This window comes from Sinohyriopsis cumingii, chromosome 9 (assembly GCF_028554795.1).
Source record: "Sinohyriopsis cumingii isolate HCF-2022 chromosome 9, ASM2855479v2, whole genome shotgun sequence".
NCBI lineage: Eukaryota > Metazoa > Mollusca > Bivalvia > Unionida > Unionidae > Sinohyriopsis > Sinohyriopsis cumingii.
Window position 1 is genome coordinate 98,840,266 of NC_142969.1, and position 69,777 is coordinate 98,910,042.

Below are 69,777 nucleotides of genomic sequence, written 5' to 3' on the forward strand. Positions count from 1 at the left end.
TAGCAACTGTGGTATTGTTAGTGATGAACACGGCGAACGTTTTCATCAAGATATCGCAACAATGGAACAAAGATACCAGGGAAAATGGTCCACTACAATGCTGGCTGACTACTGCTGGACACTCCTCAGAGATGCTCCCGAACAGCTGTACAAGAGACAGGCGAAGAAATCTAAGATGTAGTCAATGACTTGATTTTTTATAGGTAGGCTATTACAGTTGACCTTTTACTATTGGAATGCATTTCGTTATGTAAACATTAATTTCTTGCAGATTACAAAAAAACTAGAGCCAATTTTGAAATTTGACTGTCATATTCGTGTTCAGCACATAAAAATTGATAAGAATTGACTAATTTTATTTCAGTAACATGACTTTTGTAAAAATTTGTTGTCCAGTGTTATCTGCTGTAGCTGTTAGGAGGGGATTGTGTTGTATTTGGTGTGTGTGTGTGTGTGTGTGTGTGTGTGTGTGTGTATGAGAGAGAGAGAGAGAGAGAGGTGCTATGTAAATGACCTTAGCTAGAAAAATGTGGCGGTGACGGTTTGTTTGGTATATATCGTTATTATGCTACATTTTCAATATCTTCTGCATACTCTTTGGTTCTATTTTCAGCTTGATTTGTACATGTTTGTTGCATATGCCTACGTGTGAGTGTGCGCATACACAAACTGAGATCTTGTCTCTACCGTAGTTGCTGCATTATTTCAGATTACGCGGTAAATTATATAGGCTGATTGCAAGCCTATCATCGAGTATAAATTATGTATCCTTAATTATGCTGCTGTTTAAAAAAAAATAAGATTTCAAAAGCTCGATGACGTATTTGAGGGAGTTTGTCCGTTAGTATTTATTCATAAATTGTTCTTCTGAACGGATTCCCAATCAATGCACAAGAAAAGCATTGTTTACATTTATCTGATTTGAAAAATTTGGTTCTTTCCTTAAATTGACTATTCAACAATATTACTTGTATTCAATGCTTGGTTTTATCTTTAAAATGTATTTATAAAGTTTGGGGGGGGGGGTAATATAATTTTATTTTGAGCCTGTATATATTTCTTTGTTTTACCTCGAGAATTTTTCATTTTTTACAATGAATATAACAGTTTTACTTTACAGTGAATATAATAGTTTCTTTTACAGTGAATATAATAGTTTCCTTTTACAATGAATGTAATAGTTTCCTTTTACAGTGAATATACTAGATTCTTTTACAATGAATATAATAGTTTCTTTTACAGTGAATATAATAGTTTCCTTTTACAATGAATATAATAGTTTCCTTTTACAGTGAATATACTAGATTCTTTTACAATGAATATAATAGTTTCTTTTACAGTGAATATAATAGTTTCCTTTTACAATGAATATAATAGTTTCCTTTTACAATGAATGTAATAGTTTTCTATTACAGTGAATACAACATTTTCCTTTTACAATGAATATAACAATTTCCTGATACAATCAATATAATAGTTTCCTTTTACAATGAATCTAATAGTTTCCTTTTACAGTGAATATAATAGTTTCCTTTTACAATGAATATAACAATTTCCTTTTATAATGAATATAATAGTTTCCTTTTACAGTGAATATAATAGTTTCCTTTTACAATGAATATAACAATTTCCTTTTACAATGAATATAATAGTTTCCTTTTACTTGTATAAATCAGAGCAAGTATGTTTTTGTCAAATGATTTGAGAACCGGATTGTTTTTTAAATCATCGTTACAGTGAAATGACGTTGCTGAAATAATGGTGGAATGAGTGGTAGGGGGTTACACAATGGAAAAAATACATTTGTAACAATCTGTCACGTGTTTTATTTATATTTTCCTTCCCTTCATTACGGAGGCCCTTATCATATAAAGGAAGAAAATGGTGCTTTCTATTCATCAGCTTCACAATATATTTATCAAAATCGATACCTTGATCCTTAACAAATCATCATATACAGAAACGACCAGTGCTTCGCGTGCTATGTGCTTTACAGCTAATTTGCTCTCTCTCTCTCTCTCTCTCTCTCTCTCTCTCTCATAAACATTTTTTAAAAATATATAATTTTGTGATGATTGATCAATATAAGGAAACCTTTTATCGAATTGGTAATAAAGTAAAGGATAATGTAGATTTTCCCTACCAATGCATACACGAAAGTACATTGATCACTCATGTTCTCAACATTTGGTTTTGATTATTAGGTACACATTATAGCAACCTACGGCTATTAAAGATCTGCGTGGCTTTTGGGTGTTTATTTATGGTAAAGAAATATACAAATTGTTATTATGTGGCAATCAAGTAAATATTTTGATACTCTTAGGGATTTTGAAGCATAAACATGAGGATACCTTCTTAAATGAAAACGAATTTAGGTGTGAGATTTATCAACCGTATTTAACGTATATATACACATCAATTAGACATTATTTCTATAAAATGTGATTGACTATTAAGCATACGTTGTGCAAATGACGAATTTTATATCTATCTCTTTTCTGCCTTCAGCTTCACTGGGGCGTGTTAACCATGCTGTCTATAATCCACGAATACAGGTTCCTCAACAAAGGGAAACACATTGGGTTTTAATAGTCGTTTTTCTTTATTAAAAGCCATTCTGGATAAGAATTAAATACATATATTGGGGAGAGAGATGGATCTGTTTTATCTATATGAGTTTAATAGAAATCTAATAAATCTGATCAGGATTTTATCAAACATAATCCTTTCCAAATGATAAAGTAGGCGTGACCCGCAGAAGAAGCCAGCTTATTTAATTTTTGTTAAATTAGTATTGTACACTCCCAAATCTACATACCAAATAACGAAAATTTGTTAACACCTGTACATGACAATGCGACTACATAGAAAAAGCTTTAACATAAATACATCCATACATTCATATAAACATCCCTCAGTACATATCGTACATACCTACCTACATACATACATATATACATACATTTACCATTCCCTTCTCCATCCATCCAAGAAATGTGATCCTCAGGTTTCTGAGTCTACATTATCTGCAAATGAATTAGTTTTTCCTTGACTTTCAAAGACGTTGCAAAGCACACACCAGTTGACAAAATAGCTTTTACCACATTAGAATGTCTCTTATTTCCTTTATTTTTAAAATAACCCCCATTTACGATCAGTTCAGATGGCCCTGCTTTATTTTGCCGGCCCATAATTTGGGACTGTTGGCATACCCATCAGTTGCATTGGGTTTGGAGGCCGTGATGGGTTTATTTGCTGCCCTTGGTCTGGGACTATTTACATACGTGGGGCTTGTCGGTATATTTGATGATAATGATGAGGTTTGCTGTGAAGAATGTGCTGTTGCTGATAATGATGAGTCTGGTTGTAAAATATCAGTTTGTGGCACACCGTGGCAACTAGAAGTGACTTTGGGTGGCTCTATATTTTCATGGCTTTCGTCAAAGGACACGTTTTTGTTTTCCATGGAAACCGAATCAATGTGATAGCACTTTATGGATGCAGATTCATCGTCAGCATAATCATATATGAATACATCGTTTGACGTTTTGCAGTCATCACAAATTCCTGTAATGTGATCTTCACATGCCTCGTACATGTTGACCTCCATCAAATGCTCATCAACTGGAAGGCGCGCATTTTCACCCTCTGCATCAGCATAATCATACACAAACACAACAGAATTGTCCTCACTTGATTTTTCACAAGATAATTTTTCCGTCTTTGGTATTCTTTGCTTTTGTTTGTTTCCTATGACATTTCTGGCCACTGACTTCGGCTCTTTTGGTTTATCGTATAATTCACCGTGTACGAACTCAATATAATCATCAGCTGACCTAATGACCTTCAGAACTTTGTCAGTTGTTTTCATTCCTTCTGCATCATTCGAGACACTTTCTGGCTTTAATTCCACAGGGCAATATTTGCTTTCAAATCCTAAAGCATTTATTGACGTTTCTATTTCAATGGCTTTATTTCTCTTTGAACGTTTATCCTCGATTGTATTTACATATTGCACACTGGATGTATTAGAAACGTAATTGTCCGATTTAGTGTTTGTTACCCTGGTATCTTTTCGATTTTGCTCAAAACCACTGTGACCCAATGAAGAGCTTCGATCGGCTCTTGAAGCACTCTCTTCTGGAATTTGTGAATGTTTCATATAGTCATCTTCTTCTCTGGAGTAACGTGAACATTGGCTCGAAGCCGTGGAGACCGTATTCGCTGTCTTTAAAATATCTATATCTATATCTGTGTTATGGTCTTCCATAGCCGATTCATCATACGTAGCTCTGTTCTGAATTTCTACCAGGGATTTCTTATCGAGACTGTGTTGATGTCTAAAACAAAACATAGGTTAGGCTAAGATCCTCGAGTATCTCAAATTTATATCAATAAACCTGTACCCGCCTTGTTCATGGTCTCTTAATTTGTACCTCTAGTCGTGAACCTTTCCTTTAATACTTGGGTACTTTTCATTTATATACTTTGTTTTAAATTTTGTCTGTGTATACGTATCATCAAAATTGATTACTCATTCTTTTCTATCACAAATGCTCTGGACCCATTAAAGTTTCGAATACACAATTTAAAAGTTACATTGCGTTATATCCCAATGATGACTATAATAAGCATGAAAATTATATTACAATTCATGTATGATTTTATCATGACAATTTTAAAGTGTTGAAGAAACATTCCACATTTCTGGGATTAGAAAATCAGATTTCTATACACAATTTCAAATTAAAGTGATTACTGAACAAAATAATCAAGAAAGGTAGATGAACCATGCAGCGTGTTATCCACAGCTTGAAACTTTGAATACGTTTTTAATATGTACACTAAAGTTCAATCCGTAAGCCTTTCCAAAGGAATTCTCATAATCTGTTGTTTTTGCTGGGGGGGGGGTGTAATTTGTTACAAGCAAAATATCATGCTCACCTGTGCCGAATGACAATGACTCCAACAATGGCAACAACTATTAGGAATAGAATTGGAGTAAGAACACCTATAATGACAACAATGTTTATGTTTGCTGTACCTGAAAAAGGAAAAAGTACTGTAAATCAAGTGTCATTACACTTTTGCAAGTAATTAATTTCACCATTTCAAAGAATAACATTTTCGCAAATAAGCGACATTATTATTGCAATATTTTGTGGTTTGTGTCACTTTCTCACAAGTTTGTTTTCCTCTGCAAACATGGCGCACATTTTATTCACGCACTAATATCACAGTTAATGCACCTTCCTATTTGGTAGATAATTTCAAGACGAAGTAATGAACCGTAAGTTCTTTTATATCTTTCTTGTAGTAGAAACATAAGACATGACTGTGTGTCTAGTATGAACGATGTAAGCTTATTGTGAGATAAGTACAGTACACTCCTAAGAACGAGGTTGTTCAATCTATTGAGTGAAATTTACACTTACCATCGAAGCATAAGAAATCCCTTAATTGCGAAATACATGAACAGGGACTGATTGGCTGTCTCGCTTGCAAATGCGAGAATAATGTTGGCTTGTATCAGAGACATCTATAATATTATGTTACATATATATATATATATATATATATATATATATATATATATATATATATATATATATATATATATATATATATATATATATATATATTATAACGAGGACTTTGTATAGCGCCTAATCTTTAGAAGCTCTAAGCGCTGTACAACATTAGACGACACCTATAAGATAAAAAACATATATAATGTTATAATTGCAAACAAAAACACCATGAAATTAGAAACATAAAAATCATGCTGAGAATATTTACGGTAGGAACATTATTAGGTCTTTAAGTTTGTTCTTGCAGTCGAAATAAGCGAGTTTTGAGAGAACTCTTGAATGAGATCACTGTCTTTGTGCCTAAGTTCAGTGGGCAATTCATTCCAGGTTGCTGGGCCCTGGTATGCAAAAGAACGCTGTCCATATGACTTTATTTCCATAGCTGGAATAATGAGTATATGATTGTCAGAAGATAAGCGTAAGTATCTAACTGGTGTGTACACATGGGTGAGGTCAGATAGGTATGTTGGACTAGAGTCCGTCAGTGAAACGTAGCACAGAACACATTTTGCGTTTGATTCTGGATAGAATGGATAGCCAGTGTAGGGTACAGAGCAGCGGGGAGGTGTGCTCTGATCGTGGTACTCTAAGTATGATCCGAGCAGCTGTGTTTTGAATTTTTGAAGTTTCTGGAGTAGATATTGAGATGAACCAGACAGAACTGTGTTACAATAGTCCAGTCTTGAAAGTACTAATGAACACACAAGTGTTTTAGTGGCATCAACTGAAAGATATTTGCAAATTGAGCTGATGTGTCTCAGCTCAAGATATGCAGCCTTGCACATGTTCATGACATGTTGGTACAATGTGAGAGTACTGTCCAGAGTAACACCTAGGTTTCATTCTGATTGTGTGAATTTAATGTAGGTGCTGCTGATATTTATTGTTTGAGGTAAAGGATGTGAATGAGAAAGTCTTTTTATTGTGATCATAATGGCCTCAGTTCTATCATCATTCATCTGTAGCTTGTTACATGTCATCCATGATTTCACATTATAAATGCACCTCTCTACACCTTGGATGGTAGCATCAACTTCAGTTGGGTGGCTAGATTTGTATGTTTGGTTGTCATCAGTGTACAATCGGTGAGACACTGGATGATGATCTATGACAATTGAGAGCGGCTGAGTGTATAGAATGAAGAGAACAGGCCCAAGTACAGATCCATATGGAACACCACAACATAGATCAACTGGGCTGGAGTGTATTCCATATGCCGACACAATTTATGTCCTGTTGACCAAGTAGGACTTTAACCACAATAAAGCTGTATCATGGATGCCAAATACATGCTGGAGACGGTGAAGTAATATATCATGGTCTATTGTGTCAAATGCTGCAGATAAATCAAGGAGGGTGGGTACTAATCTTTCCGCTATCCAAAGCAGAGAGAATATCATTAACTACGTTTAGAAGAGTAGTTTCAGTACTATCGCAAGGGCGATATGCAGATTGTACATTGCTAAAAAGACTGTTTGAATTCAGATGAGATACAAGCTGGAATAGAACAACCTTTTCTAAGATTTTTTATATGAATGGGAATTAGAAACTGGGCGGTAGTTCTTTAAATCGTTATGTTATAGTTTTGGTTTCTTTAGCAGAGGCTTTACAACGGCAGTTTTGAAAAATGACTGGAATTCCCCTGATGAGAGAGAGGTATTAATAACATCAGTTAGTGAAGACAATACTGGATCTAAGCACTCAAGCAGCAGTGATGTTGTAATTGGATCAAGTTCACATGACTTTGGTGCACTCTTCTTCAGGATAGTACGTACGAGATAGAGACATGTTCAAATGCTGCTAATGGATGCCGCTGAAAGTATGTATCCCAGCTGTATGGTGACGACGAGTCAATTGAAATTGTGGTGTAAAGTTTATCTCTAATGGTTTGTACTTTGTCACGGAAGAAATTTGCAAACATGTCTAGAAGGTCAACTGGAGAGAAGGTAGTCAGAAGTGGTGTAGATTTGTTCCTTGACATTAGCTTGTTAGTAATCTCGAAGAGCTTCTTGCAGCTGGAACTTTCTATGATCTAAGTAGTGTAGTGGGCTGATTTTGCTGCATGGGCTATATTTGCAACATTCTTCTTAGCGGCTTCATAGATTTGGTTATGAATAGTGAGTCTGGTGCAAAGTCAAAGCCTCTCAGCTTTACAGCGGTCTCTTTCAGCAGTGCGAAGCTGGTCCCTAATACTGCTATACCATGGAGAACACTTTTGAATTGATACTCTGCACTTGCTAGATGGGGCATGTTTGTCTAGCAATGAACGCAGGCAGTTATCGACTTGTTCTGCTATAGGAGGTAAGCAAGTTGTTAGGTTTGCTTGGATGTCATGCATTAGTTTGGTTCTATTTATCATACAGAGGTTTCTCTTAGTAGCACATAAAGGTGGAGGGTTAGGGACTGATATGTCAAGATGGCATATAATGCAGAGGTGATCTGATGCAAGTTCATGGGATACCAGGGAGGACCGTAGAATGTTATCATCAGGTCTATGAAGAATCCAGTCTAAAATGTGACTATGTTTATGGGTGGGTTGATTAACTGACTGTTTGAGGTTGAAAACATTGATGGAATCTATGAGTTTTGATGTGTTTGGGTTTCCGGGACAGTCAAAGTGAAAGTTAAAATCTCCAAGAATAATCAGGTTGCCACCTATCGAATGTCCATACTCCAGGAGATTCTGAATGTGCTCCATAAAGATAGATTCAGTCAGCTTGTTTTTTCTACTAGAATGAGTGCTGTATAGGTAGAAAAAAGGACTGACCTTTGCTCCAGTGTGAGTGTGGTTTGGATTAGTTCAAACGATGCGTGGTTGAAACTGAATGTTGTGGTGTGGTTTAGACGTTTGATCATGGATTTCTTTGTGATGACAGCAATTCCACCTCCGCGAGAGTTACGGGGGAACGACTTGATGGAGTAACCAGTGGGAATTAGATCCACACGCTTGGGCTCATCGCCTGATGTTTTTAGCCATGTTTCTGTCAGGAAAAAGACGTCAATATTCTGGTCGTTGATAAAAATTAACTATTTATATGCGCGTTTCCGGTGGTCCAACTGATTGGGCTTTGAATAATGCAATACGCAGAGGTATCTCTTGGATAGTTGACACAAAGGTTGACCAATTAATAGGGATTTGAATTAGGTTATCTAAATTAACGGTAGAATTTTTAAATTGTTGAGCCCGAAAGGGCAGAAGGGAGATAACTGGAATTCTTCTTCCTGTTCTACGCCGGCCAGCTTTGAAACAACATTTCTTTTTCTCGCTTCTGTTTACATTTAGGTAATGATTAATGTAGTCCCAGTTCTTTTAGTCATGAGCACATTGTATTGTGGACAGCCAAGGAGTGGTCATTTAAAGCAATTAATGAGGGTCTATCATAGTATAAACGGGTTGACTAGCGAGTATCACGTGATGGCGGTTTGTTAAAAAACAAGTGAAGTTGTAGCAAAGGAGCAAGACATCTGAGAAAAAGTCTAATTGTTCTCGTTTCCAAAACAAGGAGATGAAGAAAAATACTTCCAATACATGATGAACACAATAACTTAGACGAAGACAGAAAACAAGCAGAAATATCATGAAAACGGCACAAAAATCGAAACAGCTGCTTCAAGCCGGTTAAGCGATAGCGGCCATCTTGATATATATATATATATATAACAATGAAAAATAAGAATTCTTTTTATCAGGCTACAAAGTCCATACCTCTAAATTAAAATGTAATTATAAAGTAAAAACATTGTAAACAGAAAATTACATATATATCATAGATACAAGTATACAGATACATTTAAAACAAATAATTGTGCCATGCAGTATTAAGGAGGAAATTAAATGGCACATTTAAAGAGTAATTTGTTCCATCTACTAATAATGTGAGAATTTAAATGAATGTCATAGTTCCAAAGAGATTTCAATATACAGTTCTTACTATTAGATATTCTTGTCATCATTGAGAAAACATACTTTCTCATAACTTCATCAAAACTGAATACATTATGATTTACAAACATGCTGGAGGCACTGTTCCACCGAGGAAGACCTATTAGAAAACGAAGACTATTGTTATGACCAATAACTAGTTTTCTTTTCATAGATTCACTCAAGTTTGTCCACAGAGGAGCACAATTCTAAGTGCAGCAATACGATTTGAATACTCTAATTTTGATATTCAATGAACAATTCTTAAATTTACGTAGAAGCATGTTGTTTGAGTACACAAAAATTGGTAATGTCTCATCCTATCTTCATTATCAGACCGATTGGACTTCAAAATATGACCCAAATATGTATAACTATTGACCTACGTAAGAGCATTGCCGTTAAGATGTACAGGGGAAGGAGATGGTAATTTGAAAAAAGTTGGCTGAAAGACCATGCATACTGATTTTTGTGTATTATAGATGATATCATTCTCAAATGCGTATTGTTCACATATCTTTAATAATTTCCTTAAACCTGTGATAGAGGACCTATCAATGACATTCATCAGCAAAGCTAAAATTGCTAAGAAACAACGCATTTGGTGGCAGACGTGTGTGTGTGTGTGTGTGTGTGTGTGTGTGTGTGTTGATTTGTCTCAAAAAGTTTTTTTTGTATACCAAAAGAAATTAAAACAATTGCAGATTTATGCTGAGCCTTAAAGTCGTCCGTTTTGAAATAATATGATTTACAGCGATGTAGTCAGGTATATCATGCATGGTACGACCATTTCCGATTTAAAACAGGTGTTTATTTGCATGGGTTTACAGCTGCAAGTGTAAACAAGAGATGGAATGCACCACAAATATCCGCCCCATTTTACCGTCACCCCCTGTGCATTTGCAGTCTCATGCTTCGTTGTCGTCTGCACATGACATGAAACAATAAACGAAATTATGAGTATCCTTTCTCAATTAGTGAGTTTGGGTTTAGGTTACAAAACAGAATCTACATTATAAAAGTGTGACCTTATACCCCGTCCCCTCTTCCAGGGGGAGGGGGAGGGGCAGTGCATCCAAAATCCTAAACCATCCTTGTTGTCTACTCACCTGCACTATCATCCGGGAACTTCTGATCTCGACATGTAACGCTGACTGTATACGGCGAGTATGCTGTGTAAACATTGAAAACTTGTATTCGAGGCATATGATGAATTACTTCATACCAGTTTCAAATGCAGTGAAATATAATCTTATCAGTGGCTTGCAGAGATATAAAATACAAAGCACTTGTGAATATTATCATAGTATAAAAACATCTACTAGGCAAATTCTATCTGTAATGTCTTTATTATCTATAAAAAGTTTTATCAAATATTAGATGAATACAACAAGATCTAATGAAACATATAAACGGTTGATTCAGATGATGCGTTCTATAAAAGAATAAACTCCGTAGCTTGTCAATGTAAGGAATATTACCAGAAACCAGAAAGTAATTAGAGCATCTGCCGCGGATGCGGGAGGTCGCGGATTTAAACCCAGGCCCGAGTCATATCAAAGACTTATACAAATGATACTAACAGCTTCCTCGCTTGGCGCTGAGCATTAAGAGGTTAATTTTAGTACTGGTGGGCCTGGTGTCAGGATAATGTGGCCTAGTGGGACATGATGCTCCATTGCTAGACATCATCATAAACTGCCACACTTCAGACATTGTAGCGATATGACTAGAAACAAATTATTGCAGCTACGTTAAAAATCTTAAATCACATACACGCCCGCATTTGCTTTGCAATGGTGGTTTAAAATATTACTTTTGTTACTCAATATTTTTGATTGAAGTGATGTGATATTGTGATTTTGATTTTTAACGTAGCTTTAACAATTTTTCAGTCATATCGCTACGATGTCTGCAATGTGGCAGTTTATAGTGATGTCTAGCACTGGGGCATCATACCGCAGACATGTAGCATGATGTCCCACCCAGTCACATTATCCTGACACCGGGCCGACCAGTCCTAACACTAACCTCTTAATGCTGAACGCCAAGCGAGGCAGCTGTTAGTACCATTTTTTTAAGTCTTTGGTATGACTCGGCCGGGGATCGAACCCACGACCTCCCGCATCCGAGGCGGACGCTCTAACCACTAGGAAACTGGAGCGGTTCTTGATTGAAAATGTAATAACAAATAAAATAAACTTTGATCAAATAAGTCAGTGAAATGTACAGCTTGTACCTCAATGAGGCGGCATTGTTTTATGGAATTTAAGTAACGAATCTGTTGAAAGATGAAGCTCAATGTGAAATTTTAAATCCGTTTTAAACCGTTATTCAGTCAACTATATATTTTTGGAACTGCTTAATTATGCATGCGAGTTAGTGGTGGTGGGGAATGGCGAGGAGGGTGTATATTTATTCAGGCTCGAAGTTTTTGAATTTAGAATGAATTCCATCTAGTTGTCTTTGAGGGTCTGGTCGCACAGTGAGGGAAAGTTTAGATCTCGTTGTATAAACCTTTCGTTTATGCTCCTTGTATGTAATGCAAGTTATTAATGCAATCTGTATTTTCTTATATTGTCTTCTTGACAAAACAATTTCATTGCATTGTGGGGAAAATAAAACAGTGACCTCCATGGCCTGACTTTTTTCATTGGTCAAGCAGTGAATGACTTTAAATATATTTAAACGTTTCTTTACAAAATGCCGAGTGGTCTAAAGCGTTCTTCGTTACGGATCACTGCCATCTCACCTCTGTCTGCGTGGGTTCGAGTCTAGGATTCGGTCAACGTGGGTATGTGAGAAAGCCTGCCAGTAGCTTCTCGTGGGTCGGTGGCACACGGTTTTATGAGTTTGTGTCTAAGTAAATGCGCTGTACAGACGGTACACCTTGCTTGATACAGCAAGTTTTATAAACCTAGCTTTACTGTGTGCACTGGTCCCTATCCTTCCTTAAACAATGGCATCATAGTGTGAATCTCTCTCTCTCTCCCCCCCCCCTTCTCTCTCTCTCTCTCTCTCTCTCTCTCTCTCTCTCCTTACCTTCAAGTTTAATCCAGATCATTTCACGACAATCCCCGTTGCTCAGTTTGAACATACCAATACTAATGTTTGTTTGGCCCTCGTTGTTTAGCTTGTTTTCTTCTGAACAAATTGCGCTGTAATTCTGATCGGGAATGGATATTCTGGCCGAGGAATAAGACTGATTGTCTCCAGGCTTTTGAAGCCGAATATCCACAAGTTCCAGTTTGACAGTACGGTTCCTAGTATCCACTATAGTGCATGTATAGTTGGGTGAATGTTTTTGTAATATGGTGTCGTTGGCGGTAGAATTAAACATGACGTTTACTTCCAGTTCTGTTAGCTTTAAATCACGACCGAGGTTTAACAGAGATAAACCTGAAAAATATTTCTAAATATTACATTTTATTTATTTATTTATTTATTTATTTATTTATTTATTTATTTATTTATTTATTTCCGTTAATAATACCTTTGGTAGATAAAGATGAAGAAATACATTTTGCATTTTATGGCCAGCATAGAAGGTGCTACGTGTGTAATCAGATGTTAAGTAAGGTACATATCAATCGTTTGAATCAAGTGAAGTCACCTATTTATTACTCTTCTAGGTGTTGTGCTGTGTATCTTTTGTTCCCTGCTTCTGTCATTTTACTTGTGAGCAAAGCCATCTATACGGATCACCAGTCAAGAAATCTTATATTACACTAGCGACATACAAGAGAGTTGAATCAGCAATCTTTTCTCTAATATAGTTTTCCTGATCTATTTTTAACTAAAAGTTCAGACCGTTCTGGGGCTTTTACTCTTGTATTTCTTTGAGATGTGTTATGTTCTACAATGACGTCGAGAAAACGCCTGGGGAAGAATAAAATTATACAAACAGAGGAAAACAACGTAGGATCATGAAAAGAACAATTTCCTAAACCCATTATAATTTTTATATCACTGAATATGTTCTCTAACGATATACTGCATCTACTGATTCAATGTAATGTCTTTAGATAAAAATGAAAACAATATTAGCTATTTTTAAAAGTAATAACTAGTTTATACTTTTTAAATCGAACAGGTCAGGTCATGTATCAAAAGCATTGAGAGGAATACTACAATTTGTTTTCGTATTTCCCTTGATCGAATAGCGCGTGTATACACTTTGCTGAGGTTCTTCGAGCTAAAATTTCATACATACCGTTCACACAGCGATAGTCAACAATAATATAGTTGGAGTATTGGCAGGAATGATTATGTGGTTGTGTTAGGAATGCCCGTACAGCTTGCATCGGTCCACATGACGTGCACCCTGGACAGATATGTAGCACTGATTTTGCGTCGTCTTTGTTACAATCCTCAAAACAATCATTAGAGTTATTGGCACAACAGCCGATTTCTTCCTCGTTGCGTGCGGGATACGAATTATTTGTACTATTGCAGAGCCCTTGTTGCATTACATACTGACGTTTATCCACTTGTATACGACATCCCTTAGAACAGTTCATGCTGTCGAATCCGCATGGAGCGGTCGTTCCCAAGCAAACAGAATCACAAATTGTACATACCTTAAACATATTCATACACCACAGTGCACCTGTAACAGAAAAATGTCATGTATGGAAATGCATTGTTTAGCCTTTGAAATGTTTGGTTTCCTACGATTCTGACCGTAACCGATGGCTACTTGCACTTACAATACCCCCAAATCCACCCCATCCCCCAAAACAAACGTGTTCATTGTTTGCAATCATTATGTCCACGAAAGATGGTATGTATATCTATATTATGTGTTTTAATTTGTATGATTATCGATTGTAATTTGTTAACTAACTTTGCTTAACTATTCACGGCCATACCGATTTCTAGAAAACTAACTTTGCTTAACTACTCAGGGACATACCGATTTATAGAAAACTAGCTTTCCTTAACTACTCAGGGCTATACCTATTTCTAGAAAAGATAGATACTAATCCTAATTTTCTAAACAAAATTGTGTTTTATGCATGTGTTATGTATGCAGGTATTTGCATTTGTCTATGCTCATGACAACTAAAACGTAAAACAACCTTTACTCCGTCTCTCCTGTATGATAGTTTATGTTTTTATGTAGGGGTATAGTACTGTGTCTGTAAACACTTCCTACCCTTGTATGTCACAGTATATGTGTATGCTTGTGTGACATTATGTGTTTATAAACACTTCTACCCTTTTCGTTGGATAATAGGGTGTATGGGTTTGGATAGTAATCAAAACGTGGGTGCCGGATTGCATATGCTATGTTTGGATAGTGTATGGTATGTGTTGGATTTTAGATCAAAATTGTAACATTACATTTTCCCATGTCCTTATAAACTGTCAACCACATTTCCCATGACTGTTTTAATGCAACATTTTCCCTTGTCCCTATAAACTCCTTTGTTCATATTAACATATGTCTCTATAATACCATTCCCATGTTAAACCTACAAACCCATTTAACATAGGATTTCCCCTGGTCTCCCGACTGTTCCCGCATGTTAACCTAGCTTACACAATTATTGGCACATGCAGTAAATTATAACACCGGCTAATAGTCAAACTATTCAGAGAACAGAGATACTATTTTAAGATTAAAATCAAAGTAATAATATTGAAAATTTCTACAAATGATGCATTATGATTCGTTTCATGGACTTCATTGGAATGATAAAATATTAATACCGTTTTGCTCTTGGTCACGCAGTGGGCAAATTTACGATTGAGTCATGTTAATTTCACTCATCAGTTTACAGAGAGAGAGAGAGAGAGAGAGAGAGAGAGAGAGTGTGTGTGTGTGTGAGTGACGGACAAGAAGGACGATAAAGCTAATGACAGAAAGAAGAACGGAGGGTAACAACTAGGCGTGACGTTGCAGAAAAGAGTGTAGAGAAAACCTGCGGGCATGTTATAATATACAACATTCTGGCCAAATTAAAATGTTTTATAGTACAGTCCGCTTTCAAAAATTGATATATAAATCACAAAAGACTTGATATATCATGCTTTGTCATATTTATTTATAATTTTTCCATGACAGAATTGATCTGCCGAAATTCCCGATCATTTGGAAATAGTGTTATTTGTTATATAATCTGTAATATAACTACTGTATACTCGTTGTAACGCCAACATTTGTTCACTGACACAAATAGTGTTACGAGGAGGATGGCATTATAAAGAACTCTGAACATATACGAACAACAATAAATGATAAAAACATAAACTTTGTCTCAGACTATTTTAGTTCCATTAGTAGATGTCAAGACCATTGCAAACGCCCATGTCGATCCACTGATACATTTACAAAAGTCCCTTAATGGAATTGACGATCTATTAGGCGAAATAAATTTCCAGGAATGCTAACCATGACCATTTCTGAATTGTACTGCTGAGTCTTGAAACCATCTCTGATATTCTTCAGCACTAACAAGATTTTCAAATTAGCTGCTGTTGTGGACACACTGGATTTCAGATTGGCGTAATGTTTCATTTAGAACAAATTAAATATTAACAGTCGTTTAGTACCCCATATCATAATGATGATCCATTCAGGTGGAGTAGTGACAGCAAGATTTTCGCCACATCCACTATGTATCAAACGAAGTAACCTGGTGAACACTCCTTGTGGACATAGCTATCCATTAGGGAGTACAGATAACAATATTTTCAAGGTAGTCACCATGTAGCCATATTGAGCGTTTTGTCATTTTCTTTTAGGACCCACAAGATACCAGTAAAACTCTTCTAATGAAAATCCCATGTCAAAATGACTTTCCCTTAGAAGGAGTAGCTAAAACAAGATTTTTAAGATGGTCCATATTGGACACCAAATCAGCACAATTTTAATTTAAGATCAACAAAAGATTGTAAAGAATCGTTTCGTGAAAAGCCCATGATGATGTGACCGTTAATTCAGAAGAAATAGCGATAACTCGATTTACAAACTGGCTAAAATGGCAAACATATTTTAGACTCCAGATAAGCACCCTTCTCATTGAGGACCACCTAGACATCGTACGACGTCGTTTGGTAAAATCCCATGCCAAGATAACTTTCCATTCAGGAGTAGTAGGAATAAAAAAAAAATTAAAAATTGCTGCTGTGGTGACCATATTGGGCGTCAGATCGGCACCATTTTCATTTAGGGCCAGTTAAGTATCATAAGAAAGCATTTCCTGAAACACTCATGTTGATACGAGCATCCTTTCAGGAAGTGTAGCGATAATAAGGTTTTCCAGATGGCCACTGATTGGTGGCTGTTGCTTTAAGATCATCTGAACATCTTCAGGAAAGGTTGAGATAAAATGAGTTTTAAGTTGTCCATACTGGGCCACAGATCATCAGCATTGTCCTTTAGTACTTACTAGACATAAGAAGTCTTCTGGTGAAAACTATATCAAAGAATAGTAGCGATAAAGATTTTCAAGGTGACTGCCGTGGTGGCTACATTGGATGTCAGATCGGCATAAGTTTCCTGCTGAACCAACTAGACATCATATAAAGCTGTTTTTTTTTATAAAATGAAAAATCCATTTTGATGCGACCACCCATTCAGGAGGAGTAAAGATAACAATATTTTCAAGATGGCTTTTATAGCGGTCATCTTTGATGGCCAATGTAGGATCAGCTAGACCATGTTATATAGAACGTCCATAAAATCGATCAGGACCACTTTAGTCATCTTGCATTTTAGCGGAAACAAATGGTCTGTAGTTGCGTAGATGGCCGATGATGCCGATGTGCGCCCTGAATGTTCTGTGGACATGGGATGGTAGCAACGCTGAGCGTGGGGTTGCTGCCTCGGGATTTCCTGGCCTGCCTCCGTTGTTCTGTTGCTGCTGTCCTGTTGGTCTCGCAAGCTAAAGCATCTTTAGTGATGGAGAGCCACACGACCATGCCCTGGGCAGTCTGCTCCCACGTGTCATAGCTAATGCCAAAGTTCTTGAATGACATCTTTCGGGTGTCCCTATACCGCTTTTAGACCAAATTACGAATCCGTGGACATAGTTTCATGGTAATCATCCTAGTATTTTAGTATCAGTACTTGTGCTAAAGAACTGACGGACGACTGACAACAGACCATCGCATACGATCTTCTAGTCTTTTACCAGGAGTGCTAAATTAGTTGCATTTCAGCGAACTAGAACTTTTAGTGCAAGTGATCTTTCAAGAACCGAAAAAATGAGACCTGGTTTATTTTTGTCACTCTATGTAAATTCATTCAGAATAAACTCAAAAGAGATGTACTTTCACCTAACATTTTTAATGCTGGTTTCTACTGAATGCAAGCAACGTTTGTCACGATTAGCAAATCTCCAGAATAAAATCAGAGGAAACAAATTAACGACCGTCTTAGGGACTAAAAGCGAATGTAATGACGGCTAGTGGATACACATCAAAATTCCATTGGGAACCGACTGACTGATGTAGGGTGCTACGCACAGAAATACAAATGAACGGACATGACCAATCACAATCACACTATTATCTGCAAAAGCGAAGATGTAAAATCATATGTGATAGGTACAGCTTAGAACAACATAGCGTTTAAGTTCGCCGTGTCCACTTTTAGGCAATTTTTAATGTGGATTTTTATAATCTAATTTTATAAAGGGGCATATTATCTTCCACATATTTGAAGATAGGATGTAAGTCATCGTAAATATCCGCTGCTTTGCATAAATAACCTTATAAAAACTGATCCCACTCCCTTTATCGCAAATATTTGGATTCTATAACTTTCGTAGTGATCTACGCATATTTGTCTAAACCACATACGATACACAAAAAGCACTCTCATACAAATGGTGCCGACGCACTTCAGATTGCAATGAATTGTTACTTTAATAACCCCAGTAAACAAGTATCTATAATCTCACTTTCTTTCAAGTAACACAAACAAGGATGCGAAACTTTGGTGTCGCAAAACATCGTTCAGAAGCAGAATAATTAAATGGTGGTAAGATGCAAGGACACACTAACATACGGACAGACATAAATTATAAAACCTCATCAAAGTTTAGATATCAAATGAAACTATTTCGCGAAATATCCAGCAATAGACTTAAAATAAATTATCTCAGTTATTGTTAAGCTACTTGTTAAACAGATTATACCACCAGGAGTTAAAACATATTATGTCTATAGGCACTCAACCCGAAACGCAATAAAGTCAAAACAGACAGAAAAGCAGAATTATACTTAATAAAGTCAAAACATAATCACATAACATTCAACCCCATAATCATGTGGACTGCAAGGGAATTACTAAGAATATCATCCAACATACAATCTATTTTTTTTTTCTTCTCTCAAATGGATAGATCGTGTATTGTCTAAATGACGTTTACATATAAACACCATTTGCGCCTGGCTTGATATTCGATATCAAAGGTTAAGGTTTGCCTTAATCTAACACAAGGGGAAACCTTGAAACCAAGACGCTTCTGTTAGAATGTGTAGAATTATTTGTAAGAAGCGCTGATATTTGACATTAATACTTTTCCCAATAATAATTATATTCAGTTTTAATTCCTAAATCAGAGCACAATTCTCTCACCGGGTAACTTCTACCAAATCCTCTCTCTCTCTCACTGTATGTCATTATATATCTATATATCTATATCTATATATCTATATATATATCTATATCTATATATCTATATATATATCTATATCTATATATCTATATCTATATATCTATATATATATCTATATCTATATATCTCTGTGTGTGTGTGTGTGTGTGCAGAAGAGCAACTTTTAATGTTTTTCGTTTCAGTTTTACTTTTTGGTTTCTTCATATTCATGTAAATTTTGTCTTGTCTGTCAGCGAATTAAAGACGACGAATGCTATGCTCACGATTTTTGAGAAAAAAATCATATTCCTATCGATTTCATCCAGGTATATCTCGATAAAAGGTCGTTTAAGTTTGCTGGGCCGACTAGTAAGCGACTACCCCATGACGACACCAAATGGTGTCGACGAATTCCAAATTTTCGATAGCAAATTGATTCTGACCCTATACCCCAACATCAATGTCCAAATATAAAAACTGGGGCGACAGGGGTCAGAGGAAACTGGGAATATTTACATACAGTGTGTGTAGATTACTATTTTTGATATATCAACATGTTAACATATCACTTTGAGTGAATCTAATTGGTCCAGATAAGCTCATTAAATTCTTGCGCAGTATTCTAATTACAGGTTAGTTGCGACCGTGGGAAATTTCTTGACACCGCCTTCTGGAAATTTTTATATTTTAGTATGACTGACAGCATCATGGTGGCCATCTTCTCAATCGAGTACCCGAGGAACATTAGTGAGAGAGAAAAAAACATGTCTGTCGGAATATGGCCAATTTACCACACAGTGGCTCGGTGCAAATTAAATTATGAATATCTGTCAATGCGTAGAGGATGGGAGGGGGTCAACATGTTACTCTCAATTCAGCCCCTAACAAGCGTTCTTTAAATGTCAACCTATATCAGTAAATAAACTCGTGTTTCGTTTGTGAAGGATGTCGACAAATGACAGTCTCTCAAATGAAAGAAAATTGTCCAATCACAGTATTCTTCCAAATCAAATCTTGTAAATATCCGGTTTCAAAAATTCCCAATCAGGTATAACTACAATCAGGTGATTGCAAATATGCATTGGCAACTCTCCTCAATTCTCCGTAACACTTCTGTATCTAATATAGTTTCTACATACAGTAATACTCCCTACAGAGAAATATCTAGCAAAATGAATGCTATTTCACATGCCCAGTCAAATACTGCATCTGTTGTGAATGTCCATGCTGGAAACGTTTCAGTGGAAACGTTCTAAACAGCAACATAAATTCACGTATATGGCTCTTCAACTACTCCTTATAGCTGACCTAACCACGTGTGCTGAGGAACAACACATGAATTTCAACGGAGGTCCAATTTTGAAAAACTACCTTGTTTGTGACAAACATTCTATTGATTAGAAATACATTTCCTCTTTATTGTCATTTATTAAAATTACACTTTCGAATGTTATTTGATATCAGACTTTTCGTTACTACTGGGACTATTGTTCACGCTCAACAATCGAGTAGTACATAGACTAAACCAGACTGAAATGCTGAAAAAGACGTTTTATTTCCTCTTTCTTTTTACACTGAATACAATTTATGTGATAAAGTATTTCAGAATGGTAATAAGTTATTACTGAATTTATCAAACGAGCTAATGAATATCCAGCTTTTGTGAGAAAAAGCTGGAAATTATTCAACGAGTTTTATAAATTTAATATTAAATCATAACCCATTACCTATTTGAGATCTTCTATATGTCTGGCAATATTACAATTGAATGCTAAATTTATTTATCACTATTGGTTGACCCTATATAGCAAGCAAATCGGTTAGATTTGGTTTGAGGCTTAGAGACACATCAACACATGAAGATCATATTTTTGCCATGACATGTCGGGTAAATTGCCTTGCCCAAGGATGATATATGCACAAACATCGCAATAGTACTTAATATTTAAATATTTATGTTTTGACTGTTAACCACCAGAATCGGCTATGAAAATACTGCATTCTACTACCATCTTCAGCAATCGAGCGTTCAAGTGCTACATTTGACCAGTACACACACAGATATATATATATATATATATATATATATATATATATATATATATATATATATATATATATATATATATATCCACTACGATCTAACGCAATTTAATGCAAGCTTTTACAATCAAACGTTGATAGGGCACAATCGACGTCTATATATTTAATGTTTAACAAATAACTGTATTATTATAATTATTATTATTATTATTATTATTATAAACGACGTTTCCTTACTCGCATAAATAGCTTTATTTAAATGTATAGAGGACACGATTAAAATTTGTTTATAAGCTTAATAAATTGTAAGTAATATGATTATTATTATTAGATTATATTAAATGACCGATTTGACCGTCACTGCATAGGATAATATAATAATATTATATGACTTAACTTGGCGTATCATTTTACACAGCATAGTTGCTACATATGAATTTTAATGCAATATTTGTTTTATACATATATTAAGTTCTTTAGATGTGGTAAAACGTCAAAAGGTAAATTGCAGGTGTGAAATTCAGGAGCCAAAATAAAAAAGTCACATGGGTTAGTAATGACCAGTGTAATCAAAACGTTTGAACTCCAGGTCCCTAATTAGAACGTGTCACAGGTTGAAATATCCTGTAATGTTGTTGTATAAAATTTGAAGGTGCTTTCCTGGAGTTATTACGTGATTCGGGCAGCCATATTTGGCCGTGTTTCTATACCTTACTAACAACATTACGTGAATCGAAACATCTAATAATCATGGAAACAATAAATGGAGTATGCTAAAAGAATTTAAATTCAAAGTAAAAGCATGCAGAGTAAGGCTCATTGATTTTCATTTAATTAAAAAGATTATTAAAGGGATAAAAATTTGTCACTTTTTGATTACCTCTTTCGTAATAAGGTCACATTTTATTTTCAGTCTTCGTATTGAATATAACCAGTAAAATATAACATCTTTAATGTTGAAATCCAATTAAACTAACCAATATTTATATGCATAAAGAAACTACAAGAGTTTGTTTAATGTTATATATTTAGTTTTTATTTTTAAAACATTATCTTATAATCAATAAATTAACTTGTTCCCCTGCTGGAATCTTCAAATATTATTGAACCATCTTTCTGCGGGTTTTAGAACGATATTGTGGTAAGTAGGTTACTTTGTATTAAAACTATATTTCACCAATAACAATGGAGAATTTCAATCACGCCTATAAATATATTGCGCATGTACTCCTCCAAATTCTTGGTCAAATAAACGCTGAGCAAACCTCTTACACATTAGCCCGCCCAATTATGATATCCTTGATCAGCCAGCTAATTATTTAAAGGATTCCAATTCAACAAGGTAAAAACCGTGAACCAGGACAACAGTGACATGATTGTTTCTGGGATGCAACATTTATAGTCTCACGTTACTCTTTATCCTGCCCTCGATATCGATGCCATAATCGATGAATTTGTGGCACATGATGAACGCCACGATCAGATAGAAATACGTTGCCGGTCGAATAAAAATTTCGTTGAGCAACTTCAGTCCGCGATGACAGCATCGTTGGCTATCCTCAACGATGACACCGACGATGATATATCGATATTTATTCCACTTGCAACTGCACTCGAACGAGTCATATCTGATCTGTCACGAATGATGAATCTGAATCACGAAACATTGCAGATTCACGAGCATGATATCTGCGAAAGATTGTTGAATCTGTTAAATCAAATAAATCTGTATCTCTCCAAAAGAGACATTTTATATCGACTAGCGGATACCATTATGTTTTTCGTCCTTTTTTAGCAAAGTCTTTCAGTTGTCGTTCACTCGTGTTTATTTCCTTTATGTAAACTGACCGTCAGCTCTTCTTTACGTATATCCAACAAACGCCCGTCTTGGGCCGTCAGCGTAAATCTCGTAGTGGTAAACTACGATCATGACATCGCAGATAAACGAGATTTGTCGCAACTGACACACTGAGTTCACCAAGAAAAAAATCCGGTCAGCGTAACCGTCCCAGTGCTACTAAACACATCCGTGTCCGACAAAGTCTGTTCACTTTTGCTTAATTTGTATAAATTTCTATGTATAATAATATAATGTTACACTACGCACATTTTGTTGTGTCCTTTATTTCGCATTATGACAACGATATGTGTGCCGACATTTAAAAATAGACGTTAAATAACGAGTTATTAAGCCAAATAGTTATATTATTGACATAAGCACACTAATATGAGCTTTTATTATGTAAGTATAATATAAATATTTAATAGAACAACAGCAGACAGAGTATGACTCAGTCATATAACACAGATAGCAACACTGTTAGCTATGAGAAAGGCAGATTCAGTGTAACAAAGCCAGATTTAATATGCAAAGGCTCGAGTGAAGGCGGAAAAAGAAGTGGCGTAGGTTTGAAGAACGTTGCTTACAAACTTTTGAATGTTATACGAATGTTAAGCGAAAAACATCCATATATAACTGAAATTATTCATTCTGGAGCTACTTCCTCATCCTCTGTGACATGTGTTGTTACAATCACAGTATACAAATCTAACAAGATACTACGCAATGGAACTGGAGACGCTCAAATACTTCTTGTGCGAATCGTGCTTCATTGTGATGGTCGCCAACAAAATTATTTCAGATGTGTTTTTCACATTTGAGAGGGGTGCTAAGCTTGGCTGGGAATTCACGACGAAAAGGCAATGCTCAATGCCATAAACATGGCATTTCCAGGCTGCTAAAGAAAACTGTGTTCAAAACACCTACAAGACTATACACAAGAAAAACACCTGTACTTCGACAAATGAACGACAAGATCCCAACCAGTACCATTGATAGAATGGAAATAGTTGACATTATTTTCGGAGCAAGCGGTGTTGCAACGGCAAACGAGTCTGCGACTTTTTGAGGTGCGAAATATCAAACGTAAAATCAAACTTGAAGAACTAGGTCATAGTGATTTCCTACAGTAGTACGTTAGGCGTGCATAGAATAAATTGGAAAATACATTATTTCCAGAGACGAAGAATAATTTTGGACAAACAAGAACCCCAAAGGCATGAACAAGACATGAAATGTGAAACTGAACTGGAAGGCCAGAAAAATAGACTAACTGGTTGAAAAGATATTCGAAACCGTTAAAGAGCAGATAGTTAAACTCAGAAAGGCATTATATGAGACGGTTAACTTTATTTTGAACACGCGATTTTCGAATTTTAAAATTACAAAACGATCATGGTTCTCAAATACTGAAGGAGAAAAACGGGATCTCTTCAACAAATTCTTAAGTGCAAGCATTACAAGTGTTTCAGGACTAACATCTTTGGATGGAAAATACACTGTCCAAAACAACCCAAAGCAAGCCAAGAAACCAAATCAAAGGACACTATACAGGTCCAACAGACACGAAGCAAGCGAATCTATGCACCCCGTGTGAACGGTGAACGTGATATAAAATGAGTTGTTGACTATTAGTTACAGTAGAGAATATGTGACTTACTTGTATAATTTTGCAAATAGAATTTCTTTCAAAATTTCAAGAAATGTATATCGAAAAACATGCATCTACATACCTTGACGTCAGTATGCATTGTTTACACTATATTTATAATAAAAATACACTTTCTTTGTTTCAGTGAAATAAATGTTGTCAATCACGAATGATACGTAACACATATCGCTATGTAATTGGTATATGAAATTTTTTCCAAAGTAGAAAACTTAGTAATACTTCGAAAAAAATTATAAAAATTAATTTACTATTTCTTTTTGGCAATATCAGTCATAACTGCGCCATCATCGGGTCCCAATCCTTTCGTTTGCCCGTATCGACACATCGTTGTAAGAACTTACTCATTCGAGACCGTTTGAGGTCTTGTACAAACCTGAGAAGTTTTTCGTCCATAACGGCAATTTTTAAAATGCATTTGATTATATTAAATGTATACAATTAATGCAATACATATGCGGAGTAAGCTGTATGGATCTGCATCTTTGTGATCTTTGTATCTGCCTTTCGTATAGTACTGATATCATTATTATATATGCATAACTGTTATTATACATATATTAAACGTATGAAATATATTATTTTCATATTATGTGTGTCTCAATAATAGTATTATTATATAAAATAATTGTATATTGCCTTGTCACATTGAATATGCCTTTGTCATACACTGTTTTATGTCTGTCATACTCTATCTGTTTTGTCATACACTGTATTATATGTCATACTCTATCTGCCTTTGTCATACACTGTGTTATGTGTCTGCCATATTATATCTGCCTTTGCTCGATTAAATATCTATATTATACTTATGCAGTATAATACTGCCATAATATTACTGTATATCTGAATAATATAATTATTTTTAAATATCTAGTTAATGCGGTAAATTGCCAAAATGCCACTTTTCTTGAAATAGAGTACTTGTTCGATGAACAAATGTAACCCTACTATAATACGTATCGACTCTATGCCTACCACTCTATATAAAAATAATAAGAATAAAAGTTAGATTTTTGTCTTAGAAACATCCAGACTGTATCAATGTTGAATCAGTTTAGAAACGTTAGAGAGAAGACGCAATTATTCAGTCAATCGTGACGTCTGGGTAATTTGGGTCGAATGAAACAGCATGCAAGGTAAACAGGAATCGTCACATAAAGGTCATTTTACCCTTTCAATAAATATTTCTCTTCCTGTATCACAATCTGATTGAAAGATCAAATCAAGAACAAGTTGGAAGATCTTTTATTCACATTGTCATGTTTCATTGCACTACCATGATTTATTGTAACTAGGTATCAAATTCAAGATAGAAGATCGGCGTCACGCAACTAATTGCATTTTAGTTCTGAAGTAAAGATAGAAAGAAACGCAAGAAATATATTTTGAGAAAAACTTCATGTCTCCACTTTCTAATGTAAATTAGAAAAGAAACATAAAAGAGAAAAGAAAATGTGTTTAAATACACGACTTTTTATAAAAAGGGTTTTATCCAGTTCAACGATTCAAGTTTATATTTCAAATTTATCTCCTGGTGTATCGTAAAGAAGATCTTAAGAAATCGTAAACTTATCACGCCAAATCTCTATCACAAACCCTTTTAGTTTACAAATCTCCACTACATCAACGTATACTTACAATCAAGTAGACCTTTCAATGTGATAACGATTAAAATTCAGTGTGTACTGTCTTTTGTGTCTTATATATATATATATATATATATATATATATATATATATATATATATATATATATATATATATATATATATATATAGATTAGAAAGACATTTCCACTTTATTGCTATTTATTAAAATTACACTTTCGAATGTTATTTGATATCAGACTTTTCGTTATTGAATAGTACATAGACTAAACCAGACTGCAATGCTGAAAAAGACGTTCTTTTTCCTCTTTCGTTTTACACTGAATACAATTTATGTGATAAAGAATTTCAGACTGGTAATAATTTAATATTGAATTTATGAAATAAGCTAATGAATTTCCAGCTTTTGTGAGAAAAAGCTGAATTTATTCAATGAGTTTTATAAATTTAATATTAAATCATTACCCATTACCTATTTGAGATCTTCTATATGTCTGGCAATATTAAATTGAATGTTAAATTTATGTATCACTATTGGTTGACCCTATATAGCAAGAAAATCGGTTAGATTTGGTTTTAGGCTTAGAGACAAATCAACACATGAAGATCATATTTTTGCCAAGACATGTCGGGTAAATTGCCTTGACCAAGGATGATAGATGCACAAACATCACAATAGTACTTGATGGTCATAAGTCTTCTATGCATCGAATAGTCATTGCTTATGTTTCTAGTTTAAAGGAAAGTGATTTCACTTCTTATCGTACAAGTTTTATGTTCATCGCACGCATATGTACGTTACCAAATGTTGAACAATTTGTCTTTTTAATTTTGAATGCTACTTTACTCATTCGCGGAACATCGTGCGTACTGTTAATTTTGTTATTATGTTACATCGTGGATATAAATTTAATAGTATTTCAAGCTGTAACAAATATTAATAACGTCCTAAATAGTTGAAATACTAGATATCATAATGAAAGTAAAACAGGGAGCATAGTCTCAATGCGGAGGTCTGATGACAAACATGGGACTTTTGTACTTTTGTATATATGTTTATATGCAATATGTCTAGTATATTTATTCATGTCACTTTAATGTCCCTATGACTACTATGTTATTGAAAATAACTGAATGTAATCTCTTTTTAACAGGAGCCAAAGAAAGTCAATCAATCAGTGAATCATACATATGGAATCAGGGTTGACTGACAAAATGCTGCCAAACAAATCAACGTGATCAGTCTGAACTGACACATGTGCGATTCGATCGTGAAAGCACCATAACCTTACCCCAACCACAAAAACCAACTTGATTTCTACTTAACCCACAAAGCAAATGTATGTTAAAAGTTGCCACTTACCAAGTAGAAACACTTTCCACATCATGATCACAGATGATTTTACACTGAACATTCCGCTACTATCTTGTAAAAGTCAATGCCTTTGAATGAGATAGATCAATAGCTAGAATCGAGAACATTTAAACGCTCTCTGTCTCATACAGCAATATCCTTGTTGACTCAGATCCTTACCTGGAACTGTACTAAAGTTTTGTTTAACCAACAAATGAAAATTTGAATTTGCTTACAATTTACAAGTTCAGCTTTGCATAAGGAAGTGGAAATTCAATTTTACCTTACATTCCTTGATTGTGACTAATCAGTGACATCGTGTTCTCTTTTGAAAGGACTATTGTGTATGTTTGAATATGGAGCTATTTTTATACTTAGCATGTTCACAATAAATGAGAAATCAGGGTTTAATGTACCCATCATAACCATAATGTAGGACACATTATTTCGTATCGCGTTACATGGATGTGTATGTAAACGTGGTCATAATGATAGCTATTGGATATTCATACACAACTGCATATTTCAATAATTAGTCTCTATATCTATCGTATATAATGTGCCTACATAATTCATTTTTTGTATATACTATTATTATACTTCTTTTCTTTTCTTACCTTGTAACAGTTTTCAGATTGTCATTGTACATGAATACTAATATAATGTAAAATGGTAAGAAAAGATGATGATGATGATCATGATGATGATGATGATGATTCACAGGCTATTGAATGCATAAGTAATTATAAAATTAAAGCGTTGCTGAAGACGGCTGTGAGATAAGCAACTTTTAAAATCGAAGGAATATGCTAACATTAACAATTTATATTTCTGTTAATTTACAGAGAGAGAGAGTATGCGACTAACGCCCCTTATGAAAACAGAATGTAGGAATAAAACACTTGCTAGGTCCCGGGGAGGGATCGTGTGGTCGTGTAATCTCAGGCGCTACCCTTCACAGATCACTGACTTTTCACCTCTGTCCGCGTGAATTCAGCTCTCGGGCTGAGGCAAGATTGGTATGTGAGAAAGCTTTCCAGTAGCTTTCCTTGGGTTGGTGGGTTTTCCTAGTATTAATCCGGGTGTTTCCTCCACCTGATACAGTGAGAGCCATGCATAGTATCTTATGCATACACATATACGCATAATGTTGTCAGAGAGACAGTATGCCTCACCTCACCCATCCACCCCCACACCCTCATAGTCGGATTGTACTTCGTCCGTCTTTCTTTACTTTGGTGTACAGCTTGCACAATATAGTTTTCCTTAGTCTTCTTTGAGAGCGGAACAGACATTTCATTCATTTCTGTACATTATACAGCACTTGAGCATATACTAAGAACGCAGAATCATGTCAGGCTTTACGTCATGCCCCGACGGATGGATAAGAACACATGGCATTGAGAATTAAATCCAAAAATAATCCAAGAATTAAAGATACAAGTCCTAGTAATAAAAAGTCCTGAGAAAGCTCAGTTCAAGTTCCGAAGAGATCCAGAATTGAAGGCGATGACCTATATGTTATGGTCTGTGAAGTGCTGATGAGTCAACAGTCTGTTTTTGAATCGCAAATAGTATTCCAGGTTTGAATTCAGTATAAATTTCAATGAATGTCTTTATCCAAAAAATGTGTCAGAGCACTTTTGTATTTCCAGAGAAAATAATCACTTGAACTCAATTTGAAGAAAATAAAATTCAGCTCAAACTGATCACAACATAATACAACTTAATGTGCTAGATGTTAAAGCACGACCGGTAAAGTCCTCGCAGTCACAAGATAATATAGTTCTCTACTTGACCTCAGGTCACAGTTAGCATTTTCTAAAAACAACCATTACCTATTGGAAAATAACCTTCTAGAATGAACTAATGAGCCTTATATTTTTACAACACAATAAGCCTACAAAATTCACGTAAGAATCTATATAAAAAAAACTGACCCATATCAACATATTTACTCCTTCTTTGTTTACCTGAATAATGTTCCCGATAATAAGCACTTACACATTGAGAATACTGAAGCTATTATTAGTTACAAAAATTAAATTAAAAATATAAAACGTCAATCAGATCAAGCAGAAATGAACTCAATTTTGGACAAGGTCAACTACAGCAAACAATTTTACATTTTACATTACAATAACAAATAAAGAAAACTAAAACTAAAAGTCAAACAATCAAATTAAACATACATATCAGAGCTATAACTGTGTCCTCTATTGCGAAATTTAGAATATAAATGTTTCTTAAAATGGCTTTTTCGGTGAATTTTATTGCAATGAAGGATCCGATTGCATCAAATGGTACGTGCAGAAGGCCTAGGGTCACAATTGTTTTTCCTATATTATCCCAACATTTGTTTCTCAGTATCGAACGTTTCTGTCTAAATCAAAATATATATTCTGTGTCTAAATCATAATAAATCATATGTTAATCTAAAATACCTTCAAATATGAAATCACTGTGAAGTTCTTGTCTTACGTTATCAGGCGTTTCTTTGACAGGCTAGTCTGCAAACAAGGCAACGTGCAGTGAATGACAAATTTAACTTCCGGATCAGCATCAATGCCTCATTATTCACTGTACACTTTCGCCGAAGTACATACAGACATTCTCACCACAATGCTCATATTCTAAAGAATAGGCAATAACCTTTAAATTAATATCAAGACAGTCTAAATCTAACTATTGTATCACAAGCAAAACGAGAGGAAATGTTATAAAGATATACTGGGGCTACATTCGAGGATGACCGCTCTGGTGGTTTAACTGGTAAGCGCATCCGCCTCAGATGCGGGAAGTCGCGGGTTCGAACGCCAGCCAAGTCAACCAATGACTTTTAAAAATGGCACTAGCAGCTGCCTCGCTTTGCGTTCAGCATTAAGATGTTAGCGTTAGGACTATTCGGTCTAGTGTCAAGATAATGTGACTGGGTAGAACATCATGCTACATATTTACAGCACGATGCCCCAGTGCTAGACATCACTGTAAACTGCCACACTGCAGACATCTTAGAGATATGACTGAATTTTTTTAAAGCTACGTTGAAAATCCAGATCACACACACACACACACATTCGCGAGTAGTGAATGGGGATACCCTACGGACAATGGAAATCGCAGTCAATAAGGTCGTGGGAAAGTTTACGGACATGCTTTTTCAGACCCCCTAAGAACGTTTACGGACAGTGGGAATTAACATGGGGAATATTGGGACTAGATACGGACAAAAGGTTGTTGTTGTATGAGGACAATAGGAATGGGACAGGTCAGGTGACGTCATGGTACTGAAGATTGGTAACAATGTGAGGTGACGTCAATCGGAAGCAAAGAGCGGGGAAAAAACCTAGAACGTTTGGCGGGACAGAGACATATATAACATATACAACATACAGATATAGATTGATGAAAATCAATCTATCATACACAAACAAGTATGCAACCGACTAAAACAAATTTAGGCAAGAAAGCAAATCTTATCGAGGCGTATGAGTGCCCCTAAAAAGGGACTTTGGATTCTTCTCTTTTCTCCAGTTCTTCCACCATCTCCTTACTTTCTCAATAATTTCTTTTTTCTTCTTTTCCGTCTCATCCAAATTTCATTCAGTCTTTCAAACTCCTCTTAGTTCTTTCTTTCTGTTGTCTTTGTCGTTTCCTTCTTTAGCTCAGTTATCTTTAATCTTCTTCACCTCTTCTTTCAGCACTTTTCTCATCATATCTAACCTTTTAGTTGGTTCAGTCCCCACTTCACAAATGACCACTCAAATTAAATTTGACTTCCAGAAAGCACCTGACTTTGATGACATTATCAAGTTCCTCCTCCAAGCTTCTCACTCACATATTTTGGTTTAATAAAACATCTTAACCTTTCTATTTCCTCCTCTATCAGGCATTTTACCAGATTCTTGGCTACTTTCATGCTGGTCACTTGACTTGTCACAAAGTCTTTGGTAACTGGATATGTCCATTCATATTCAAGCCTTTCCATTACACAGGCTGCATCCATCATCCAGTACCAACTGTCCTTCAATTTGTTGAACAAATTTATTGCCATCTTCGTTTATTCAATGGTGAATGGCACGAACGAGTCTGTCATTTTAATTAAAGCCGTTTGCACCCATATGGGCATTTACGACTAGTTAGTGACTCGTTTGGAGCTATTTGATTTTTCCGAGGGGGGGAGGAGAGGAGGAATAGTGCCACTTCCCATAACGCATTAATGCACTTAGGAAGTTCTATTTGATTAGTCAGATTTCTAGACATTGATGTCTCACGGGACTCATGGTGAGTGGGAATGGCTCACACGCACTCACTTATATGGTACATGTCTAGCGGTGGCAAAGGTATGTCGGACCGAGTGGAAGGGATGCGCCTTATATCCGATATCGTTTTATTTTTCGTTCCCCCGCCCCTAATTCCTCACCCATTTACCCCAAGACGGATGTCCGGTGATGCAGCAATAATATATTGTATGAATGGGTATTGGGCTATGTCCTACTTCTGAATCTGTCACTAAACTGCATTGCCTGTATAACCACCCATGGTGCCGTAGTGGATGATGGGTACAGGTGCAGCATCAGCCCGCGTTTCGCGGTACACGCCCCTACTTGGGCGGTAAACCGTCTATTACTTCCGCACCCACTGCCCCACCTGTTTCAATGCATGAAACTAGCGGATCGGTGATTTGGTTGAATAAGTGGTTAATTGTAAGTATATATAGGAATTATGAGATGTCAACCGGTCTGAGGGTTATATCTTGTCGATTTTGTCAATCTCCTTGAGGAAGATGAACATGGCATCATTTGTTTGATTGGGGTTAGGATTAACTTGATAACGTAGTTCGGGATAGGTATATGATGAGCCGATTTTCCTTAACGTGGTGGTTAATTTTTTTCCTTTGTGTAACAGAATATAAACCGAGTGGGTTTTGGATTAAATGAATAACGCAAACACATTGTGATGGACGATGGAAATTTATAAAATGAATTAATAAAAATGTATATATATTCCAAATACATTGATTCTCTCACGCTCTTAACATACGATTGATCCAATCACTCTACGAAATCATACACAAATTGAAAAACGAAAATACAATTCATGTAATCTTAAGAACGGCAAGTGAGATTCAAATAACCTCAAGGACTGCAAATACGTTTCTAGTAATATTATGCAATGTAAGAGATTCACATAATCTCACGTATGGAATACGATTAAGATTCAAATAATCTCAAGGAATTCAAATATGTTTCAAATAATAATATGCGCTGTAAGTGAGATTCACATAATCTCCTATATTATGCAATGTAAGTGAGATTTCACATAATCTTATATAATACATATAAGATTCAAAATAATCTCATGCAATTGAAAATGTACTCAATTGAAACATCAATTGGAACAAACATATGACTCTTGACGCTTGTAAAGTCGTATGATTCATAAACTGATGAACCGCACAGTTTCACCGAATCAATGGGTTGGCCTACACTTTTATCTGCCGCTCACACCCTTCACGGATCCACCACATGTACAGACATACGTATATGCATACGTACAGACAGCATACAGCACCCTTGTATTCGCATCTTCTACATTCGTGACTCCACCACGTGTGCATACACGTATATACATACGTATAGAAAGCACGCAGCACTAAACAGCTACAGTCAGCCCTACATAGCTACAGTCAGCCCTAAACAGCTACCGTCAGCCCTAAACACCTTCAGTCAGCTCTAAATAGCCCTGAACAGCTACAATAAAACCAAATTGGTCATTATAATGGGTTCTGAAAAATCGTTAGATATATGCTAATAAATCAAACTCTAATAGCAACTTGTAATTCAAAGTTCACAACGTTTCCAGTCTGCGTAGTAGTAAATGCATCATTACACGATATGACATTAAAACCTGAATAAGCTTCATATATCAAATAAAATATGAATTTAACACTTACCCCTTTGGCTGGAGAACACAATGGAGAACGTTCACTCCTTGACAAGATCCAAAACGACCAGTGTCGGTTAGAAATGTAATCTACCTTAACTCCATGAGCGAGTGAGTAATAGTCAGGGTAAAATACCCATGTATACCGTGCTATTCATGTATCTTGCCGTGAGTAATTTTCGACGAAATACATGCTAGTACAGTCGCCTACCTGGAAAAACAATTATTCACACTAGGTAACGTTGTACGCATGTACAACGAAAAATGGTCAAATCGTTCTAAGGCAAAACCAAGTTATTTCTTGCCTTATTCTGTGACATCGGGCACATGTTGAAAACATGCAGGAGATCTTCAGCATCAACTCAGTTGTGGCATTCTGCTCCATTTCCACAATTAGCCAGGACATGTTTCCCCTTACTACTTGCAAGTAGGGGTTTTCCTGTATTAATTCGGTTAATAATCCGTTGATGGTGTTTGATATTGGTGTTTGGTGCTTTGGTTTTGCGACTCATTGTTCTATTTTGTATCGAGTACAGCGTACGTCTTTTGGGGCATGTATCGCTTTGTGTTTGCCATGTAGAGGCGATTTTATGTGTGGATATTATGCTGTATAATTATGGGATGCCTAATCGTTGTGGGCCGGTTTATGTTCGTTTAGCGCGTTCGTTGCTGCTAGGTCGGCCTTGTCGTTGCCTGGGATGTTTATTTTGGACGGGATCATAATAAATTATACAATTTGGTCTTGGTTTTCCATGTTGTTAAGTAGCAAGTTTGCTTCTTTTAGGAGGTTTTCACGCTCCTTTGAGTTGCCTGTGTCCAAGGTTTTTATCACACTCAATGAGTCGCTTATTATTAATGTTTTCTGGATTTCTTTTGGTATGCTGTCTTCACGACTTCACATATGGCCCATAATTCTGCTGTGTTTATTGAACAATTATCCTGGAGTCTGTTTCCTATTTCCATATTCAATTCCGGGATACTGAGTTCTGCAGCAGTTCTGTCTGGGTTGTTTGATGTCCCTTGTGGGATGGCTGGGGTTGTGTATGGAAATTCTGGATGCATATCTTAATGTTAATTCTTCTCTTCTTAATGTTAAAGATGTTTCGCCTGTTAGGATCTGTAGTTCTTCGTTAGAGGTATTTTGGATTGTGCCTGTACATATGCGCAAAGCTTTTGCTTGGATTCTGTTTGAGAATTGATGGATTGGAAGATGCATAGATCTGACATCCATAATCCAGTTTGGATCTAATTAAGGCCGTGTAGAGTGTTACCAACGTGTCTCGGTCTGCCCCCCCCCCCCATTATAAACCTTTGGTTTTTTTCAGGAGATTAAAGTTTCCATTACATTTTCGTACTAATTTGGTGATGTGATGATTCTGTGAGAGGTGTTGTTCGTAATACATACCTAAACACTTTGCGACTTTTTCAAATTTGATTAGTTCGCCTTGGATGTATAGGGTTAGAGGTTCTATAATGTACCTTTTATGGGGGGGGGGGGAGAATAGCATTCCAGTTGTTTTTCCTTTTAATAGTTTGAGCCCCCATTTGTCAGCCCATTTGCCGATGTTAGTCAAATCGCCTTGTAGTTCAGTAAGTAGCTGTTGGTTGCGTGGGTTGCTCGTTTTCCATATGCCACTGTCGTCAGCAAATTGTGATAAATCGATTTTGCTGAGGTCAACAGAGTGTTCGAGGTCGTTTTAAATAGGGTCTGGCTTAGATCACTTCCTCGTGAGGTGCCTTTCTCTAGCACATATACTTCTGAATAATCTGAGTCTATTCTGGTTCTGATGTGTCAGTCTTTTAAGAAGTTTTGGATCCAATTATGCATGTTGCCGTTGATTCCATAGTGGTTCAATTTGGCGAGGAGAACATCAGTCCAAACTAGAATCAGGCTTTCTCAAGGTCTAAGAAAATAGCTATGAGGTTCAATCGCATTTTCGTTTAGTATTGATAGCTAGTTTGATGCGAGACTCGAACCTTATTAGTTGGTCTGGAGTAGATCTATTTTTGAGGAAGTCACTTTGGTTTTGTGAAAGAAGATTGTTGCTTTCAAGGTGATGTTTGAGTCTGTTGTTTATCATTGTCTCCATCACCTTGCACACGGTATCGGTGAGGGAGATTGGTCTGTAGGATGATATTTTTGTGGGATCCTTGCCAGCGTTTGGAATCGGGATAACTATAGCCTGTTTCCATTTGTGGGGAATTTTTCCCGTCTGCCATGATTGATTAATCATATCTAATATGATTTCTTCCATATTGGTTGGTATGTTCTTATATATTTCATATCCTAGATTGTCTTCTTGAGAGGTGGATTTCTTATTTCTAAGGGCTGATCTGCATTCGTCATACTGAACATGTCATTTAGGGGAGAAATCCTAGGGTCTAGGTCAGTGAAGGGGAATGTTCATTTATAATCTTTTGTTGTTGTGTGCTTGAAATTAGGCTAGATGGTTATCATTTTCACTCATTCCAGAGACATATTTTGCTAGATGTTCTGCTTTATCGTTAGTAGATGCACCCTTGATATTTGGAATACTGTTACTATTGTTGTCTTGCATTGCTTTTATTTTGCTCCAAGCCTGTTTTGAATTGCATTGCTTGATTTCAAGGGTAGAGCAATATTTTTGCCAAGATGTTTCCTTTGCTTTTTTGATGATATTTTTTGCTTGTTTTCCTTTTGTTTTGTAGTCTGTATCGTCAGTTGATTGTCCTGTGTGGCAAAATTTATTGAGGGCTTTCTTTTGTTCCTTGATTATATTTTTGCAGTCGTCATTCAACCATGAGATGGGTTGTTTTGTATTTGGTGTGATGTCAGTTTCAGTAGTGGGGATGCTTTGAGTGGCGGCTGCATTTATCCTTTCGAGGATTTTTTGGTTGTATTTGTCGATGTCGTCTTCCCGTAGATTGGCTATAGTTATACCGGTGAGCAAGGGATTGAATGTATACCAGTTGACTTTGTATAGTCTCCAATTGGATAGTTTTGAGGAAGTGTCAACTGGATTAGTAAGGTTTGTGGTAATAATTATGGGGAAATGGTCGCTGTCCAACTTGGAGTCTCTCTCTACTTCCCAATTAGTCACATATGCTAACTTAGGTGGTGTGCAAATTGTTAGGTCAATTGCTGACAGTGACCCCTCCTCTGGTGAAATTCTTGTTTTAGTACCGTCATTTAATATGACCAGACTGTTGTTGAGGACCCATTCTTCGATCATTTTGCCTCTATTATTTTGGTGATTTCCTCCTCATCTTTTGCTATGTGCGTTGAAGTCACCATATATCATATATTAACTCGTTGTGCTGATTGAATTGACATAGTTAAGAGGTGAGACGGCACATAGATATTTAAAGGTTCGAATGAAAGTTGCCCACTGTGAATGAGTATCGATTGATACTCAAGGGCTGTGGGATTGTCTCAGTCATTTGTAATTAAGGAGTGCTGTTGGAATAATGTATTTGGGAGTGGGTCGTTGAAAAAGATGGCTAAACCACCACCCTTTTCTCATTATCGCTTATAGTGAATTTGCTGCTTGAATAAGCTGGGATTTTGTGGTATATTGTTAGATTTTGGTGAATGAGGGTTTCTTGGATAACTATCAAATCAGGTTTGAGTTTAGATTGTTGGAGTTTAATCATTAGTTTTGGTCTATTGATATTTAGTTCCCGGCTATTCCATTGCCAGATTATTAGTTTCTTTCTCCTGGTTTTATCCATTCTTGATGCTGTAATTAATTTATTTTAGTAGATTCTAATGGTCAAATTAGTGTGTGGTTTCTAGGTGTTTTTCCAATAAGTCAGATAGTAATTTAAAGAATGGAATACAAGGTATATAATAGTTTCGAGAGATACCAGTGATTCCCACCATGAGGTCTTTAAGATAGCGCATAATGGTGGCATGTGAGAAGACCTAGTGTGGGGACGCACTTATGTTACCTGCATTGCTTACGCCCTTGTTACTTGCATTGCTCGGTAATGGTGGATCATAATTTTCTATTTTGGTTTGATATCGAACCTCCCGAATGAAGGTCAGTCTATCAAATATAGTTGGTTGGATGGTGTTACCATTAACATTTCTTATTTGTGTTATATCTGTTTCTTATTATTGTTTGTCTTTTGTCAGCTGGTTTGTTGGATTGGTGATGACTTGGCTTTACGAGAGCTTATGCTTAGGCTTAGAGATAGCAGGTATTTGTGGCGCTGGTTCCTTTTCCTGCATGGTGCGTTTCAATTGGGTTTTGGCTTTTGTTTTCGCATAAGGCAATTTTTGTTCCGTCATGACTTGAATAATTTCTTCTTCTCTCCTGTTGCATGGACAGTCATTGGAAATGGGATGATGGGGTCCGTTGCAATTGGCACACTTCTGGCCTATGAATGTGCATTTGATGCTGTGACTGCCGCCGCAGGTGTCACACCTTTGTTTGTTTTTGCAACTGCTGGCGTGATGTCCCCATGCCTTGCAATGACTACAGAAGCAAGGCTTGTTGTTGTATTCGAGGAGTGGATAAGAGTAATCATCAAAGGAAAGGAGAAGTGGTGTGACTGAGTAAAAATCCAGTGGAATTATGTTGGTCAGTTGCCCGTGACTTCACCTGAACCAGGAAGCTCTGGATATGCCGGATCCTTGGTTTATTAATTAAATGGCTATGTTATTGTTGTTTAGAAGATTGTATTTCAGATGTAATGTTATGACCGTTTTGTAGGTTGAAGTTGGTTTTGGTCCATACGTCTGGGTCGACTTGATTTTGGTTGCTTGGGCTGCATCAGGCGTATGCTCCTTTTCCTTATTCTTGGTCGAGTCCTGCTGGGTTGTGCTCAGGGTGGTTTTTGAGAGCGCCTTGTGCCGTGTAATTTTGACTTGAATTGGGCCAATTTACTGTATTTCCATGTATTTGGCTGCCTGTCTTATGGTGTTGCACCTAACTAATGATTACAAACGCTCCTGAGTACGTTTTAATTAGGATTGATGCGAGGATGATGTTACTGATGTTGATGTGTTTGGAACTTCTGGTGGTGATGAATATCGCAAGGTCTTTGCTAAGGTACTAGTTTTTTACCTGTTGCTCTCCTATTTTTGTTCGATTGTCCTTTCTTTTTGGCTGTTTGGTCCCTTCTTGCGTATTTCTTGATGTTTGTTGTTTGGTAGTCCTGCTTTCCTTGGTTGTTTCCATCGGTTGATTGGTTGTTGTCTTGGAATTTGTTGTTGTTGAGTTTTTTTCCTTTGGGCATTCCGTTCATCGGAGTCTTGCCCTTTCTTTGGTCCAATATCTCCTCTGGTAGTCTTGCCCTCCTCTTAGCTGGTGATAGCATATGCATAAGTTAGCAAATCTGGTCTTCATATGTTCCTAGTAAATTATATATGTTTTGGATCTGATATAGTTGTTTACTTGGAGGGGCCTGGTTTTTGACTGGAGTGGATGACTTCTTTTGCCTTGTGGTTATTTGGCTCTTTGGTTTTGAGGTGTTTGCCTGCCCATTTTGGTTCTTGCCTTGTGGCAATGGTGGGGTTTGAACCATATTTTCCGGTTGGGCATTCTTACTCATGTTGCTGGTGGTAGTAGGTGGTTTTGTGGCATCTATCACATTGTTTGCTTGTTGGCATTGGTGATTTTGGGAATGGCAGTATGTTGGTGAGGATGGTAACGGGGACAAGCACCTTGGAGAGTAATTAATTGGTGATGGAATGGTAGGTGATGTCGATGGAGGGTTGGATAGTAAATAAGGGGTGAGACTGGGGGTTCTATTGGGTGAGAAGGTCGCTCCTGGTGTTATTTGAGTTTCTGGAATGTTTGGTAAATATGATAGCCCCGATGCGTCCGGAAGCGAAGCGCTCTCTCCTTTTTTGTTAAGCGAACCAGTTATGGTTGCCATGTTGTTGTATTCAAAACCAGTTTTGATAAGAATTTTCCTACTAGGCGATAAGTTTAACACCTCCAAGCCGCTCTGGGCTGGTACAGTTTTTGGTGATGTCGTGTTCGCCAGTGTCGCCCGATAAGTCATTATAGGGCTGTATTGAATAGGGCATTCGGAATGGTTTGGTAAATGCTTCTGATTCCATACTTTTGTTATTGCCTGTTGTAGTATATGTATTGGAAATATATGTTATATGTGAGATCACGTCCAACGGACGCTGAATGACTAAACATGAGGTGGGGCTAGATGTAAAATGCCCAAAAATAGTGTGTAATCTGAAGGGACCGTCCGGCCTGACATTCTGAATGGACGCGATAGAAAATATCCCTACACTGTTTAGAGCCGGAGCGCTATGATAGTTTGATTTGTGGAATAGAGAGAAGTCAAAGAGCATGTATCATGATAAAATTTGAAAACAAACAACAGACACATTTTTTCAAAACACAACATTTTTATTCAAACAACTAACAACCAAAAATTAGCAATAAAACAAAATAATAATGTTCTAACATACAATTACTTTTCACAAGGTTGACAACGTTGTGAAGAGAAGCAAGACTTCCACTGATGGAAGTCATTAGGCCATTGATTTACAAAACTAGCTAAAGATAAAAGATGACCATAATGGTCACAAAACCATCGATCTACTTTGTCATCGTTATTAGAAGAGTGAAAATCAAAATAAGTCACTAAATGTTTTAAAGAATATCCAAGACTGCGTTGATGAAGAAAATACACACAATATTGTCCACACACCTTGGAATCTGTGCCTTGTAATTTCACATTTTTTAATCATGTCTTCTGGGCGTTTCTTCTCATAAAGTCGATGATGTCGTCTTCCAAAGCTGGTAATCCATACGAATCTAAATGCTCCAGACACCCCTCTTTAGGGAAGTAGACGGCTACCCAGTGGATTCCTAGGAGATGACTGTCGTCCGTGTTGATGACATAAGCTTGATGGTCTCGAGGCTTGCGATGAGGCAGTTTATCTTTACCCCACACGACAGGATTCCAAGAAGCCGTTAACAGTTCAAAAGGTAATATATTTCCCAGGTATCAATTTTTGTGTTGTTGTTTTGTTTTTGTTTTTTCTTGTTTTTATTTTCCTCGGCCAATTTCTACGCTTCGTCTCCGCACACTGAGCCAAGAGAGCTTCGTCGTGATGGATCACTAGAGCAATCAGTGGAGGACAGGAATGTTCACGCAAGTTTTTATACCACTGATGCAAGATGGCTTCTTTTGAGATGAAACTCCAAGCTTCGTCCAGATACTCGTCCAATTTTCCATCTAGTCGCAGCATCATACATTTATCGTGTTCAGTTTGACTGGGATGATCGTTTTGACATCCATAACAATCTTTCCTGATCAATTCCGTATTTTTTTCTGCCAAGTGTTTGGGAAAACAGGAGACTAAATGTTGTTCTTGTTCTGGACATCTGGACTTCATCATTGTGTCATTTTCGTCTTTGTCTTGGGGATTTACTTCCACTGTATCCTAACATTCCATTTCCATAGATTCTCTACCAGTCAAAGAGGGATTACAGTGATCCATAGCTTCTAGTAGTCTATAATGACCACTCTCAAACTGTTGATTTCTATGGTATTATCTAATTCGCAATATAAGATGACGTTCACTGTGTTCTCTGGGGGTAGATGATTTGCAAATTAAATTTCCACACGAATCTGACCGAATTTTATAGGGTGGAAATCTCCCTCGTTGCTGCTTTGGTCTGATGTGAAATCAAAATCCCACAATGCGTAACCTCCTGCATAATCATCGTACGTAATAATGTGATTGTTGTTGTTTCCTAACTGTCCGTTGGCTTAGTACAGGGAAAGGTACACTCTCAAGTAAATCTTGACACCAAACTTAGGTTCGAAAGGTCTGGTACACAAGATCTTCCCATCACGACTGACTTCGATCTTGGACAACTTGTAATGCTGAAAGTTGAAAGAGTTTTCTTTATGGAGTTCGTTGAAGGTTGTATTTTAAACAATCGCAACGATTAAACGATTGGGTAACTGTCTTATGAACAAATGATCTTCGATCATGGATCGCTGTCCAGCTGGAATAGTGAAAGTTTTCACTTCCACTCGTCGTACTTGATACTTGTTGGTCATTCTCCTCAAAATGTAACTGATGTCGTTTCTCACATTAGGTAACATTCCCATGCATCCCACGTAGAGTCGGGGTTCTTCAATGTCAGTTTTGTTAGCGTTAGCGTCGTCAGTTTCACCTGTCGAATGGAATGCGTAACTACTGTGATTCAGTCTCAGGCGAATATCCACACCATTCAGCAAAACTTTTCTTGCAACGACATGTCCAAATGCAAGCGATCCATCAGTTCTAAACTACCGCTTCTATCAACGTTCTGTCGTCGTTCTGCAAATCCCGAATTTTGATCGTCCCTTGCAATCGTAGTGATGTTGAACTTAGTCGTTCCGTCAGGTTTCTATGCCACGCAAGAATCGAGATAAGTGTTCTTGGCCTCTTTTCCGTACGTCAAGAGATTTTCCAGGTACGTTAGATAAGGGTACGTATCCATGCTGCTGCTGACCAGTTTGTTATTCAAATACAAATCTACCTCACTGAACAAGGAATGCATGAAATTGTTCACGGGAGCTACTCTGTCATCGGCTCCTAGAGCGGTGATGTCCTTTTCCGTCACTTTGACTTTCAGGTTCAAGTAACTGCTATTCAGATCGATGTAATCTTTGGGCTGTCCTTTGATTTCAAATTCGATGGGAGCTGAGGCTGTCATATAGAAGATGGTGTGATAAACGACCCATTAGGATTCTTGCATCTTCATCATAGCGGGACGCATGGCAAACAGATCAAGTTCCGACTTGGAACATACGCAAGACTCTCGGTGCATCATTTTATTTCTTATTTCTTTCTTATTTGTCTCTGTCATTTAATAATCAAAAACGTCAAAGTCTCGGACGGTTCTTCCTTTCTCAGTCGTTCTAGATTTTTGAATATGAAGACATCTGAAGGGGTATTTTCTTCGTCGTCTCTTTCTGCCTTGTCCTGGCTGTGGTGACAGAGAAGCAGGACTGCCTGACTCGGCATCGTCTAAGGCATTTATAGCTGTCTCTCGTCGACCCAAAATGTCTTTACCCGCTTGCAGCAAGACATTTTTGCCTGCTCTCAAGAAAGCTTCTTTAGGGTTTTGTTTGTCGATGATGACATTTTGGAGAAATTCTTTGCGTGAGTCAAAGCGACATCTTTAAAGGCGTGCAATCCTCGTGTCACCATCTGTTTCAAAACAGGAGCCACTTAACGAAAACACCGATTTCTCCTAAACCATCTCCTCGCTGTCGAGCGACGCGTCGGAACACTGGATACATAACTTACGAGTCGTTAAAGAATGGAGTTTCACCGTGACTTTCCATTTGGTGAATCAAATATTTTGTCCCAAATATCCTTTATAGCAATGTTAACAGTATTGAAATACGACTTACGGACGGGCAATAGTAAGGATGTACAAATTCGCGGTGAGCGGGATAGGTGTTTCCGCCTTCCTCTTTAGCGTTCGTGGCAGAATCCACTTTGAAAGGAATGACACGCAGTAACGATACAGAGGTGTGTCCCACCACTTTGTACTCCACCACATCGGAATACACAAATATCAAATTGAGTCCTTGGTTCAGTTCTACCGGAGAATGAAATAACTTGGTAAAGAATCGTTGTCGAATTGCTAATTCGCCTTTTTTCTATACTTTCTTCCTCAACTCCATGTCCCCACCCAAAATATCAAACAATTCGTGACAAAATAAAATAGACATCAATTTACCCTCCGGAAATTTCATCAATAGGCGACGAGCCACTTTATAGTACTCAAGGGTGGCACTTTTTCTGACACTCTGCAAAGCTGTAAGAATCACGGCATTAAACCTGGTAGAAATCATGCTCACCAAATGTTGACAGCTTAAATAATAGCCGTGGAGAATTATCAAGTTATAGGTCCACTTTTGAGTTTGTTAGTTATGCGTTTTATTCTCATATTTTGCATTGGTATCCGCGTACTTTTGCACTTGCTCGACATGAACTTCGACCGTAAAATAATTTGATTCGGAAGGACATTTAGGACTTGTGTATGGTGAATCATTTCCACCAATGCCACTTCCCAATGGGCTTCATGATCTAATTGGATGGTCTGAGGTTATTTGGCCGTGTAACAACACAAAGCATTGTGGAGACACATCTCTCTGGAACTGTCAATGGGGAGCTTCAAGTAAAATTGTTTGTTGTTGTTCATAATTCCAGTGTCCTGCTTCTGTCCCTGGGGTCACTCGAAGTCAGAGTGTCTCCGCCCAAAATGTTGATGTTGTTGTTCCGGTGGTGGTGACTGGTGTTGGGCACAAGATTCCCGTTGTTCCCGTTCGATGAGTATTTCAGTGAGGAATTGGGAAGAAGGTAACCAAAGACACTACTCCGCAAAATGTCCACAACTGTTTGTCTCCTTGTCGCTAACTCAGATTGGTAATAACACAATACACCACAAAGATATAGCTGAAAAAGACGATTTGCATTGTAGGCACACGTTCTCCACACCACACCTACAAGGGTTATTTTTGTAGATCTTGCAAGGTAGAACTGGGTGAAGGAGTGGTCACTGCATTGGTAGCTGAAGCTGAGGCTTTGTGGAAGGGCATGATGGTCACTTCTTTTTATAGTCGATGACTTGCGAGGCGTCGATCCAAGAATCAAAAATGGGAGGCTATCGTTTCCAACGCACTTTGCCTTCTTTCACACGTCGTTTTCCTACTTTGCGGGTTATTCGTTCGAGAACGCATTCGATGTCGTACACTTCGTCTCCTATATTGGTCACGCGTTGTAACTCGGGTAAGTAAAATGTCCCTTTTAACACTTCCAAATTGAGATGACACGAAACAAATATTTGCAGCCACGATTGTATGTGGCCAAATGAGAGACATCAACTAAATCGGCTTGCCATTGATGATCGATGACCTCCACTCGGGTGCGACTTCTAGAACATTATAGTCGAATGAGTTTGTGTAAAGTGTACGTGGCTTGTTCTTATAACCATCGTTTCACTTGAGGTAAATGGAGACTTTTCAGACGAGTTTTGGCAGCACGATACATTCTGAACTCATCCGTGACCTGCAGGATGGGATGGGTCGTAGTAAATGATGGCTTACTCCTTCTCCATTTTTAATTAGTCCTCCACTCTTCGCTGATGCTACTTTGGATGGAGCGAGATGGTGGTTTGGAAATGGCGTTATGTGTTCGATGTGCCACTGGAGTAGAAATCGAAGGTAGTGGTAGTGGCGGTGGAGGTGGTAATACGATGGCTTTGGTCTTCTTTTCTTTTTCATTTCTGGTTTCCCTTCTTTCTTTTCACTTCCGTCGATGGAGGAGTGGTCATCATCTTTATAACCCAAGCTTTCAGTTCTTCTCTTTGGGGTGTGGAAGAAGGGGTCAACAAGGACGCTGAAATCTTAATTGGAATGGGAGCTGCTGACGGTGTTTGAAACACTTCTCGTACCTCTTCTTTCTCTGGCATTCGTAGGGCTCGTCTGTCTTGACCGCTGGGGGTGATTGTGGTGGTGATGGTGATTGTGAGGAGTTTTCATTTAGGCTTTAAAGTCTTCCAGAGGGAGTAGAGCTGTTTCATCTAAAGCGTTCTGGTGAAATAGTCTTAGTCGTTACAATCGTTGACCGTACTTTTGCGATTTTTCTGTTTCGGAGAAATCGTTGCGATCTATCAACGACTGCAATTCGTGTTGTAACTGGGACATCTCGGTAAAATGAGGATTTAGAGGCAAATGCGGGGTCCCTTGTTCTTGCCAACGATGGTATTCCATCCATCGCTTGTAAGGCACTAAAGCCAGTTTTTGTCCTACCATTCGGTTTCAATGGTAACGTCTGAGGTTTTCGGACTTCAAAGGTCTCTATTATCTTCTTGGTCCTTTTTATCTTGCCCCCATGAGTACTCCTAGCATTGTTCCCAATACTCATTTCAGCAAGGGTCCTAACAAAAGGGGCTAAATTCATCCGCGTTGTACCAACATTGTGCTTTTTGACGAATGGGTATTTTCTTTTGAACCATTTGGCGAAGAACGTGAAGATGTTTGGCTAAGCATTTTTTTTCTGGTGTTTAGACAAAGGTATCGTGTCATTCAATACGTTCAAACAACATTCGCACACGGTATCGATGACGTTTTTGGAGGCTGTTTGAATGAGATTTTTTCGAATGAGTGAAGAAGCTTTAGGGAGGACGGAGAACATGTCCCCATGTTTGACTAAACGAGGAGGAAGTCCTTTCCTTTTCTTTCCTTTGGGGTCAGAAGAGGTATGGCTTCTGGGGTGACATCTTTGCGTGTTCAGGAGCACAAATTCTTTGATCCCATCCTTTTATCACAAGTCTAATTTATACTGAAATGCCTGAGCCACTTATTGTCGTTATGTCGTATCAACTTCATTACAGGCATCACACGTCGTGGAAGCGTTCTCAACGGACTAAATTTGGACAGTTCATGCTTGGACAAATCCAGTAAACTCTGTAACATGTCCGGTCTCTATTGGACTTTGATTTTGAGGCAGGTACTTTGAGAGCAGCTCCCATTGCAGCTAAAGAGGAGGACGGTGTCACCGCTGAAGGAGAAGTTTTTGGATACGTGGCTTTCCATCTTTCTTGCAGTTAAAAGCTGTTTTCTGGAGGGGGGTCTATATTGGTGGTCTTTTCTTTTTTCTATGGGGTTTTCTTTATCTGGGGTTGGTTGTGACCTGGTCTTCACACCATTGCTCTTTTTCTTCTTTGGGGTTATTTTGTCTTTTTTGGGAGTGACTTTTTTCTTGGGAAGAATGTTGGGGATATTAGGATCTCATTTTAAGAGGGAGCGAATGATGACACCTCCTATATAACCGCTACCTCCAGTTTCAAAATGATTTGCTCTTTGGTTTGAGTGTCGATGCGGGGATCGACCCGTTGCGTGAAGGCTACTTTGTTTCTCTCAAAAAAGCGTTTCGTTTGGTAAGGAATATGAATGATACCTTGCAGTAATTGACGTGCTGTCACCGTAAACCATCGTAAGCCTTATCTGAGACTGGCTTTACGACAACAGCACGTATTTGTGGATTATTTTTGCGACTGATGCCGTACAAGGCACGAATCAATTTGATGGGATGATGAGACTGAAGGGACATCATGTAGACGTTGTGTGAGACAGATCCAAAGTGTCCTACGTTTTCATAGATTTTTTTTGTTAAGTCGACGACGAGGTCGTGTACACGACAGGCCCTGTTTTGGCACCAGTGGGACAAACAGATGGGTACGAAATCGCACATAATCGTGGGGTGGGGGTGGAGGGGGTTTAAACCCACAAGTAAATAGGCATGTGGGGTTTGAGTGTCATCTCGCACTCATGAGTCAGCCAAGGCGGTCCTAACTGTTTGGCTAAGACTTGCACTTGCGATTCATCTCTGGGGCTTTTAAACAAGACCACGAAATGAGCATTGAGACTGATGATGCGATGGGCTTTACTTTGTTGACACAAATGTTGAGTGATGTAAAGGACACTGGCATTACGATGACGCCCTTTGCGCGTAAACCACAGTTTATTTTCTTCTTCGTCTTCTCCTAACATGTCGTCGAAAATGACCAGATGGGTTGGACTGCTGTCAGACACGATTCCATCGTCTTGGCTAGGAATGCCTTCCACAAACACGATGGAACCGCCTTGACTTTCTCGCAAATTGATGTACGCCGCTTGCCAACCTTTGTAACACCACACGATTCTTTGAGGTGAAAGATCGATCAAATGATGTTTATGTTCGATCAAAGGTTTGACAAAGTCGGTTTTGCCTCAACCGCTTTGTCCGGCAATCAACATGTTATAGTGATGACGATGATACAAGGCCTCCCAACAAGATACAATGCCTCCCAACTGGCACGATCTAAGTGTTCGTCAATAACTTTGAAAGTTGAGCAGAGACATCAGAGGTAGCCATAGTGCAAGGAATGTCACTTTGACACGAAGACAAAAAAGACGAAATTGTTTTACTTTGTTCACAACACGGTTATTATTTTAAAAATGGAACAAGTCCAAAGACACAAAAAGCCAAATGATTAAGTACAGCAATTAAGCACATCAAAACGATCAAAGTAGAATATAAACAAGTCACTGTACAATATGTTTTTGGTAACCAAAGTGTCCTAGGGACAGCGTGTAATGTACTTAGAGTCGCAACATTGGCTACAGTCACACAGGTGTCCTCCCGGAAGGGTCTTTCGGGAATATCCATGAAAGTCATGTCCTGAAGGGAGTGTTTGTCCTTGGTGACGGGTTCTTCTAACTCTGTCACTAACACAGGTTTGAAAGTTACTTTTTTCGCTGGACGTTTGAACTGCGGATCACAAATCATGGGCATAATTGGACACTTCTTTGGTCCAAACCTCGAAACCCCAATTTTTCCAGTAACGTACATATGTCCAGTGAGGGTGTAAGTCACAAGCTACACACACATCGTCATGCACATCTTCAGTACCTAAAAGCTGACAAATCTTTTTTCCCCGTAGGGGCCGATAAGTATCCAGATGAAAAAGCAAGGCTTTTAACAAAAATGGGTCTCACGTGGACATTTGAAAGATCACTTTCATGTTTAATTTGGTGGCAAGTACTGTTCGTAAAGAGCCCACAAATAATCAGCAGTAAACGAAATCCCAAAAAGGAAGTCACTAGGACGCACACTAAACGGCAACCCCAATTCAATGGACGCAGTTCAAGTAATAAGTGTTGATAATCTTCCATCGTCTGAATACTCTCGTTGATTTCCTTCAACGGAATTTGTTGCATCATGAGTGATTAAAGTTGTGACATGGTAGTCCGTTTATATACCCTCTTTTGTCGGAGGTAATACGTGTACTTTCTGCACAGAGATGATCGTATGATCAGAGGTCATCCAGTGGCAAATCTAAATGGTTTAGTCACTAACTTGCACGTCACTCTTCGTTCAGAAGCTTATTCTTGAACTAAAGTTGAGTTGTGTGAAAGATTTTGGTAACCCTCTAACTCTTCTGGAATTCGTGTCATTATGTCTACCTTGTAGCAAATAGAATCAGCAGTAACAAACCAATCATTGGTGCCATTTGGTAGTTGATCAATGTCAGTCCGCTCAAACACTTTCATCTGAATATGTCCTCTTATACGATTCAGGTACCAGTGGTTTAAACACCAGCGACGTAACAATGCAATTGTTCTTTTCGTTGGAATTGTATTTTGACCACATATCGGTAAATGCGTTCTCTCAACTCCACAGGCAAACCACGAATGTTCTGTTGTAAAGTATCCATGATCATGTCAGTCAGTATTATTTTATCTGAAATCTTCTCCTAGAGCGAAAGTAATGGACATAGTGAGTAATTTCTAACCACTGCCATTCAGGGAAATTGTCAAGAATGTTAACATTATCATCTGATTTAAACGGTCTAAAGCGGAATAAACGGAAGAACGCTGACTTGATCCAGAGACATTCGACTCGTTTGTTGACTTTTTCAATTTCCTCTTGCAAATTTTTCGACACAAAGGTTCTCCAGTCAGCAATTGAGATTTTACCCTGGTAAGTCCCTGCCAAACTTCCTTGTAGATCGTCTCTTGCAATTCGTTTGGTAATACTTGAATATTTATTATATGGGGTTTAAATACTTGTATAAGTGAGGTCCAACGTTTGACTCCTAACCTAGCTAGTTTTTTTAAATGACATGGTATGCCACGTTAATGACTAGATGCCACTAAAACAGGTAGTGACAATCCGGAGACCATCGAGCACTTGACTTTATCCCCTTCGCCCAAGAAGAAATATACGGCTCTGGCTAATTATTCCGGGGTAGGTCCTCCTAGATATTTAGGCTATTTTCCTTGGAAGGTTTGGAATCGACTTTCAAAGTTGCAGTATTCAGGCAAACGCACCGGGAACGAATATTCGTCTTTCACAGGTTCATTTCGATGAGGGTAGGGAGAAATCCGCAAGAGTTCACACATTTTTGGATGACATCCGTAGGGTGGTAGCCACATGGTTTCACATGGAGGATAACACTGACAATGAAAACTAGTAAAGTGATAAGGTGTTCTGTGACGAGTGGTATCGCTTTCGCATTCATCAGGTTTGACACGCACAACATCACTTTCCATGGTAGGTGTAGTAGTAGTAGTAGTCATAGCAAAGTTTCCATGATGCTTTACTGCATTGCTGAGGTCACAGCGTACGGAATCGCTCTCATCGTAAGGCACAGCATCGCACTCCGCTTGAGAATCACCGAACTTGAATGATGCCTGTTTAAAAGTATACATCTGTCTCGCTTGGTCCTGGTAGTTATAATGAACTATCAGTCTTGGGCGTTGTCCCATTTTATATGCTGACCAATATCGACGTGTCCGCACGGCAAAGTGATGTGATTGGGAAGCCGCAGTCGCTTCTGATACACGATTTGATAGTTTTTCCAAATGCCGACTGACAATTTAGTGTGTGAGTAAAGGTGCAATTTTGTGCGGTTCGTAGCTGGTCACTTTAAAATTTTCATCCTGTCCAGGCTGCAAGGCTTCTTTCAGTACGCCAAAGATCACCATTCGACTGGTGAGATAAATGAGAGTCAATCCTTTCCCTTTACACTCCGTGTGCACTTCTCCTTGTTTATATACTTAACCGTAATGTTTAGGATCACCACTAGCAAAACTTAAAATCTTGTCGTCGGGGTGATCGTCTGTCCAGGCTCCTAAACGGTCTCCTTCGCTTTCAGGGTGACGATGACCCGTGCGATCGATATAGATGCAACTGTCCTTGTCAATGTACAGGATACGATCTCCTAACAGGTCTAAAGCTTCGTACAATTTTAAGCTAGCATGGCTGTCACGCATTCCGAATGACGACATTTCCGAATTCGTCCGCTTGTGCAAAGTCCAGTTCTTCTTCGTAACTGACTAAAATAAAGTCCTCACGAATGACGTCCATGTGTTTCATGTATTTGGTTTTGTCGTCAATCATCTGAAAGTGGCTGGAATATTTTGACAAATACTCCGTCTTAGATCGTTGTGGCATTTTACCCCAAACGCAATTTCACATCACTTTCGCAAACGATCGCCTTTATTAGCTTTTCTCCACGTGGTCTAAAGTGATGCCTTCCTGCTCCCAGTATTTCTCTTTGAATTTATTTTGGTCTTTGTGAGTGTGGAACCAGGAAGGATTGACACTGACTTTTTGTTTCACTTTCAAAAAGGCCTCCACGTAGTCTACAAAAATCCATATCTGAGTCTCGTAGCCATTGGGGCATTTTACTGTCTTGGGAAACTGGTACATTTCGTACACTTCTAACAATTGGCATCCAGGTCCAGAGCTTTAAACTATTCCACGCTGACACACATTCCTATCAAGGCGCGTCCTTCCTGGGTGTGCTGACAAGGCTGATCTTGGTTACACGTTTCGGCACAAGTACGGCTAAAAGAAAAATCAGTTTTCTTTGAAACTGGTGAGGTAAAACGGGATGGTACAAGTCCGTGTGAGGCAAGACTTTGCACTTGATCCATCCTTCGTATTGTCGAATGTTGTCCAGGTAGATGTGTCCTGCGGGAAAGCGACAATATTTGCACACGTAAGGATACAACGAACACACGTCCACGTGTCTGATTTCTTCTCCTTTCTCTTCGTCGGCGTGGAATGGCAAACAGGTGTAATTCGTCCGTCCTCCGTACAAACTTCCCCTTGGTTCAAATTGTGCACCAACTTGTAACTTTCCACGATGCGTTTAAACTCGGGATCGCTTTTCAAACGGTGATCGTACTCGTGTTCTCACATTTCCACCACTTAGTATCCTTGATGTTCGAACTTTAAGCGCCGTTGACAAGTGGCATCGTACAAGTCTTCCATGATCCGTTGTAGAAACTGATTTTTGGTGCCACGTTGAGGGTAGCGAAGGGGACATCCGTCAATTAAGCATCCGTTAAACTCGTACACTATCTTGGGGTTTTCTAAGTCTCATCCATCCACCGAATACGTTCTGACGATCTTTTCGCCTCCTCCGTTGCGGACGTGTTGGATCCATTTGTCTTCCTTGTCGCACAAGTAATGTAGCGAGCGTAAGGCTTTGACCGAGTATTTACGTTCGACAAGGTTAGTGGTTTAAGGGCTGATGACAGCCAGTGTGTTTTCGAACATGAATCTTTGAAGGTACACTAAGGAACATGCTTTGGTAATGGTGCAGACTTCTTTCAAAGAATCCATCCCTCCATGTTCCATGAACAGTTCTCGAACTTTTCCGCAGCAACGTCGTAAAATGTCCACGTCAGAACGACAATACTTTAACATTTCTTCCTGAAAGTCGAAAGTGTCCAAGGCGTGAGTCTGGAACCAAGCGTAGAAAGCTTATCGTTGCTCGGTACGTGTGTTGTCGGGGTTGTAGTAGTGAGCCTCAACCAAATGGAGTAGAACGGTGTGTTGATTGGCTTCTGTATTGAAAAAGTGAGGAAATTAGCCTTTAGCCATTTCTGTCATTCCAAACGTTTTAGGCATTCCACTGAAAGGCATGGCCAAGTAACTCATTGAATCTTTAAACTTTACTTATCGCACTTGCACGGAAATGAGTTTGGCTCCGTTCAAAGTCACTTTCGGACGTTCGGTACTTTGTTCCGTATAGTATCTGAGAAGAAATTGCCCATCGTATCCCTAGAAATTGTGAGCCATCACCGCGGCATTGCGATGACAATCTCCGTAATGTTCGATGTCCTCGTGGCTCCAAGTCTCGTCGATGGGGTCTAAGATCCATTGGGCGAAATCGGCTAGCGTGTTCGGTCCCCGAAAGATTTGTTTACGTCCTCCAGGAATCTTGCTGCAGTGAGGGAAATGACTATATATAGGCTCCTGGATGCACTTCTCGCACGCTCGATGGGCCATGCAGAGATTAGGAATGTAAATTCCGGTTTCTTGCATGTATTCTAAATCAAAAACTATGAAATTGCTTTTCTTCTTCTTCTGGTCATCATCCTCCTCTTGATGATTGGAATGGTATTTTTTAATGTAGCATATGTGTTCCAAGTCCACAATTTGGTGACAAATGTGAAATCGTTTCTTTCCTGAACATACGTGTTTAGAGGCCAAAAATCAATCACATTTCGATCCACAATACTTGTGTTGCTCTCGATTGTTATAGCCATAGTCACATTTCTCACAGAAATAACCGTATCACAGGAATACAATGATACTGGTGATGGTATCAAAATGTTCATCATGATGATAGACGTGAATGTATTTGCCGTCTTTGAAATCATTGCCTCGTAACAGCAGAGGTCCATTCACTTCTTGACTGTTAACTTTCAATGTGCACTTTCGTGGAGCTAAAACGTCTTGCAATTTTTGCATTTCAGGAATGCCACATGGTCCGTCTTTGGATAATCCCGCTTGCTGTAACAGTAGTTCTGCTTTTCTTCGTTGTTTGGCTCAGTTCAATTTCTACTGTGTCGTTCTTGTCAGCATATATTTGTCCCACCACGATGGCACGGGCTAAACACATCCATTACTGAGGGTTGTTAATTCGGACGAGACTCTTTCGTGCTGCGACGTTTGTCCACCAATAACACCTTTTTGCGTCCTGTCCCTTGGGTAAGATACACATGGGTCATGAACAGTGTCGCTTTTCCTTTAGTGATGTGAAACTTGTCGTTGGATTGTTGCAGGTGTTGAATCTTGTCGATGACTTTGGAAGGTGTCAATTCTGCTGGGCTGCTAAACTCGATGCAAACGGGGGACTTCAATCTGTCGTGTGGAATGGAAAGTCTCAAGCGATCGTCTTCTTTGGCTTCACATTGACGTTTCAATGTGATTAACAAATGCTCCCACACATCGGCGATGAAATCCTCTGATTTATCCAACTGCATTTCGTACTTGAAATCTTTAAACTTCACCGTGTACGTGTAAGCCGTAGTTCTAAATTTTCTAGAGAAGCGATTTTCCGTCTCTCGAATGTGGTAGTAATTTTGACGAGTTAATGGTGGACTTCGGTCGAGTGTAGACTCTCTGGACCTGGATTCTGGCTCACTCATGTCATCTTCAAAATCACTGGCATGAATATGAGCCAAGACTTCAACTACTGTACAAGAAGATAAATCACGTTTCTGCCTCTTACTTTCTTATCCTTTCTTCACGAAATGATGTGATCGTTTCCTCTCGACTGCAAAAGGTCAAATGACTACATTTTGAAGCCAATGGTCCCTATATTCATGTCAGATTAGTGTCTTTCTTATATGAAGGGTCAGTGTCATCCCTTCCAGTATTTATTTCACTCTCAAACCGACCAGAATGATGAAGAACCCACACAGATCGTCTCTTGGTTTTGATATTTTAGAATAAGAATCTACACTTGCGCACTCACTCACACACACTCACGTACCTCATGGAAAAAAAGGGATTTTGACTTTTAATTGATTTTGGCAATTGAAATACTATCTCTTTTCGAGAGAATTCGGTGGCCCTGAAAACACCGTTGGGACTTTAATCCGCTTTAACTGCCCTAAGCCATTGCAACGGCCAATGCCTACTTCTGGACTGGCTCCTGTCGATGATGATTTGGTAGAAATCACTAGGGTGGTATTGCAGGCGTAGTAACAGAGTTGGGTTGTTTCGATCGGGAAGGTCGTTTTCTCCTGGGTCGTATTAAAGATGTCTGATACATTTGTTTCAGACTCCTTAACTTTACCAAAATGTCTAAGTGTACCTTAACTGTTTGATTTTCACTGTCCTCCTTCTCTCTTAGACCTTGTTTCTTCTCTGTTGCTCCTACTTCTTCCTGTCGTTTCCTTCTTCTTGCCTGTTCTTCTTGTTGAAGGAGAAAAGCTTGTCCTGCTTTTTTCTGCTGCTGTAAAAGAATTCTCTAATTCTTCTTTCTGTCTCTGTTTAAAACCGTCAACGTGCGGTAAAGGAGAAGATGGCGAAGTTGATGGTACTGGAACAAATTCTTGCGAAGAAAAGAGAAAATCCACTAAATCAGGAACACGGATACGAGCGTTTGGAACAGAAGAATGTATGTGGAGAGACAAGGCTGTTTGAAGAGAGTCATTACACTGGTCAACAGTGAAATCATTACTGACTTGAAAAGGCCCTAATCTGTAGTATTTTGGTGTGCCGAACACGAATATAACCGTGAAAAATTTGTATTGGCTCTCGTTTTGAAGATATTCATATACCTCATTTTCTATGTTTCACTGTGTAAATTTCTCCAGTAGGACTGCAGCAACATCCGGAATAATGATGTAACATTGCATAATACCATCATGCTCACATCATCCACAGTTGATTGCATCATTTTCTGATGCAATGCAATACTAATGCCATGCGGCTGCTGAAGTAAGTTGACGTCAGCAGTGTACTATACATGTGTAGGCCTATTATACTAATGCCAGGCGGCTGCTGAAGCTGACGTAAGCAGTGTACTATATAAAGCCCAATCAGATAGGTTCAGCATTTAAAATATTTTAGACGTTGTGCGAGACAGTTCAAGCTACTGTTACATAAAACTTATTATTTTATCCATTTACGTACAATAAAGAACAGTAATGCCTCGAAAGTGTGTTAATACCGCGGACAATTTTTGCTATATTTGTGGGGAAGTGACATTTGCCAACCAGAAGAAAAGTATCAATTCTCAAGTGAAGAAGGCATATCATCTTTACTTCGGATGCAAGGTTGGTGACCAAGACAAGCCTTGGGCTCCGCATATATGCTGTGCTACATGTACAACACAGCTTTCACAGTGGTTGAATTGCAAAAGGTCATCAATGCCGTTTGCAGTCCCAATGGTGTGGAGAGAGCCAAGCAACCACCTAAATGACTGTTACTTCTGCTTGGTTCCTCCTCTTTCCGGCGGAATAACGAAGCGAAAGAAGTCGAGAATAGTCTACCCAAACATTCCGTCTGCATTGAGACCAGTTCCACATGGTGAGGGACTTCCTATTCCAGAACCTCCAGCAGAATATTCTCTTGATTCATCTGACGAAGACAAAGGTGAGTCGACCTGTTCTTCTCCTGGTCCATCAGCATGCAGTGATCCAGATTTTCACTGTGGTGCATCATCAACCCCACACAGAATAACACAGGAAGAACTAAATGACCTGATTCGTGATTTGGACTTATCAAAGAACAAGGCAGAATTGCTAGGATCAAGACTCCAACAATGGAATCTTCTAGAAGAAGATGTCACAATTACTGCATATCGAAAGCGCCACCAGCAATTGGAGCCTTTCTTCAGAAAGGAAAGTAATCTGATATTCTGTTCCGATATTGAGGGCCTCATGAATGCTTTAAAAATCACTCATGACCCACGAGAATGGAGACTATTTGTGGACTCTTCGAAACTGAGTCTCAAGGCTGTGCTTTTGCACAATGGAAACATTCTTCCATCTATTCCAGTAGCGTATGCTGTCCACATGAAAGAGACATACGATAACTTAAGGCAGCTACTGAATTCCATTGAGTATAACAAGTACAGCTGGCACCTCTGTGGTGATTTGAAGGTAGTTGCCCTTTTAATGGGACTGTAGCAAGGATATACAAATTACATGTGTTTCTTATGCGAGTGGGATAGCCGAGCAAGGGAAATGCACTACATGAGGAAGGAATGGACTCACAGGCAGAATGTAGCCATTGGAGAGAAGAATATCCAACACCCAGCTCTGGTTGAGGCTCAGAAAATCTTGCTACCACCCCTTCACATCAAACTAGGTTTGATGAAGAACTTCGTGAAAGCCATTGACCGGACTTTGCCAGCATTCCGATACCTGCATGAAAAATTCCCTCGACTCAGCGAAGCAAAGATTAAAGAGGGAGTTTTTGTGGGTCCTCAGATTCGAGAGCTTTTCAAAGATGACCGGTTCAACAACTTGCTGGAAGGTGACGCGAAACAAGCATGGAATGCTTTTCGCCTAGTTTCTACAAACTTCCTCGGAAATGTTAGGGCAGAAAACTATAAGGAACTAGTAGAAGACATGTTGATGAAGTATAAGAAACTTGGCTGCAATATGTCTCTAAAGATTCACTTCCTTCATTCCCATTTGGATTTCTTTCCTAGCAACTGTGGTATTGTTAGTGATGAACACGGCGAACGTTTTCATCAAGATATCGCAACAATGGAACAAAGATACCAGGGAAAATGGTCCACTATAATGCTGGCTGACTACTGCTGGACACTCCTCAGAGATGCTCCCGAACAGCTGTACAAGAGACAGGCGAAGAAATCTAAGATGTAGTCAATGACTTGATTTTTTATAGGTAGGCTATTACAGTTGACCTTTTACTATTGGAATGCATTTCGTTATGTAAACATTAATTTCTTGCAGATTACAAAAAACTAGAGCCAATTTTGCAATTTGACTGTCATATTCGTGTTCAGCACATAAAAATTGATAAGAATTGACTAATTTTATTTCAGTAACATGACTTTTGTAAAAATTTGTTGTCCAGTGTTATCAACGGACCAGAAGTCAGAAGAAGTTTGATGACGAGAAAAAGACATATGCGATGCCCTCTATGTTAACGAAATCCTGTTAACAAAAATCCAAAGGCCCTTTTCAGGGCCATTCATATGCTTCGAAAAGATTTGCTTTCTTGCCTAAAACATTTTTGTCGGTTGTCGAGTTGTTTGTGACTGTATGTTGTATGTTGTATGTGTTATATGTTTGTTTCTGTCCCGCCAAACGTTTTAGGTTTTTTCCCGCTCTTTGCTCCCGATTGACGTCACCAGACATTGTTACCAATCTTCAGTACTGTGACGTAACCTAACCTGTTCCGACATTGTTGCAACATTGTTACCAATCTTCTGTACCGTGACGTCACCTCACCTGTTGCATTCCTATTGCCCTTATACAACAGCTCCAACCTTTTGTCCGTATAGAGTCCCAATATGCTAATTCCCCTTGCCCGTAAACGTTCCCGGGGTGGAGTGGGGGGGGTCTGAAAAAGCTTGTCCGTAAACGTTCCCATGGCCTTTCTGTCTGGGATTTCCATTGTCCGTAGGGTATCCCCATTCACTACTTTCGTGGGAACTAAACAGCAAGTAATAACTGTAACCCGAGTCCTGTCAGGCAAAATTATTTTCTGGCCAATTTTATTCACACTTTTATATTTGCATGCCACGCCTATTTCAACTTTTCACACGAAGTCCTTTTGAATTACATAGCAAACAAGTTGTGTGACAGGTGTCAGAAAGTGTGTAGCGTTGGTGTTACACAGGGGGCAAGTTTTGGGCCAAGTGCTCTTGAGAAACCAAAAATAAATTGGTTTTATCTACCATAATTATTAGCTATTAACAGCATTAATCATCACAGAAAACACCACGCATGTTCCCAGGCGTCCGTATGGCCAACATCTCAATAGTGTGCCATTTTAATTAATGATAATATATTTCAGAAAGATTATCATTGGGGAAATAAAAAGAAAAGAATACGTTGGCAAAGCAAAGACATATCAATGACTGTACCCATGTTCAAGGGTAAAAGGTAGAAAATCACCTTGTAATTGAAAATAATTGAGGAAATCATGCACGCAAAGGCATATATATATATTTTTAAGTGTGTTATGCATTCATTAACGTCGCTTTAATTGTTCCTACCACTATTATGCAATTATGAAAATACCTGAATGTATTCTCTTTAGATTAGTCATGCATAAGGGATGGATGTTCTAAAATTGACCTTGTTTTGAAGACGAGACATATATATTTTGGCATTTTCCGTGCTTTCCATACCAAATGATATTATTGAAAATGAGGTAGGAAAATTTAATGTTAAATGCAGAAGTCTAATGGCAATCGTTACATGCAAAGTGGACAGAATAAGAACCTAAAATTATGGATTTTACAAATGCACCTATTTCATATATTTTGTATTATTGGCATTTATTTCTTTCTCAAAACAGATGATGAATGAATATATTGTCCATAATGAATATTGTCTTTTAAAACAGCAAATAATGATAGTCATACATACATACATACATGCATACATACATACATACATACATACATACATACATACAGACATACATACATACATGTAGGCATGCAGACACAAGTGGATATACATGCGTCTTTACATACGTATCTTCGTATCTGCCTTCATATCTACCTTCATGCATACATACATACATACATACATACATACATACATACATACAGACATACATACATACATACATACATACATGCATGCATGCATGCATGCATACATACATACATACATACATACATACATACATACATACATACATACATACATATTCGCATTTGAACCTACGTACATATCTCTGGTATACACGCATACATAGATGCATACAGACAGAACACTGAAAAGAAATTGACATACAGACATGAAGACTGACACGAAAGCAGATTTTGCAGAGAAAAAAAATTCGAACTTTGGTTGCCACTCGTTGTTGAAATGTGCATTGTGATGGAAAATAAAATTTCAAATTTACCGTATATTTGCATTGCATCACAGCAGGTCGTTTGAACTCTTCTATGTCAATGGTCAGATTTCTGCATTAGATAATTTGTAACTAAATAAAACAAACATATCAGGCTGAAGTGTCCGCTTTGTAAACCATATTTATACAGGATTTTCCACAGCTTTTGAGAGTTTAGGGGCAAAACACCAAAATCGTGTATCAAATGTTTGAAATACATTCCAACGTCTTGTTTATTATACGAGAGAGAGAGAGAGAGAGAGAGAGAGAGAGAGAGAGAGAATATCTGCTGGGTTATTTATGACAGAAAAACTTGCTACCACCAGCTGTTTTGTTTGCTACGTTGATTTTACGATACAGCAACATATATCATTTAGTGCCCAAGGACACACAGCGGTGCCCAAGGACACACAGCGGTAGCCGACCCGGGCTTATCTAATGGTATGTTTCGAAACCGCACCATTTCGGTCTGGATTCCTTCTTTAGTCGCCTCTTTCGACATGTGGTAGGCGGCATAATGTTTATACTGAGACAATACGTTAGTCCTGCGGCAACAAATCGTAAACAAAGGTAATATCATTATTTTATTGTATGCCATTCCCAACGAAGACTAATAAAAAATATCGTCTGCTCGACTAGAGGACGTGTGTATGTGTGTACCTGTGTGTGTAGTTTCACAGCACATTGTATAGTAATAGGTATGTGGTACCGATTAAAAGTAGAGCAGTTTACTGCATTTTCATAAGAAAATGGAATGAGTGTTTCTGATGTATATACTGCAGGACTTTAGGAATGCAATATTAATAATTGTCAAAATAAATAATATATAATTTCTGTCCTCCATATATAATAATATACTATCTTGTAATTCCTTTTACATTGCAGTATTAGTTACTATTTGTACCACGTTCGTGGAATTTCTAATTCTTTTTTGGATATGTAAGCTCAACGGCGTGTAGGCATAATCACAACAAAATTGGTCATATTATTAGTAATATGTTTATATTATGTCTTCTCCTTATATGTGATTATATAAATTTATGATCTATTGTTTCATTCTCTCTTACCCTTAGTCCGATACATCAACCCACCCATCCCCAAAGCTGTGTTGATACTGATGAACGATATAAAGGTCTGATGTCATCTGTTAATTAAAATTTGCAATTTTGCTGCATACAAATCTATCCTGAACCAACATACGTGCACTTTAGACACATACCGGTAATTGGTAAAAGCCATATATAGCTTGAAATTTAAAATGGACATGACAGACGGTTGTGCTATTCCACGTGTATTTACAAGTCACCAAACACAGGATTTGCTCCGGAAATATAATGTACATGTCACCCTTCAGCCGAGGTAGCTCCACAACCACGAGAAATACCGGTAAGAGTATAAAATGTACACCGATGTGTGCAGCCAAGATTGACTGCATGTTTTTGCATGTTTTAATGAATAGGTTATATCAGACCCTATACTGCCAAAAAAAATCATCACGGGTGGGGGGGATTTATCGGCCTATATTACGCTCAGCTTTCTCATTCACATGCCTAAGATTATGACAACGGGAAGATTTCTGCTGCTGTGGATCATGCAGTAATCAAGTCTCACTCCTTTAAGCCTCCCTTGACGATTAGGACACGTTGCAGTTTCATTGGGTTCGTTCTGGTTTACACGCATGCACGCGTAGTTCCACTCGGGAATCAACTGTCGTAGAACACACAGAGATGCTCTATTTTGACATGCGTTATTGCTATAAAGAAAGTGTTCTATAAGATTATATGGCTTGGATGTATATAAGAGGATTTGAAAGTCTTTTGCATTATTATTGGATTTGATAGTAGTGAGCCGCCCAAATGTTCGATTTTCTATGGACAGGACCGTTCGTCATTGACGCTTGTTCTCCGCTACCAGTAATACATGACAAATAAAAAGCTGAATAACTGGGTGGTCTCGTTTAACAGGCGGCTAAACTGAATTAATATTTGAATGAGCACATTATATGACCAATTGAAATAGCGCATTGTTTTGCTCCATGAACAATACTAAATTATCCTCTAACCCAGGGGTGGGCAAACTACGGCCCGCGGGCCGCATGCGGCCGGCCAAGGGCTTTCATGCGGCCCGCCAAGGGTTTTCATGCGGCCTAGGAACAAGTCATCATTCGCACTGACTCTGTTTATGTTACTCTGTTTATCAAATAAATGTGCTTCTTTTGAAGTTTAAGTTTAAGTTTTCAAATATTAACAACATATTAACAACTGAAAATTGATTATGATGTTATTTAGAAAAACCTTTTGTTTTTGCTATTTCAAATATTAATTATTTTACTTAATGAACTATGCGACCCGCGACAAGGTGTAAATTTGTGTATGCGGCACTTGCACTTTAAAGTTTGCCCACCTCTGCTCTAACCTATCTTTTTTTTTGTTGGCCCCATTTTCGAACTGAAAATTGTTTTCATTGTTTTTCTTAATTCTGCATTGCTATATATAGTTGCATTACAGTTCAAGGAAGTTTGCATTGGCGATAAAGGCACAAAAAGAAGCGGTCCATAGAGTAATCAATATTTCATCTTTCTACAAGGAACTATAGACATCAACACTACAGGTTACAACATACGTCATCGTCTTCCATCTTGAATTCTTCATCGGGACACGAACTTGAAATCGTTGGAACATTTTAGTATTTGGGCTTCAAACATTTTATTCCTGGATTATTCTTGGATTATTTTTTGATTTGATTCTTAAAACCGTAAGTTCGTATTTTATTTTTTATTTTTACAGACTTTTTCCAGGGAAATAAGTTATATTTTTCAAAGCTTGTTGTTTTTACTCTTTCTTGCGTTACTGTTTATTCGAGCCTAAACACGTAACATATGTAACTGGCCATCACTGGTGTCTCCCAATACCGACATGATGAGGTGCCTGACACGTGCCAGCTAAATATTGGTGGTGAGATCGTAGTAACATATATCCACTGTGGCGCCTTAATGTGAGCGACCATGGAGACCGACTGCCCCACTGCAATGTGGGAAAGAAACAAATGTTAGGTGAGCTGTACTATTATGTTCAGATATCTTTATGCATGCAAGCCTTCTATCAAGCTACAGAAATAGAGAGTTATTTGCAGTTGCAAGTAATCAGAAACTATTGATTCAGATACCATCACATGAACACGAGGAGATAAAATGACGACTTAAAAATCAATCAGTTAGATAATGTTTCTGCATATCTCTCTCTCTCTCTCTCTCTCTCTCTCTCTCTCTCTCTCTATATATATCTGTGTGTGTGTGTGTGTTATACATGAAAGTAATCATTATGTCATTTTTCTAATACACTGACTGTTCCGGTGGCCTAGTGGTTAGAGCGTCCGCCTCGGAAGCGGGAGGTCGTGGGTTCGATCCCTGGTCGAATCATACCAAAGACTTACAAAAATGGTACTAACAGCTGCCTCGCTTGGCGTTCAACATTAAGAGGTTAGTGTTAGGACTGGTCTGCCTGGCGTCATGATAACGTGACTGGGTGGGACATCATACTACATGTCTGCGGCTTGATGCCCCAGTGCTGGGCATCACTATAAACTGTCACACTGCAGACATCGTAGCGATATGACTGAAATGTTGTTAAAGCTACGTTAACAATCCAAAATCACCCACACACACAAATAAACACACACACACACACACGCGCGCACACACACATACAAGTATACACTACACTGCAATCACACAAACTAATATAAAGTGAACCATAAAGCCTGTTTGGGATATTAATCTAGTCTTATGTAGGAGGAGTCGATGATAAAACGGTTTCTCTAACCGTTAAACCATTGATACTAAACATTGCTAACTTAGTCATCAGAAATTTACTAGTATGATGTTGTACATAAGTAAGTATTTTTTCTAAAGTTGGATTTTTATGGACAAAGGTGGGTAAATATTTTGTTCGTAATTCTTCATACAGCGGACAAGCAGTAATAAAATGGAACTCGTTTTCTACATCAACGTCACAAAATTGATACTATCTTTCTTCATAACGAATACTTTCATAACTTCCTGTTTTACCTCTGACTGGCGAGTTATCCACTCTAAGCATAGTGATTATATAATAACAATCGATATCTCCATACAGTTCTATGTATCTCTGACAAGTGAATTCTTCTCCCAATGACCTATAGAAACGCAGTCTTTCCATCGACTTAACCTCATCCTGCAGCTTTTGCCGAACAATATCTTCATATCTATGACTAAACAACCCAAACAATGTATTTTCATCATTTTCGCCCTGAGTACACAACACATTGCCAAATCCAAATATAAATAGATGATTTTTAACATTGTTAGCCCATCAATCACAATTTTCCACAAATCTTAGCTGTAAAATGTAACATTGTTTAGGATACCTGTCTCCGGCATTTTTAAAATTCTAAGCCAGTATTTCAAAATATTGTATATCTTATGATCTTCATATTAATTTTCCCTAATCCTTCATATACGAATGCATTTGGAGGAGTAGACATAGATGTTCCAAGATAATATTTACAAAATGACAAATGAACATTTTCAGTATCATTGACAACATAAAACACACGAAACCTCAGCCCCATTGTTAAGGATGGGAGCTATCTTCGAGTCAAACCGACTAAGTAATCCTATTTTGAAAGACTTTGATTCAATAAATGCATAGCATTCAGTGCCTTCAAAGAGTTTTCTGACATCTGTAACAAGAGCTTTTGGAAGAAAATATGCATCCTAAATACTTATAATATGATTCAATCTTTACCTCTGCATGGCCAAACTGCCAGTTTTCTTAATTTCTGAGATAGTCATCTCTGCGAAATGCAATTCCTCGTATTTTCCATATTCACTTTACATTGCCACTTTAGGCAATATGTATGCAGTCTGTTGAGCTTATTTTTGCAACTGGTGAGCATTGTCAGCAAAGGCAATTAAATTGTTTGCATACAACAGTAAAAATAGTTCTAAGGTTTACTTCAGCTACAAAGAGTTTAAAATCTTTGAAAATTAAAGAAAAGTGTAAAGACAATAAAACACAAATTTGACGTGCGCCCAAAGGACAATTAAACACATCGGTATTAAGATTGTAGGACTTAACACATGCTTTTACATCCTTATAAATTGCCCTAATGTTTTTTAACAGCTTTTGGTACCTTAAACGTCTCCCTATCCTATCAAAAACTTTTTGCTAGTCTTTAAATACTGTATAGAATCTACCAGTACTTTTTCTTAAATATTTACAAATTAATGTACACAATATAAATATAATATTTGTAGAATAACCAGATCAAAATCATGCTTGCTCTATGCCCAGTAATTCTCGTTTTCGTCAACCTATTCATTTATCCTATTTTTTTTTAATCGATGTAAACACTGTGCTTAATGCAGGTAGTAGTCTAATGCCTCTGCAATTTTAGCGTTCATTTGCACCCCCTTTCTTCAAAATTGGTATGATGATAGCCGTTGACCAATATCCAACATCGGTGCAATTATGTTGCCCGTACATATAAGAAAATCGCTGGATAAAACATTTATTCCCAAAGCTTTGACACATTTCTATTTACTCAGTGCTAGGCGAACCTCCTCGTCAGTGACTGTTCTATATAAAGTGTCATGAATAAGTCAAATATTTTCATTTTCGTGTATCAGGTCAATGAAAAAATGAAATAATTCTGAAAAATAATTCAAACTAAGTTACAGACGTGATACTGTTTTGCCTACCGGTACTTGGATTCTTTACAAGGCGCCAGAAAAGCTGGGTATTTTTATAGTACAATACAGATACGTTGATATTTTTTGTTTAAATTCATATTTCTTTTGATTGCTCATTGTAAGAGATTTATGTATATTTCTATAGAATTTATAATCTTCGAGTGATTCACTTGTGACATTTAATATAATCTGTCTTAGATATCTCAATGCTTTGCTTTTGGCGGTTATGTAATTTGTGGCAAATCAAGGCTGACATTTAGCAAGCCTTCTTGAAGATGGCACAGCTAGGTTTTGATTTCTTTTGATTGTCTTCATTGTGTTTGCTGTATCATAGTAAATATCAGTAATTGGTTCTATGCATCCACTGAGTTTGTTATTGCTTATATCATTTAAATCACTCCGTATTTTGAGATAATAGATCTTCCCAATTTGGGATTACAAATAGACCTTCTTCTTTGTTCCATTTCTATTTTTCTTTTCCTTTATCCCCAGAGACACTTAAAACTTTTCACTCTAATTTACACTTGTAGTCAAGGGAAAATACAATGGGGATATGTATTGATTTCAATCTATCATCTACGTCAAAGGATAATATATTTTTAAAACACATACGTCATCTATAACACAAGTTATTGCTGAGGCCGAGTTGCCATTGATACATGTCAATTTCCCTATCCCTTTATCTGATCCACATCTACCATTGGCGATCCTCAACTCAGTCATCTGGCTTAGTTGTAGAAATTTTGTTTCCATAGTGGTTTATCTCCTTTACGTCTGGATTAGCCCGATCATACATATCTTCGTATTCATTATTATTAAATTCATGAAGTAGGTCAATAGCATCACATTTGATAAAATCTGGCTCCATACCAGTATTGGCATTAAATCATCCGCAATTATTATATTATAGTCAGCATATTTCATTGTTAGGCGAACTAACTCATTTTCTACCACTGCATAAATAATGTTCAGTGGCACTGGGATGCAGTCAGTGCAAAGAGGTATGTGTTCGAAAGTATGAACTATGCAGCAGAACATGCCATTACAAATACGGTAAGTCGCATTTGTCGTCTTTACCTGTTGATCTCGACCATGCCAGATAAGTCGCGAAGACAGCTTAGCCGGCCACGCAGATCTGTTCGCAAGTATTACTGCGCGCGACATCCAACGTGAACACCATTGAAGACAAAGATACTGAAAAACCAGGATTGTAACGATTGTAGCTTCTGATACTGGTAAAGTATAAACAGTACTACACAAGTGTCTCAGTGAGACGATGATTGGATCATTTATATATAAGCATGCCGACTGTGAACCAGCCCAAGCAGCTTTCGCACTAGAGTGTGTGATACGAATACCAAGCGGAATCACTTGTAATGTTAGGACTGTAATCCGAGGCATCACGGTTAATCGTTAGGCAGCTTCGCGAAATAGCAACTCAGTATTATATGAAGATTCCTACACGAGCAATCTGGGCCAAAATAGCCCAGATGGTTAGCAACGAACACGGGTGTTACCGTCGTTTCACAGTTGTTATCGCCACAGAGGCTGAAGCTAAAGCACGACGACTGCATGTCCCTCAGTTTGAGTTGCATAAACATCGTGGTTAGTTACAAGATTATCGGGCAATTATCCAAAGAGAATCCGAGCTAGGAAAAGTCGCAATAATAATTCATTTGAAGATGCTTCCAGAAATCGTATCAACATTACAGTGCAAGGGCACCTCCACGGTTAAGATGAAAATTGTTATACATGTGTATTTGATTAAGCCGTTTAACAGTTACAATGATGATGCATTTAAAATCACAAGACCGTGAATTAAAAATGGTGATCGTGTAATCTTAAACTGCAAAGACACATGCATTAATGAGAAAATTGATAAAGATGTTTGCTTGGGTTCTTGATACGTTGGAAAAACTACTAATAGAGGATCAAGATGGATTCTGGACAGATGCGTAGAAGTTGAATGACATATGTCACCATTTAAGATTTTCCGCAAGACGAATTATTAAAACGTCAGCAGGTATTCATTAATCAAGGCGGAGAATGATGAGAATAGATGTTTTGAAAGAATGCTCTTTTCCTTACTGTTTTTCTAGAGCAACAATAAAGACAAATCTCGAAAAATACAAACAATACACGGGCGAACTTCAGTTTGGTAGGATAACATTTCGTGTACACATTACTGACATCAATAAGTTTGAACAGGCTCTTTCGTGACAGTGTATTTTGTTTGGAATAAAAACCTGCCGACGATTCGACAAAACATATACACACGAAGGCGGTTTAATATTGATTTGTTATTGCCGCACAGTCCAGATTCGAAGTAATATAATCTGGGAATACATGTTGCATGCATGTATTTATCACAAAACAGCTGCATGCGGTCTATAACATGTACTGCGCTGGAATAAGTGAAAAGTAGCATCTTCCGAGTATGTCAGAGCATGGAAAAATATTTCGAAATTAATCGAACTGCAACAGAAAAGTCCCCTATGTCATTTACGCAAGCTTCGAATGTTTGAACGTTCCCATCAGAACTGAATAATCTAACGACTTGAGGTCGTCAAGAAAGGTTTAGTCAAATTGCAATGCAAGTAGCTGAACAAGTCTCATACGAGTATTTGATACATTGTAGTAAAATGTGATGGAACGACTGTAGCACCAAAGTTATATCATGGCATGGACTCAGTAGGGGTGTTTCTTAAATCGCTCGAGGTTTAGCCCGAAATTAATCCGACCATACCTCCACTCGCCAGCAGATATGACTATGGCCAGTAATGAATTCGCTTGTTTTCCGCGACCATTCATTGCTGGATCTATGATGGCGCTTTAGGCTCCATTGCTATCAAAGTTCACGATCACTGTCATATTACTGGTAAATATAGAAGGAACGAACACAGCCCATACAAAACTCCCATTCGCACTCCATAGCATGCGTGGTATGATGGTCACTAAATAATACAGTCTGCCACAGCAACATCAAAGGCGCCTGTGAGCATAATCCCCAACATGGAACAATACATGAAGTTGATGCTGGTCCAGCTGAAACATACTGACTCTGCGGTTTCTCAGTTCCAGCCTTGACAATCTCGTGAACAACCTTGCAGCAGAAAGAAGGGATTCTAATGGCAACCATCATTTTATAATCACTCATCGATGCGGTGGTGCCAACAATGGAACACTTAACCTTGCTTAGTCGCAAGGAGTGTATCTCAACGAATGCACGATCGGATGGACAATTTTGCTGAAACTCAGTTACCACCGATAGATACATTCCAGTCATCATTGTCTTGCACCTGTATTTCCGCCAATAACTACGCACATGCAAACTATGTCTAGCACGCGTTCGATTTTAAGAACCTTAGCGACTATCATGATTTGTATTTGAGAACAGTTGTGCTTCTCCTAGCCGATGTCTTTGGGATTTTCCATGATACTAACATAGTCGACCATCTATGGTGTTTGGGTTTGAGCTGGTAATGTTAAAACATATCTTAGATATATGCACTAGCAGTCAAAGTAGTTTCTGGAGATGAAATTCAGTTTGTATAACTTAACCATCTTTGACGATTGCTTTTAACATTAGATTTGTCATTGCATACGAGCGATGGATTCTGACAGCAGTGATGAGGTTACGGAATTTTTCAACGGGGTGTTGCACCGGCTGATCAGTGATGCCAACATCGATTGTGATTTTGTTCCATATGTTTATACATATCTGCGTGAAAAAGGGGTTAACAACGTTGCTGAACACACTAAAATATAGCCTTATTAAGGGTCGGATATAAATCGCCAGTTGGGACTACTTTAATAAACCAATACCACCTTGAAGCAAGCTAGTAATCATTGCATCAGCACGCCAAATCGTCCAGCCATTGCATACACACCCGGGCGTAAAAACACTGGTGGTATTTATAGTCAATTATGTTGCACAAACATTGACTCAAGCAAGAAGAGAAACATCTCGACTGCTATTCAGCAAGGAACACTTGTCTGTGTAACATATTCTTTGACAACGACGAGAACGATCTCTGCAGAAATCATTAAATGACGTAATTAGTATGGTTTTATATCAACAGAATGCTTCAAGAGTGCACAATCGCCGGAAATTTAAATATTCACCGAAAGATATTTTCTATGATTCTATGACAGCTGTACCAGTAAAAGAGAATCATTAGTTAACGGTGTTTGTGCGTGTTGCACTTGCAGAAGAACATCATACGGAGCAATAATTATTTGCGATCATATTCTGAAGCCATGCCAATAGTTTTAAGATGACCACCACTGTGGCCGTATAGTTCGTCTGATCCAGTACATATCGTAAGAGGTCTCATAGTGAAACACCAAGTCGCAATGACCATTAAGGATGAGTAACGTTAAGAACATTTTCAGTTATATGAAAGATAGGAAACACTTTTGTTGAGCAATAACGATGCGTCGTACGTATTTTGGTGACAACCCCATGTAGATATAGCCATCTGTTCAGAAAGAGTTATACCAAGATTTTCAGGATGGCCACCACGGTGGTGGGATTTCGTTTATGACCATATTGACATTATTTTTCTTTTATGACCAACCTGAGGTACTTAAGTGTGTGTGTGTGTTTTAGATTTTTAACGTAACTTTAACAATTTTCAAGTCATATCTCTACGATGTCTGCAGTTTGGCAGTTTAAAGTGATGTCTAGCACTGGGCCATCATGCCGCAGACATATTGCATGATGTCCCACTCAGTCACATTATCCTGACACCAGGCCGACCAGTCCTAACACTAACCTCTTAATGTTAAGCGCCTAGCGAGGCAGCTGTTAGTGCTATTTTTAGAAGTCTTTGGTATGACTTGGTATTTTGGTTAAACTCGTGTCAGTATAACCATGTATTACGGAAGAATAATGATTGTCATATCTCCAAGATGACTAACAAAGTAGTTATACAAGATGTCAGATCGGTATCAATCCATTTAGAATAAACTAGATAAGAAGTCTTGAGGTGAAGACAAACAGTTCCATATAGTTGTCTAATTAGTAGAAATAGCGAGAAAAATATTTCCATGGCGGTTATCCTGGTGCAAATTTTAGACGTAA

The 69,777-nt window shown here is 37.9% G+C and overlaps 2 protein-coding genes across 2 annotated transcripts; both read right to left on the minus strand.

Annotated features, from left to right (window-relative positions):
* Window positions 1–1,802: 1,802 nt before the first annotated feature.
* LOC149792315 (uncharacterized) lies at window positions 1,803–27,879 on the minus strand. The gene is made up of 6 exons (XM_089970891.1): window positions 27,652–27,879; window positions 13,730–14,125; window positions 12,559–12,915; window positions 10,626–10,688; window positions 4,948–5,047; window positions 1,803–4,343 (listed from the first exon to the last, which is right to left on the minus strand). Exons 1-6 carry the CDS (start codon window positions 27,701–27,703, stop codon window positions 3,158–3,160), a joined length of 2,154 nt encoding a protein of 717 aa, XP_089827017.1. The 5' UTR covers window positions 27,704–27,879; the 3' UTR covers window positions 1,803–3,157.
* An 8,147-nt stretch (window positions 27,880–36,026) lies between these two features.
* On the minus strand, window positions 36,027–36,800 carry LOC149792316 (uncharacterized). Its single transcript, XM_089969557.1, has one exon. It carries the CDS (start codon window positions 36,798–36,800, stop codon window positions 36,027–36,029), a length of 774 nt encoding a protein of 257 aa, XP_089825683.1.
* Between the last annotated feature and the right edge of the window lie 32,977 nt (window positions 36,801–69,777).

What these genes read in the sequence shown, in the direction of transcription:
- LOC149792315 (XM_089970891.1), bottom strand. Translation starts at nt 27,703, where the DNA reads ATGTTCAGTGTAAAATCATCTGTGATCATGATGTGGAAAGTGTTTCTA. An exon ending in TGACTATCGCTGTGTGAACG is followed by an intron (nt 12,916 to 13,729) that starts GTATGTATGAAA and finishes AATATTTTTCAG; the next exon opens with GTTTATCTCTGTTAAACCTC. An exon ending in GTCATTGTCATTCGGCACAG is followed by an intron (nt 4,344 to 4,947) that starts GTGAGCATGATA and finishes GTTTTGTTTTAG; the next exon opens with ACATCAACACAGTCTCGATA.
- LOC149792316 (XM_089969557.1), bottom strand. Translation starts at nt 36,800, where the DNA reads ATGATCGAAGAATGGGTCCTCAACAACAGTCTGGTCATATTAAATGAC.